This window comes from Notechis scutatus, chromosome 2 (assembly GCF_049901735.1).
Source record: "Notechis scutatus isolate UNSWTSFEM ecotype Mainland chromosome 2, rNotScu1.2, whole genome shotgun sequence".
Classification (NCBI taxonomy): domain Eukaryota; kingdom Metazoa; phylum Chordata; class Lepidosauria; order Squamata; family Elapidae; genus Notechis; species Notechis scutatus.
Genome location: NC_142010.1, coordinates 11,456,673 through 11,517,336, shown reverse-complemented (window position 1 = coordinate 11,517,336; position 60,664 = coordinate 11,456,673). Strand labels below are relative to the sequence as shown.

General features: G+C 44.2%; 2 protein-coding genes and 1 non-coding gene across 9 annotated transcripts in view; 2 read left to right on the top strand and 1 right to left on the bottom strand.

Annotated features, from left to right (window-relative positions):
* Positions 1-7,581: 7,581 nt before the first annotated feature.
* Positions 7,582-36,716, top strand: LOC113425111 (uncharacterized). 4 transcript variants are annotated; one of them, XM_087952991.1, is made up of 9 exons: positions 7,582-8,175; positions 11,467-11,667; positions 13,880-13,902; positions 17,263-17,375; positions 18,328-18,378; positions 21,055-21,143; positions 25,767-25,890; positions 31,158-31,274; positions 32,511-36,716. In XM_087952991.1, the coding sequence occupies exons 1-9, from the start codon at positions 8,137-8,139 to the stop codon at positions 33,836-33,838; spliced, it is 2,085 nt and encodes a 694-aa protein (XP_087809117.1). In that variant the 5' UTR covers positions 7,582-8,136; the 3' UTR covers positions 33,839-36,716. The 4 variants fall into 4 exon arrangements, with proteins under 4 accessions (XP_087809117.1, XP_087809118.1, XP_087809116.1 ...); XM_087952992.1 differs by having other exon boundaries at positions 17,260-17,375; positions 32,520-36,716; XM_087952990.1 differs by having other exon boundaries at positions 17,260-17,375.
* A 6,417-nt stretch (positions 36,717-43,133) lies between these two features.
* On the top strand, positions 43,134-43,206 carry TRNAV-CAC (transfer RNA valine (anticodon CAC)). Its single transcript has one exon. It is a non-coding gene; the product is annotated as a tRNA-Val (tRNA).
* A 9,981-nt stretch (positions 43,207-53,187) lies between these two features.
* LOC113425119 (uncharacterized) overlaps positions 53,188-60,664 on the bottom strand; it is an 8,849-nt gene continuing 1,372 nt past the window's right edge. For 2 of the 4 annotated variants that reach the window (XM_087953141.1, XM_087953140.1), the window contains exons 2-3: positions 58,254-59,112; positions 53,188-56,146 (exon numbers count right to left, since the gene is read on the bottom strand). In XM_087953141.1, the coding sequence (XP_087809267.1) occupies positions 54,669-56,146; positions 58,254-58,377 (1,602 nt within the window). In that variant the 5' untranslated portion in view covers positions 58,378-59,112 and the 3' untranslated portion in view covers positions 53,188-54,668. The remainder of the gene's footprint in view (positions 56,147-58,253; positions 59,113-60,664) is intronic. The other 2 variants (XM_087953142.1, XM_087953143.1) reach the window with 1 other exon arrangement.

Genomic DNA, 60,664 nt, shown 5'->3' with positions numbered 1-60,664 from the left:
CCATCTCTCTGGCAAATATTTTGTGCATTTGCTATTATAATTTAGCAGTTATGAAAAGAGGGAAAAAATTAGATGATTTCCATAAAGGGATCTTATTTTATTATAGCCCAGAATCTGTTGCAGAGTAATAACAATTTCTATGCTATAACAGCATTTCTAGAGTCCTTTATAGAAATCATTTAACCCTCATCAAAATAAGTTGACGCCATTAAATCAAAGGAGAAATGGACCATCAATCGGAGTGATAACTGAAATGTGAATTATTGGTAAGATTTATTTCCCAGCAGGGGAAAACCTTTGTCAGCTGCTCTAGTTCCTGATGCAATTCTTGCATCAAGATTGACAAGACTGATCTGGAGGCATCCAGTCAGAGCAACAACAGCAATCTCATGGGAACAGAAGGAAAAGGGAAGATTTGGTTGCCAAATATTTTCAGTGTTTATGAAGGAAGAACTAAAAAAACCCTCCTCTAATACCTTTATATGAACACGTTAAAATGTATTAAGTGTATTTATTTTGTTTATCATAAAAAATAAAACAAAAAAAAATACATCCATCACTAACAACGAAAAAGAAACAAATTGGAGTACAGAAAAAGAAAAATGTAATATCAAGTATCAAACAAATTTAAGATTAAATATATAGAATCCACCCTGGCTGGGTGCTGAAAAAAAGGGAGAAAAACAATAAAACCAGACAATTTTATAAGAGTCTAGAAGCCGTTTGTGGACTTTCTACGTGTTAAGTACAATAACAGATGGTTAACAGAGGGATTTGAAGATAAATAAAGTGTTTAGCCTAACTTATTGACTGTTCTTTTTTTTTAAAAAAAAGATTTGTATATATTATGATTAGATATTGGGTCGGTTTGAGTATTAGATAGAAACCCCCACACCTGGAATATTTGTTTAATATACATCCATCACTAACAATGAAGAAACAAATTGGTGTACCAAAAAAAAAAAGGAAAAATTGAGTATCAAGTATCAAACAAATTTAAGATTAAATATATAGAATCTATGCTGGCTGGATGCTGAAAAAAAGGGAGAAAAACAATAAAACTAGACAATTTTATAAGACTCTGGAAGCCATTTGTGGACTTTCTACGTGTTAAGTACAATAACAGATGGTTAGCAGAGAGATTTCAAGATAAATATAATGTTTAGCCTAACCTATTGACTGTTCTTTTATAAAAAAAACATTTGTACATATTATGATTGGGTCGATTTGAGTATTAGATAGAAACCCCCACACCTGGAATATTTGTTTAATATACATCCATCACTAACAATGAAGAAACAAATTGGTGTACAAAAAAAAAAGGAAAAATTGAGTATCAAGTATCAAACAAATTTAAGATTAAATATATAGAATCTATGCTGGCTGGATGCTGAAAAAAAGGGAGAAAAACAATAAAACTAGACAATTTTATAAGACTCTGGAAGCCATTTGTGGACTTTCTACGTGTTAAGTACAATAACAGATGGTTAGCAGAGAGATTTCAAGATAAATATAATGTTTAGCCTAACCTATTGACTGTTCTTTTATAAAAAAAACATTTGTACATATTATGATTGGGTCGATTTGAGTATTAGATAGAAACCCCCACACCTGGAATATTTGTTTGTTTAATATAGGTGGTGTTTTGTTTTGTTTTGTTTTTTTGTTAAATAGGAATGGGAAAGCTTATAATTATTTGTAGAGCCTCTACGTCAGGGGTGTCCAACCTTGGCAACTTTAAGACTTGTGGACTTCAACTCCCAGAATTCCTCAGCCAGCAAAGAATGCTTCCCCAAGCAAAAGTGATCAAAAATGCTTGTTCAAGTGGAACCCTGAACATATCATAGGACAGTGCAACAGTTGGGGAAGAGAGGAACTTGGGGACAATGTACTTGGGGGCAATAATATTAGCATATTATGGTATAATATGCTAATTGTTCCTGGGACAAATGTGCTGATTGATGCTAGATATCGGTAGTCCTCGACTTAGTTTATTTAGTGGCCGTTTGAAAGTTACAATAGCAGTGAAAAATGTGACATGATCATTTTTCACACTTGTGACCATTGCATTGCAGCATCCTCAGGGTCGCATGATCTAAATTCAGACGCTTGGCAACTGACTCATATTTACGACAGTTCCCATGTCTTGCAGTCATCTTCTGACACGCAAAGAACATGGATGGAAAGAAAGAAAGAAAGAAAGAAAGAAAAAGAAAGAAAGGAAAGAAAGAAAGAAAGAAAGAAAGAAAGAAAGAAAGAAAGAAAGAAAGAAAGAAAGAAAGAAAGAAAGAAAAAGAAAGAATTAATTCTTTATTGGCCAAGTGTGATTGGACAGACAAGGAATTTGTCTTAGTGCAAATGCTTTCAGTGTACATAAAATAAAAGATACATTCATCAAGAATCATAAGGTACAACACTTAATACTAGTCATAGGGTACACTAAGCAATCAAATCATATTAAGAAACAGTCAACATAAATCGTAAGGATACAAGCGACAAAGTTACAGTCATACAGTCACAAGTGGGAAGAGATAGGTAATAGGAAGGATGAGAATAATAATAGTAATACAGTATTACTAAGTAATTTGACAGTGTTTTGGGAATTAGTTGTTTAGTTGAATGATGGTGTTTGGGAAAAAACTATCCTTGTGTCTAGTTGTTCTGGTGTGCAATGCTCTATAGTGTCGTTTTGAGGGAAGGAGTTGAAACAGTTTATGTCCGGGATGTGAGGGGTCTGTAAATATTTTCACAGCCCTCTTTTTGACTCGTGGAGTATATAGGTCCTCAGTGGAAGGCAGGTGGGTAGTAATTGGAATTGGCAGGTTGGAAGCCGGATTCACTTAACTAACTCAACAATTGCAGTGACTCACTTTAACAGCTGTGGCAAGAAAGGCCGTAAAACGGGGCAAAACTAGCTTGGCAATAAGTAACAAATCTCACTTAGCAATAGAAGTGTTGGGCTTGATTGTGGTTGTATTTTGAAGACTACATGTATTGCTAAGTAATATTGGCTGAACTCAGGCAACATGGATAAGGTCATAGGATGCCCTAAAGGGGGTTGGTTTAAGGTGGGCTTATGGAGAATTAACTATAAAAGCTGTATTGTTAAAGGAATGGCTTTGGCACTAGGCCTATTGGGATTGATCCCTTAGGGTCCTTTTTCCGCACAGGGTAAACTCTTTGCAATCACTACCTTGGTGTGTGTTTCATTGGGCGTGGCATGCCAGGTGCGTATCCAGCTTTCTGGGGCAACATTTATAAAAGAAAAATCCAGGACCTCGTCTATTTGGTGATTTAAGGACATAAGAAGAATCCCTATTAAATCTGGATAAACTAATCCCGCTTTCTTTTTTTTCTGCAAGATCTAATCTGAATCGGTCACCAAAGGTTTATTCTTCCACGCTTTCAGGTTCATGCTGGAGCCCATCATTGGAGAATTTCTCTTCATATTCTGGAAAGACCGAAGTTCCCTCATGATGGGCTCCAGAACAATTCCAAAAGCTTGGAAGAATAAACTTTTGGTCTGGATAACCAACTCAGATTGGATCCTGCAAGATTATCCTGAGACGTGTATATATTTACTTTGTGTTTTTTTTTTGTTTTTTTTTCTAACAGTGGTTATTTGCCTTCTCTTGAACTTCTCAACTTCACCTCTGGCATTTTACGGCTCTTGATCTCCATAACTTGATCTCCTCTACAGGTATTTCATAGCACTGTGACTCTGAGGGGGAAAAGTGATCCAGTGGAGAAAAAAAAAATTGGGGTGGTGGGTGGTGGAGTAGCTTCATGAGATTCCTTGGGAAACTTCCAAATGTAAAATCCTAAACCCACTTTTTTAAGGGAGGCCAAATCGCCACTCGGTTGTCTGTGTTTTCCATTCTTCAAGCAAAATAGCTAGGGAATGTATTATTTAAGGCACCAGAGCAGGAGGAATGAGCTGCGGCCCCTATTTAAATCGATCAGTAGGTACTCAAAGGTGCTTTTTCAGGAGGCAACTGGACTTTCTTGTTTTTTTTTTTTCCTTTGAAGACATTTCACTTCTCATCCTTCTTCAGCTCTGACAGGATAGTGGGGAATGGAAGGATTTATATTCTCTCTACCAGTGGTGCCTAACCTTTCTGGGCTCCTGTGGCAAAAATTGTGTGCGAGCGCTTGCGTCCCAGCACCTAGAAGGCAAGGTGCACCCCCCATGCCCCCTGCACATGCGTGTGCAATCTCTCCCCCGCCACGCCCTTACCTGCACTGTACCTCCCAGCTGATTTTCAGCTCATTTGAGGCCTTTTTCGGCCTCCCAGAGGCTTGAGGAAAGCTTCTGCAGCCTTTGCAGGCCAAAAAAATGGGCCTGTTTGGTCACTTCCGGTATTTCCGGAAATACAGGAAGTGACAAAACGGGCCTATTTTTCAGCCTGCCAAGACTTTCCTCAAGCCTCTGGGAGCCGAAAAGGCTTCAAACAGAGCGAAAATCAGCTGGAAGGTGCGCGCATGCGCAGTGAGGTAAGTTTGCCTGCAGCTTGTGTTGCCAGCACAAATGGCTCTGCGTGCCACCTGTGGCACACGTGCCAATAGGTTTGCCATAACGGCTCTATACAGACGTTTAGCTATACAATTTGGGATGAATACCCTTTGAATGGTGTGGGAGTAGGAATGGATTTCCTGAGGAAAAATTGCAGACTACAGGAACCATTTGCACCACTCAGGTGACCCTGAAGACACAGATAAACCTCCAAGTGCTTCAAGGACCCTCTAAAAGGATGCAAATTACCAGCTGTCTGCAAGGAGTATAAACGGGTGGGCTGCTACTGGTTTGTCCCGGTTCAGGCAAACCGGTAGCTAATTTTATCCTTTTTAATTACTGGTTTGGCGAAACGGTAAATCTGACCCCTGGCTGGCCACGCCTACTCCATCCCGTTTCCCAGGAGTCTCCACGTGGCCCATTTTGGATGCCAGGTAAGTACAGGGCCTGCACGGAGGCTTGGGGAGGGCAAAAAACAGGCCTCCCAGAGGCTCCGGAAGACTGGAAACGGGCCTGTTTCCAGCCTCCAGAGGGCCTCGAGCCCGGGGAGGCCGTTTTCGCCCTCCTGGAGGCTTGAGGAAAGCCTCCGGAGCCCAGGGAGGGCGAAAAATGGGCCTCCTGGAAGTCCCGGAAGGGCAGAAATGCATCTGTTTCCAGCCTCCAGAGGGCCTCCGGAAGCCGGGGAGGCCATTTTCAGCCTCCCAGACATTTGAGGAAAGCCTTGGGAGCCCAGGGAGGATGAAGACATCCCCCCTAACATGGTGCAGGAGGTGATTAAGCCACACTCACCATGGCCATGCCCACCCAGGAACCGGGCAGAGAACCGGTTGCTAAAATTTTTGCAGCCCACCCCTGAGTATAAATCCTTCCATTCCCCGCTATCTAGTCAGAGCTGAAGAAGCTTCTTGGATGAGAAGCGAAACGCCTTCAAAAGAAAAAACAGGAAAGTCCAGTTGCCTCCTGAAAAAGCACCGGCCCACTGCTTGGCACCCACTGCTCCAAAGTACCTGAAGACAGGACAAAATCCAATGGATGGAAACGAATCAAGGAAAGAAGCAATGTAGAAATAAGGAGAAATGTCCTGAAGTTAGAATCGCTCAGTGCAACGACTTGCCTTCAGAACTCGTGGGCGCTTCATCAGTGGAAGCTTTTAAGAAGAGATTGGACAGCCATTTGTCTGGAATGATATAGGGTTTTCTGCCTGTGCAGGGGGTTGGACTAGAAGATCTCTAAGGTCCCTCCCAACTCTGTTATTCTGTTACAGGGACATGGCAAAACAAAAATAGTTTGCTGGAACACATATTAGCTGCCAGCAAAAAAACAAAACAAAACACAGTTTTCAAACCCAAGATGGCTTGTTGAGTTAGGGATATTATCCTCACCAACGAACAAAACCTGGACATTTTAATATGTTCTATACATACTGATTAAGGATTCTCCAGCTTCATATTTATTTTTTCAGAAGATTCAGGGTTTCCTTTTAAAATAGTTTTTTTAAGAAGATAATTAACAGATAATCAGAGTTGGAAGGGACCTTGGAGGTCATCTAGTCCAACCCCCCCAAGCAGGAGACCCTACACCATTTCTGACAAATGGCAGTCCAATCTCTTTTTGAAGGTCTCAAGTTATGACGTTCCCACAACTTCCAAGGGCAAAGCTGTTCCATTGGTTGATTGTTCTCAGAAAGTTTCTCCTTATTCCCAGGTTAAATCTCTCCTTGTTTAGTTTCCATCCATTATTCCTTGTCTGGCCTTCGGGTACTTTAGAAAATAGCTTGACCCCTTCCTCTCTGTGGCAGCCTCTCAGATATTGTAAGAATGGTCCTTCTCTTCCCTAGACTAGCCATGCCCAGTTCCTGTAACCGTTCTTCATATGTTTTAGCCTCCAGTCCCCTAATCATCCTGATTGCTCTTCTCTGCACTTTTTCTAGAGTCTCAACATCTTTTTTATAATGTGGTGACCAAAACTGGATGTAGTACTCTAGGTGTGGCTGCTTTCAAGCAGTTTATAAATATTGTCTCTGTTAGTTTGTCCAATTTATTTGTGACCTGCTGTATAATGTTCCCCATAATTGACAAATATTGTGCATTATACTTCTTTCAATACAAATATTGTCAATATACGTTTAACACGTTTTGCGTACCCTTTCTTTTTCACTTTTGAAGATAGTGATAAAATGTATTCTCCCAACGAAGAATATTTGCAAGTTAGACCGCTGTAGAAGAGAAATTTAAAATGAGAACAGACAACAAGGAATAAGTAACCAAGAGTAATGCTTTTAAAATTCCTGCATGTTCCAATTCTAGCTCCATCCCTTTTTGGAGAAGAATAAATTTTTGAATTATTCCACATTCAATCTGTACTGGGATAAAAATGGAGATTTAACAGGTGATCTGAAAATCATTAGCTGGGTGGTTTTCCCAAGATAGGTCTCACCAAAACCGACCTGGGGAGTTTTGAAAGACAGAGATTTGTATCAGCTCCGCCCCACCCTTTCCCCTCCCCCACTTTCTTCTCCTCCTTCCCCTCCCCTCAGAGGCCCCCTGAGTCGGGAGTTGCTACTACCCGGCGCGGCTCCAGTCCCGCGTTGCCTCGGGAAGGGAAAGGCAAAAAAGGGAAGAGCCGCGGCGGCGCTGCTTTGCAAAGAGGACTGGCGAAGGCGAAGCGGTTTTGCAAACGATTCCTGGACGCCCGGATGTCAATAAACGTTTTGTTTTTGTTTTTTTGCCCGGGAAGCCCATTCTCACGAGTTTAAAAGGCTCGTGTAATAATACGCCTTCTCTCTCCCCCCCACCCCCGCAACGGGGTGCGTTTCCACGACTCCTCGGACCGCTTCTCGCTCTTTCAAAAGTGTGAGGCGGGGAGTCAGTTGCAGGAAAAACCGAGCCAAGGAGCGGGGGACACAAGTCGCAACCGCAAGGCTAGTGGCGGGCGGAAGAAGACTATTATTCCTGTTATTCTCGCGCTGTGGGGATAGTGACTTGGGTGTTTGAGTGGGTGTTTTGTGGGTGTGTGTGTGGGCGCGCGCGTGCGCGCTGATGCCGGGCGAGAGCTGCCTTTGGGGTTACAGAGCCCGCCCGCCTCTCGCCGAACTACCCGCGCCGGACGCAAAAAAAAGTTCTCCGTGGGGAGGAAAGTGGACCCACGTCACGCCCCGGGTCTCTTCTCCCGCCCCCCCCAGCTGCCAGGTGGATCAGCCCGGAGGAGCCCTGCCGCCTTTAGCCCGCAGCTCGGAGGATCTCATGCAGGGGGGGGGGCGAGGAAGAGCCCGAAAGCACCAGCTGAGGCTTCCGTGCAGGGAGGGGTCGCTGGAGAAGACCTGGGGGGGAGAGAGGAAAGAGAGAAATGGGGGTGGTGGTGTTAGTTGAGGTCAGGGCGGGGAGCTGATCGGGTGCTTAGCGGGTGCTTAGGCAACCCCTGCACCCCTGGCTACTTTTCAGATTTTATTTTATTTTTTTCAGAGGGGAATATCATGCCTGAAGTTCCCGTAACCGTTCTTCGTATGTTTTAGTCTCCAGTCCCCCTAATCCAGTTGGAGTGTGCAAAATATCTTTTAACCTTTTGGCATTTCATCCTAGATACTCGAGTGTGCTGCAAGATAATGTGAAAAAAAGAGCGGAGAAATGAAACTCCCTTATCTATGGAAAAGTGAGGATTTGCTGGTAAGATCTATCGTAGCCGTGTGTGAGTTTCCATCTTTCCCTCTTTGAATTTTTTACAACCTTTTTTTTTTTTAAACAAGTTTTATTAATTTTAAAAACAAACACGAATACATATAACATAAGACATAACATAAAGAAAATAAAAAATCATCTTTTCTGAAGGTTGCTCAATCCCGGGTCAAAACTCTTTATACAGACACAACTTCAAATTCATATTCATTTTATATATCATTCATATCTTATTACCATCTTCACTTTTATATATAGTTTCTTTTCTCTCTTAAATTCTCTTAATTTTATTTTATTCATCTCATCTCAGTTCAAATCATAATATTTATTATTCTTTGTCTGTTTATTTCCAGCTATCCATTTGCTTTCTTCCTTAAAATAAAATAAAAAAAAACTTCTCCTGTCCACTAATTGGAGTATAACGCCTTTACCTCTTTCCTCTACATTTATAATATTTAATATAAAACACCTAACTTACATTGGGATCCTGCTTGGTACATTCAAAAATTATACAATATTACCACTACCAGAACTAATCTATTCATTAATATTCATATTCTTTTATAACATAAAAACTTAGCACATTGCTTTTCAATTAATTAACATACTTTTGTGGGAGGACCTACTTTCCAATTATTCTCCCCCCATCACATATTTTAAATCATTATTTCATTAAGGTAATCCTCCTTCTCCTCCTCTCCCCAACATTCTTTTATACCTTAACCATTTTATTCATTCAATTTAATATCATATCTTTTTAATAATAGTCATATTTTCCACAGTTATTCCCCCCCCACATCATATCTCCAATCTTTATTTCGTAAAATGTTCCCCTTAACACCAATTTCACTAAGTTATATTAAATATTTTACCACATTTTAAATTACACTTTATTTCCAACCTTCTAAAAGTTATTTCTAAGTACAAATATAAAAAACAATCTTGTGTACCTTTAGAATCCCTTCATCAATAAGATTACCACAATTTTTTACAACCTTCTTGTTTGCAAGGCTACCCTTCGAAGTGCCTCTCGGTCCAAAATTTGCTAGCGGGTGGATAAAAAGCAAGTTGGAGATCCTTGCAAGAGCTGAGTTCAAAAGATGGGCTCTGGAGGTGCCAGGAGAGCTGCATTGTCCGTAACTGCAAGCGGCTGGTCAAATCCGGGTGGTTTTTCCAAGATGCAGATAAAACATCAACATTGTGTGTTCTATCCAGTTTATGCCTCAGAACAGGCAATCGAATATTTAGGATGCAATAATGTTATAATTGAGTTGGTTTCCCTTAAATTGTACATCAAGCCTGCAGATTTGTTAGAAAGATGGGTCTTCATTTACAAAAATGTTTTTTGAATAATCACTGTAAGTCAGGGATTTACCCGGTATCAGTTGGCCTGATATATGAAGAGAAGGCCCTTGTCGGAGGGGGCTTCAGCATTTCAGAATCAAACCCAGAAAAGTTTTGGAACCTGTGAAGGTAGAAATCTAGCATCTGCCTACAACCATGTACAACAGGGGCACTCCAATTGATTCCGTGCCACCTTTGTTAGGACCAAAGGTGTATTATACACCTTTGTTTACATAGCTCTGTTGAGGTAATCTTTGGCTTATGACTGGTTGCTTAGCAACCATTTGAAATTACAGCAGAACCCGCCGCCTTCCCCAAAAAAAAAGTTACTTACAACCCAGTTCCAAAGTTCTTATAGCTCCACAGCCTGGTCACGTGACCAGAACAGAATAACAGAGTTAGAAGGATCTTGTAGGTCATCTAGTCCAACTCCCCGCCCAAGCAGGAGACCCTACACCATTTCTGGCAGATGGCCGTCCAGTCTCTTCTTGAAAGCTTCCAATGATGAAGCTCCCGCAACTTCTGAAGGCATCTTCTCTTACATCATCAGTTGATTGCTTTCACTGTCAGAAAATTCCTCCTTATTTCCAGGTTAAATCTCTCCTTGTTCAGTTTCCATCCATTATTCCTGGTCTGGCCTTCAGGTGCTTTGGAAAATAGGTTGACCCTTTTCTCAAATATTGGAAGACTGCTATCATGTTTTCCCCTGGTCCTTCTCTTCACTAGACTAGCAATATCCAGTTTCTGTAACCATCATAGGTTTTACTCTCCAGTCCTCTAATCATCCTGGTTGTTCTTCTCTGCATTCTTTCGAGAGTCTCAACATCTTTTTTATAGTGTAGTGACCAAAATTGGATGCAGTACTCTAGGTGTGGTCTTACTAAGGCTTTGTAGAATGGTATTAGTACCTCACTTGATCTTGATTGTATTCCTCTGTTAATGCAACTTAGAATTGCATTAGCTTTTTTGGCGGTGGCTGCACACTCTTGGCTCCTGTTGAATTGGTTGTCCACCGAATTGGTTGACCACATTTTGAATGCTCAGCATTTTGAAGCATCCCATGTTGACATGATCATGATTTGTGTTTTGACCCCCTTTAAATGAGCGCTCACCTTCGCTAAGTTGAGGCTCAGACCCTCAACTTATTTTATCTCCCTTCCTCGGCCTAGGAAGCCTGGCTAAGATTTTGAACCCGGACCAGCCTTTTTAGATGTTGGAGTAGGGCCGTGATGGCGAACCTGTGGCACGTTTGTCACAGGCGGCACGCAGAGTCATTTGTGTGGTCACGCAAACCCCAGCCAAACTTCACCTGCCCTGCGCATATGCACGTGACTCCCAACTGATTTTCGGCCTGTTTGAGGCTGTTTTCGTCCTCCCGGAGGCTTGAGGGAAGCCTCTGCAACCTCGGGAGGCTGAAAAACGGGCCTTCTGGAAATACCACAAGTGCTGAAATGGGCCCATTTTCGGCCTTCCGAGGCTGCAGAAGCTTCCCTCAAGCCTCCGGGAGGGCCAAAATGGCCTCCCCCAGACTCCAGAGGCTGAAAACAGGCACTTCCGGTATTTCGGGAAGGCCTGTTTTTCGGCCTTCCGAGGCTGCAGAAGCTTCCCTCAAGCCTCCGGGAGGGCCAAAATGGCCTCCCCCAGGCTCCACAGGCTGAAAACAGGCACTTCCGGTATTTCCGGAAGGCCCGTTTTTCGGTCTCCTGAGGCTGCAGAGGCTTCCCTCAAGCCTCCGGGAGGGCCAAAATGGCCTTACACGGGCCGAAAATCAGCTGGGAGGCATGCGCAGTGCAGGTAAGGGGGCAAGGTTGCACGGGGGTGGCAGGGCACCGTTGCATTGTGGGTGCCGGCACGTGCATGCTTTCGGCACGCCACCACAAAAAGGTTCTCCATCACTGGAATAGGGTAACACATTGTTCTGCCATTTTGCCCTTGCAGAGAAAAACGGAATCGGAGCGGGAGAATATTGTCTGGGAATGGAAAGAGCTACAAAGGTTTCTCCGAGATCAGGAAGAGCTCTTGTTAAGGCAGTTGGAAGAACTAGAGAAGGACATCATCACCAGGCGAGACGAGCACCTTTCCAGAAATGACCGTGGCAGAGCCAGCCGGGGGAAAGGAGAAAAGGAGCCTCTGTCAAAGGTGGTCAATTAAAACCCGCTTCCCAAAATGAAATGTGATTTTTTTTGTTTTTTTGGCCTTCTTGATTTTGACTTGGAAAGAGCAACCTGCTGCTTCTCAACGTATACGGGCAGTTGAGTTCAACATTTCTTTGGCTAAGCGAGACAGTTGTTGAGCTGAGTTTTGCTCCATTTTACGACCTTTCCTGCCACTGTTGTTAAACAAATCGCTGCAGTGGTGAAGTGAGTCACACAGCGGCTCAGGGAATCCGGCTTCGCCGTTGGCTTTGCTTGTCAGAGGGTCGCGAAAACGGATCGCACGACCGTGCGGGACCCTTCGACCGTCATAAATGTGAACCAGTTGCAAAGTGTCCAAAGTATGGTCATGTGACTACGATGCCGCAGCGGTCATAAGTGTGAAAAATGGTCATAAGTCCCTCTTTTCAGTGCTGTTGTAACTTCAAAACGGTCACTAAATGAAGGTGTTAACTCATAAAATATTTCTGTGGTCTTTTAGGGTTGCCAACAGAAAGGGAGGGGGAAGCAGTGGGCAGCTTGCATTCCATAAATGTTTTCAAGAATAGTTTCTAGGTGACAGAAGTTTTTGCCGCGCAAAATTCTAACTGGAGAGCATGATTGATGACTCTGGGCTATGGATGTGTCCCATTGGAGAATATGAATTATGATGTACCCAGGAAGTGGGGGAAAACCAGGTCAAGAGTGAGAGTGAATGATGTGTCTCAGAGTCGGCTACATTCAGGCAGCGCCGGCATGTTTACTCCTAATAAATCTTTATGTTTGAAAATCTGGCTAGAGACTCATGATTTAAATGTAGGTAACTACCGGAGCCCTGACAGAAGGGTTGTAAGTTAAGGACCTCTGGGCTGCTTATAAAAATGGCTCCTTCAAAATAATCCTTAAGAGACAGCATTTAGCCAACTATGTCTGACATCAGAGACCTAAAGTAGAGTCAAGCTGACAGGCAGTCCTCGACTTACAACAGTTCATTTAGTGGCCGTTCGAAGTTACAACAGCGCCGGAAAAAGTGACTTATGGCCATTTTTTCACACTTACGACCGTTGCAGCATCCCCATGGTCACGTGATCAAAATTCAAACGCTTGGCCATTGACTCATATTTATGACGGTTGCCCCTTCAGACCAGCAAAGTCAATGGGGAAGCCAAATTCACTTAACAACTATGTTACTCACTGTCAGGATTCCAACAATCTCTCTAATTAAATCATGATTCTCGAGCCAAACTTCAAAAGATTCATTAGAGGCAACATACTGGCACTGCCCTGTATGAAGCCAACTCTGGCATACGTAATTTACAGCCTGTGACCCTGTTTCCCCCCTCCCCCTGGGTGTTTCATAATTCATATTCTCCAATGGGACACATCCATAGCCAAGAGTCATCAATCATGCTCTCCAGTTAGAATTTTGCACGGCAGAAACTTCGGTCACTTAGAAACTATCTTTGAAAACATTTATGGAATGCAAGCTGCCCACGGCTTCCCCGTCCCTTTCTGTTGGCAACTCTAAAGAGACCACAGAAATATTTTATGAGTTAACACCTTCATTTAGTGACCGTTTTGTCTCATAAACCCAGATTCTCCAATTGAGGACGTTCACGGGCTGGGTGTCATCATTCACGTTCTCCAATGAAATATATTTGTGGGCAAAAACTCTGGTATTTTATTTAAAGTCTTTTAAAGATAAGAGTTGGAATGTACTTTCGCTTTCAAACTGCTCTTCCGATTTCCTTCCTCCCCTCCCCCCCTTCCCTATGGCAACTACTAAAACAGGCATAGGAATGTTTTATGAGTTGGCACTCACTTAACAACTGCAGTGATTCACTGAACAACTGTGGCAAGAGAGGTGGTAAGGCCCTATTGTGGTTGTAAGTCGAGGACTACCTGTATATGTCTACTAATCAAAATGAGTTGAGTAAAACATTGTCGGGAAAATATTTTGAAAATTATTGGATTTAATTCATTAATGATGTGAATAATTAATCACACTGCATCTGTGGCCACTTTAATTAAAACCATTTCTATGTTTGTATCAAGTGTTCACTTGCACTTAAAGAGGAAAATGATTAATGCTGTTTAGTAATTTTTTAATGGGGAAATGGTTACAGAAGAATAGAATCTGAATTATTCCCAGAAGTCTTATCATGCCTGATACATTTTTCTTTCTGTTTTCTTCCTTCCTTCCTTTCTTTTTGCTGCAGAATCTCAGAAGGGCAACCAAAGGGTATGTTTATGTAATTAGAATTTAGAACTAATTTTATTGTCACTTTAAATGTACATTAATGTTTATATAATTGTGTCGGTGGGTTGTATTCATTGAATTGAATTGAATAGAATAGAAATTGAATAGAATTAGAATAGAATAGAACAGAACAGAACAGAACAGAACAGAACAGAATACAATAGAATAGAATAGAATAGAATAGAATAGAATTCTTTATTGGCCAAGTGCGATTAAACACACAAATCATTTCTCTTGGTGCAAATGCTCTCAGTGTACATAAAAGAAAAGATACATTCATTATGAGTCAAGAATTAAGGTACAACACTTAATAATAGTCATAGGGTACAATAAGCAATCAAATCATACTAGGAAACAGTCAGTATAAATCGTAAGGATACAAGTGTCAAAGTTACAGTCATACAGTCACAAGTGGGAGGGGATGGGTGATGAGTGATGAGAAGATTAATAGTAATAGTAATGCAGACTTTGTAAATAGTTTGACAGTGTTGTGGGAATTATTTGTTTAGCAGAGTGACGGCATTCGGGGAAAAAACTGTTCTTGTGTCTACTTGTTCTCGTATGCAGTGCTCGATAGCATCGTTTTGAGGGAAGGAGTTGAAACAGTTTTATGTCCGGGATGTGAGAGGGCTGTGAATATTTTCACAGTCCTCTTTTTGACTCCTGCAGTGTACAGGTCCTCAATGGAAGGGAGGTTGGTAGTAATTGTTTTTTCTGCAGTCCTAATTATCCTCTGAAGTCTGTGTTTTTCCTGTTGGGCTGCAGAACCAAACCAGACAGTTACAGAGGTGCAGATGACAGACTCAATAATTCCTCTGTAGAACTGGATCAGCAGCTCCTTGGGCAGTTTGAGCTTTGTGAATTGGCACAGAAAGAACAATCTTTGTTGTGCTTTTTTGATGATGTTTTTGTTGTTAGGTGTCCATTTTAGGTCATGTGATATGGTAGAACCTAGAAATTTGAAGGTCTCTACTGTTGATACTGTGTTGTCTAGTATTGTAAGAGGTGGTAGTATGGGAGGGTTGACCTCGGAATGATTCCTTAACTCTTGTGCCCGTATAATTTGCATTGATTATATTCGTCTGTTTTTAATGGTATTCTTTTTTTTCATTGTATTGTTAGCAACCAGGATAGGCAAGCATGTAAATTTCATAAATCAATAAAAGGGAGGTAAGAAGGAAGTTTGACAGGCCGAAAAAAATGGTCAGTATCAAATTCTGTCCAGAGTCTTTGCTGTGAAAATGGGCAGCCATTTTTATCATATGAACAGACAAATTGGTGTCGCCTGAGGGAAGCAAAGAATAATATAATATAGCTCATCTTTATTGTATTTTTTTTTATTTGATTCCTAATAGAAAGCAGCCAAGAGTCTGAATTTTGATTATGTGAACATGGGGGATGCTGCAATGGTTATATAAGTGCAAAAAAACGGTCATAAGTCACTTTTTCCGGTGGCGTTGTAACTTCAAATGGCCACTAAACGAACAGTTGTAAATTGAGACCTGCCTGTATTCTTTTGGCAAAAAGCTTCTTTGTGCTTGCGTATGGAATGTTACTGTGTGATGAATCCACTACAGGTAGTCCTCGGCTGAGTTCATTTAGTGACCGTTCAAAGCTACAACAGCCCCGAAAAATGTGACTTACGATCATTTCCCACAGTTATGACCTTTGCAGCATCCACATGGTCACAGGATCGAAATTCAGATGCTAGGCAACTGATTCATATTTATGACCGTTGCTGTGTCCCAAGGTCATGGGTTCACCATCTACCACCTTCCAACAAGCGAGGTCAATGGGAAGCCAAATTTAATTTTATTGGGTTGCTAACTTATCGACTGCAGCGATTCATTTCACAGTTGTGGTAAGAAAGGTCGGAAAATGGAGCAAAACTCACTTAACCAATGTCTCACTTAATAACAGAAGTGTTGTGGCCCGCTAGAGGAGCTGGAAGTAGACTTGGACAGTGAGGAGGTTGGTGTCATGCCTTTGGTAGAATCGGACTCTGAGGGAGAGGAGGAGCAGCCGACAGGGAGTGGCGGTGTGGCTCCGGAGGTTGTGGAGGAGGCTGGGGAAGGGCAGAGGCTGGCTGGGCAGTCAGAGGAAGAACCAGGCCCATCCCCTCTTCATCCAAGGACACACAGGGAGGAAGGGAGAAGGAAACAACTTGGCTTACGAGAGAGGAAGCGGCCATGATCCCCCTCTGGTTGCAGCTGGGGAGAATAGTATATAAGACTGTTAAAACACAGGGTTGCCAGAAGCAAAGCGTGTGTTATTTGGGCTGAAGTTATCTTGGTTGGCATCCTTCCAACAGACTGTGCCTTGTTATCTCCTTGAAGTTGGTAATTACTTATCCTGGTCTGTTGTGGAAATTTCTTCATTGTAGTTTGTTTTGGTTTTTTATTTCACCTCTATCTGCTCATTAAGTTTGGACTGTATTGCTTGCTTTTGAAGAATATTTTTGAGTACATTTTATCTCCAACTGAGAATTATTGAACAGTGGGGCCAAGTTGGAGGCATTAAAGGACATTTATTTACATTTTGGATTTTGTTACGTTTGTGTTACACTCCGGGTCATCACAGTTGGGGAGGAACATGGGCCAGTCCTGGAGTCTGGGGAAGGCTCAGACGAGTACCCTGAGTCAGGGCAGAGATGGGGCCAGGGCCTTCCGACAGTTATCAGCTGCCTTTGGAGTTGGAGATCAGTGAGGCAGAAGAGCAGCTGGAGCCTGTTCCCAATGTGCTCATGTGCAGAGCTGCCAGGAGAAGGGAACAGTTAAAGAACAAAGGTCGACTCGGGAGTAAAGGCTCAGGTAGACGATGAATGGCCTCTCTCATAGGGAATAAAGAGGAACGAAAGGGGAGTGGTGTTTGCAGGAGACAATTAGTTTAATTTATTAGAGTGAAGATCTGTTCCCGACTTCTTGCCAAGTAATTGCTGCTACAGTGTGGTGTTTTGAAGATACCGTTCTGGCAACTCTCCAAGCCTGATCAAGGCCTGTAGTTGTGAAATCTCATGAAAGACTGTTTGCCGGGACTCTTCCTGCTGGAGAGGAATTCCCTGTATAACCTAAATAAAAGGGGTTTTATTGGGATGAGGAGGACGATCTTCATGATCTTGGGAAACCTAGGTCAGAACAAGACGTTTGGGGCTCGGTTGAGGTTGTAAGTTGAGTACCACCTGTATAGGAGGGCTGATTTCAGCTTATGACAAGAGAAAGTATCAAAATAGACAAGAAATGACAACTAGGAAATCGGTCCTAGATTGAAATCGGGTATAAAGACCGTTGTTTAAATCCGAAAAGGCTCTTATTTCCGCCCCCTTTTCCTCTTTTTAATCAGCAGGAAGAATGGGGTATTTTCTAAATGTCAGAGAGACTTCATGGAGGTGGAGTGCAGGTTCAACCGCTTTTTGAGAAAGAGGATTGAACTAAGAGAAGTTTTATGTACATTTAAAGGTGAGTTCAGACCGACAATGGAGATGTTGGTCTAGGACAGTGGTGGCTAACCTTTTGGGGCTCCAGTGCCAAAAATTGCGCGCGCAATTCCCCCCCCCCCGCTGCCCCCTCCCAGCTGACTTTCAGCCTGTTTGAGGCCTTTTTCGGCCTCCCAGAGGCTTGAGAAAAGACTATGCAGGCCGAAAAATAGGCCTGTTTTGTCATTTCCAGTATTTCTGGAAATACAGGAAGTGACAAAACTGGCCTATTTTTCGGCCTGCAAAGGTTTTCCTCAAGCCTCTGGGAGGCCGAGAAAGGCCTCAAACAGGCCAAAAATCAGCTGGGAGGCGCGCGCATGCGCAGTGAGGTAAGTTTGCCTGCCGTTCGCGTGCCAACACAAATGGCTCTGCGTGCCACCTGTGGGATGCATGTCATAGGTTCGCCATCACAGGTCTCGGAGCAAAAAGATCCTGGTTGGGTCCCTTCGCAGCCACAGAAACCCCGGGAGGAATTGGGGGCCAGCCCCTCCCTTTCAGTCCAAAATTCAGGGTTGGGGAGAGAGGAAGGGGGTTGGAGTAAGAGTGGGGAAATCCAGGTTTTGGTTCCCCCCTCAGCCATTGAAGCTGCAGACAGGATTAGGTCTACTTCCCTCATCTAAGCCTGTTCTGTCCCAGCTCTCCAAACACCGCAAACCCTCTGAGGAAAAAATCAAAAGATTCCTTTATTAGGAATGCTGGCAGCGCCGACAGAAAGTTTTTCTTGCAGGCTAACAAGTCCGTCCAGCCGAAAGATGAGTAGTTGTCTGCCCAGGGGTGGGCTTCAAAAATTTTAGCAACGGGTTCTCTGCCCGGTTGCTGCATGGACGGTCACTAAACGAACTGTTGTCAGTCAAGGATTACCTATAATCCCTGGTGGGCTTAAAATGGAGGGCCGTGGTTCTTATCTCTCTCCTCTTATCTCTCTCCCCTTTCAGAATTGCTGAAGCTGGAAATGGAGGAAGAGGCAGATGAATATGTTTTACCAGGTAAAACTACAGTATATTAAACTACTTTTTAAAAATATATTTTTTCTTTCTTGTCTTGGTTGTGCTGCTATAACTAAGTCAGAACATGAAAAGTGCCAGGTGAAGAGTTCCAGAAAAATCCCCACCCCCAAAAAATGTTCAAGGCTGGATATTTCAGAACCATCTCTTTCTTTTGGGGTAATCAAACCCTTCTAGAACCTGAAGTTACTTATGCTATTCCAGATACAGCTTGGCTTCAATGAAGCATTTATAGACCTTTCTTTATAAGAGCCGTGGTGGCGCAGTGGTTAGAATGCAGTACTTGCAGGCTACTTCTGCTGCCTGCCGGCTGCCTGCAGTTGGCAGTTCAAATCTCACCAGGCTCAAGTTGACTCAGGCTTCCATCCTCCCAAGGTGGGTAAAATGAGGACCCAGATTGTTGGGGGCAAGAGGCTGACTCTGTAAACCGCTTAGAGAGGGCTGTGAAGCACTGTAAAGCGGTATATAAGTCTAAGTGCTTATTGCTATGGCTATTTCTGTGTCAGGAATCGTCTCGAGAATCTGCTGAAATTTGAGGGCCCCCTCCTCAGAGAAAATCTATTTAAAAGGCACAAAGTAAAATACACAGATATTGTGTTTATTTATTTATTTTAGGAAATGTATATTGCCGCCTATTTGCACATGGCCACTCAAGGCGGCTTACAGGAATATTAAAACCTCATATATAAAAGAATAAAACTAATAAAAGAGAATAATATCATAATAAAATAATATAATAAAATAACACACACACACACACCCTCCCCCGGCGGCAACAGATCACATGAGCCACTTAATGGGCTTCACCCCTCTCTTCGTTCCCTAGGCCCGCTGGCAGAACCAGGTCTTCAGCACCTTCCGGAAGAGTGTTAGAGTGGAGGCCATTCCAATCTCTGAGGGGATGATGTACCAGAGAAAGGAAGCCACCACAGACAAGGCCCTTCTTCTGGGTCCCACCAAGTGTATCTCCCTCGGGGATGGGACCCGGAACATTCCCTGCCTATCATGCCACTGTCAGAGTCTGAATCCGAGGAGGAAGACGAAAAGCTGACATTGGCTGTAGAGGAAACTGGCTGGGCAGAGCAGGGGAGAGGGAGAACAAGGGAGAGGGAATTCAGAGGAAGACCCAGGCCCATCCCCTCTTCATCCTAGGGCACGCAGGGAGGAATGGAGAAGAGAGCAACGTGGGTTGCGTGGCTTACGGGGAAGGAAAGGGCCCTGATTCCCTTCATCTACCCCTCTCCCCTGCTCTGCCCAGCCGGACTTGGCCCTTCCCTAGTTTCCTCCACAACCAATGGAGCCACACCCCCACTCCCTGTCATCTGTTTGTCTTTCTCCTCGGATTCAGACTCCGACAGAGCCGTGACATTGCCTCCCCGCTCTGGTAGGTCGGGGAGATGTGACCGGCAAGAGGCAGTCCCTTAGATAACCCGGTCCCAAGCCACGAAGGTGACAACCAGCACTTTAAATTGTACCCGGAAACAAATCGGCAACCAAAGCAGCTCCCACAGGAGAGGTGATATACATGTGCACACTGAGGCCTGCACAAAACCATGTATTAAGTGTAATAATTCTAGACGACAGGGTATACATTGTGTTAGAAAGGAGACCAATTCTGCTCAAATCCAGTTACCAACGCATTTAAATATTGGAAGTATGTGTTTTAACGGATCTATGAATCCATTAATTCCCTAAGAAAACAATACCCTTTTTAAATGTGTAATAATCCTAGACAATGAGATTTATTGAAGTTAACTTTTGGGGCCATTAACCTCTTCGTTGCCTACATACCTTATCAAATGAAAGGGTACAGAGGCTAGTGAAAAATAAAAGTTGCGAAATTTTGTTTAGATCCTTTGTTTTTCAATCTTGGCAACTTCAAGACGGGTGGACTTCAACTCCCAGAATTCCCCAGCCAGCTGGCTGGGGAATTCTGGGAGTTGAAGTCCACCCATCTTAAAAAACGGCTAGGTTGAGAAATACTGGTTTAGGTGGAATGGTGAGGATGGTACTTTCATTCAGGGCTGGGCTACTGGGGGTTCGCGAGAGCCCCAGATGAGATTCTGTGCCGTTCAGAGAACCCCCAAATCCCACTCCTGGCTGTCCCTGCCCACCCCACCCCGTCCCTCCCAGGAGTCCCCACACGGCCTGTTTTGGATGCAGGTAAGTGAAAGGTGCGCACACAGGCTTGGGGAGGGTGAAAAACGGGCCTCCTGGAAGTTTGAGAAGGCCGGAAATGGGCCCGTTTCTGACTTCCGGAGCCCAGGGAGGCTGTTTTTTTCCCTCCCGGAGGTGCGAGCAAAACCTCCGGAGCCCGGGAAGGGCAAAAACGCCCCACTCCCAGTGATGCAGGAGGACGACTGCAACCGTGCAGAGAACCTGTTGCTAAAAATTTCGAAGCCCACCCCTGCGTTCATTTCCTGTTATATCATTCTTTTTCGCCTGGGCTGTTTCTTTTGTGATTGTTAATACTTTACCCCCCCCAGCCCCCCCCCCCCCAAAAAAAAACATTTGAGAGTTTCTGACTCTTTTTGGTGGGGTGGGGGTCTTTCCTATCCCTGCGTTGCAATGGGATGCTCCTGGACGGATGAGTTGCCGAGTGAAACTGACAGATAAATGGCCCGAATTTCTGAAGAATATTTTCTGCTTTTCCCTCAGGAGCCCAAAAAAAATCCACGGGATACTTCCGCTTTCTCCAATCCTGCAGAAGGACTGGAAGGGAGCTGGCTTTGACCCAGCAGACTCAGGTGAGGGACATTCCAGGTGAGGAAGGGGAGGATTGCGAAGAAGGAATATTGGGGTGGCTGGCAGATTTTCTAGAGGGGTGACTTTCTCAGGGTTGTGCAAAATCAAAATTGCAGGTGGTCTTTGACTCGCAACAATTCATTTAGGTCAACACTTCTTTACTCTCCTAACATCGGGTAGGAGATACAGAAGCACAGCCAGCCGAACGAATAGGCTGAAAAATAGCTTTTATATGTGGGCTGTCGGACTTCTGAATGCAATCTAACACCACAATTAGGTTTAATATGATAGACTTGCCAGGGCCAGTGCAACGTGCAACATGTTCATACCGGTGTAATATAATATAATGTTACATATTGTTCCGACCAAGGCTTATTGAGACACTAACAAACACGTTAGTCCCCAAACCCTTTTTTCTTTATTTCAACGGCTGTGAATTTTAGTCATTCACAGCCCGTAATGAGTCTCCAACAGTTTGTAAATAATCCCGTGGAAGCCTGCCAAAGTCCTCCAGGATAAGTCTGAGAAGCACGCACCTTTCTTTATCTTCCGTGAAATGCTGCCAACGGCTAAATTTCTAATTAGTTATACAAGGCCAACCAGAGCACCAATTCAACACAGAGCTTCAGGTTTCAAACCGACAAGTACGAACAAAGTTGCTTCCTGCAAAGGTTTCCGTCCCTTTGCTCCTCCTTTATCTCTTATAGGAGGGGCCAATCATATCCAAACTTAACTCCCGAGTCGCTCCTTTTGTCTTAAATTGTTTTTGCCTTCTGGCAGCTCTGCCCATGCGCACACTGGGAACAGGCTCCCCTTGTTCCTCTGCCTCGCTGCTGCCAGATTCTGGGGGCTCTGGAGTCAGCACATAACTCCCAGATGGCCCTGGCCCCATCTCTGTATCGGACGCAGGACCCTCGTCTGAGTCCTCCCCAGACTCCAGGACTGGTCCCTGTTCTTCCCCACTGTCCAACTCTGCTGCCATCTCCGCAGGCTGCTGGCGGACCACAACACATATAGGTGTATGGGAATGTGTGTTAGTTATTACTTATTTGGGTTTAGGGATTTCTATTTCTTTCATTTATTATTAAGATGTATTTTGTGTTTCGGGAGGGGCTGCACCAAGGGAGGCTCATTTCAATTTCATGGTACACATGTTGTGCGTTGACAATAAAGGTTTGATTCGATTCGATTTCGTGACCGCTCGAAGTTACAACGGCACTGAATGAAAAAAGTGACTTAACGCCCATAGGACCGTTGCAGCATCCCCAGGGTCACGTGCTCCGAATTTGGATGGAATGGAAAGGTGGTTTTGTTTTATGTTTTATGTTTGTATTTGTTAATGTTTGTTGATAAAATAAATTAAAAAAAAACCTTTAAAAAAAAGAATTTGGATGCTTGGCAGCTGACTCATACTTATGACGGTTGCAGTGTCCCAGGGCCACGTGATCAGCTTTTGCAACCTTCTCACAAGCAGAGTCAGTGGGGCAGCCAGGTTCACTTAACAACCGTGTGATTAACTTAACAACCTCAGCGATTCACTTAACAGCTGAGGCAAGAAAAGTCTGAAAATGTTTGGCTTAGCAACATAAATTTTGGGGTCAATTGTGGTTGTAACTCGAGGACTCCCTGTATTTGCCTGCCTGCCCTACCTACCTACCTACCTACCTATCCATCTTTCTTTCTAAATATCTATCTATCTATCTATCTATCTATCTATCTATCTATCTATCTATCTATCTCTTCTTTCTGTCTGTCTGTCTGTCTGTCTTTCTGTCTTTCTATCTATCTATCTTTCTATCTATCTTTCTATCTATCTATCTATCTATCTATCTATCTATCTATCTGTCTGTCTGTCTGTCTATCTATCTATCTATCTATCTATCTATCTATCTATCTATCTATCTATCTATCTATCTATCTATGTCTTTCTGTCTGTCTGTCTGTCTATCTATCTATCTATCTATCTATCTATCTATCTGTCTGTCTGTCTATCTATCTATCTATCTATCTATCTATCTATCTATCTATCTAACTTTCTTTCTTTCTGTCTGTCTGTCTATCTGTCTATCTGTCTATCTTTCTATCTTTCTATCTATCTATCTATCTATCTATCTATCTATCTATCTATCTATCTATCTATCTATCTATCTATCTATCTATCTGTCTGTCTGTCTGTCTATCTATCTATCTATCTATCTATCTATCTATCTATCTATCTATCTATCTATCTATCTCTATCTTTCTATCTTTCTTTCTGTGTCTGTCTGTCTGTCTATCTTTCTATCTTTCTATGTTTCTTTCTGTCTGTCTGTCTATCTATCTATCTATCTATCTATCTATCTATCTATCTATCTATCTATCTTTCTTTCTGTCTGTCTGTCTGTCTGTCTGTCTATCTTTCTATCTTTCTATGTTTCTGTCTGTCTATCTATCTATCTATCTATCTATCTATCTATCTATCTATCTATCTATCTATCTATCTGTCTGTCTGTCTGTCTGTCTGTCTGTCTGTCTATCTATCTATCTGTCTGTCTGTCTGTCTGTCTGTCTATCTATCTATCTATCTATCTATCTATCTATCTATCTATCTATCTATCTATCTATCTATCTGTCTGTCTGTCTGTCTGTCTGTCTGTCTATCTATCTATCTATCTATCTATCTATCTATCTATCTATCTATCTATCTATCTATCTATCTATCTAACTATCTATCTATCTATCTATCTATCTATCTATCTATCTATCTATCTATCTATCTTTCTTTCTATCTATCTTTCTATCTTTCTATCTTTTCTATCTATCTATATCTATCTATCTATCTATCTATCTTTCTTTCTTTCTATCTATCTTTCTATCTTTCTATCTTTTTCTATCTATCTATCTATCTATCTATCTATCTATCTATCTATCTATCTATCAACTGAAGCAAAAACAACAAAGTTAACTACAGGTGGGAGGCAGTTGGAAGGGCCTATTACACGTGCAAGGGCTAACTTGATTAATGATATATAAAGGCATAGATCTCTCTAATGGTAGTTTAATACTCTGCCAATGTCAGCAGAGGCTGACAAAACTTAGTAAGTATAATAAATATAATTTTAGTTCTGGAGATGGCAAGATGTCTGTTTCTTCTCTTATGAGTATACCTGGAACTCGTATTTTTGGAATGGTTTGTAAGATATAGATATGTATTTATAATCCCATCAAGTAATCCCAAGAAGCAGTTGTGGCAGTGAGTGTGTCAATTCTAAGTTTTAATACAATGCAATAGCCTTACAAACAAAAAGCTCTTTTGGAATTCTCCATAATTTTTAAAATGGAGGAAGGGTCCCGAGAGGAAAAAAAAAAAAGTTGTAAGAAACCCTGTTCTAGAAGAATTAACCCCTATGGAAAAAGATTCTCCCTCCCCAAGAAGAATCAATAATACGACACTGATATTGGAGTCCGGATAATAACGGTCGATAGCTTAGCAGTGTTTTGTGACGGAAAAGAATGCTGTATTTTAAAAGAAATAACAATTGTTTTATAGTTACCAGTTGTGAAAAGAAAAACAAGGGATCTTGCAGATGCTTGAGTCTTGAGTTTTGGAAGATCCCAATACAGGTACTCCTCAGCTTATGACCACAATTGAGCCCAAAATGTCTGTTGCTAAACAAGACCGTTGTTAAGTGAGTTTTGTTCCATTTTACCTTTCTTCCCATAGTTTTTAAGGGAATCACTGCGGTGGTTGAGTTAATTTACTTTATTGTCATTGCACCTGGTACAACGAAATTAAATGCCATCTTCAGTGTACGGTATACATAAAAAAATAAAACAAAAACACACATCCTTCACATTCTGTGCAATTGAATTGAAAACCCCTGATATTGCATTCATATTGCACTATGCAGTAGAATTCAATAGAGTTACTGCTCTGGGATAGAAGCTGTTTTTCAGCCTATTTGTCCTTGTTTTTATTCTCCTGTACCGTCTGCCAGATGGTAATAGTTTTAAAAAAAAAGGGTTCTCAGGATGAGATGGATCTTTGAGAATGTTTTCAGCTTTCTTAAGGCAGCGGGAGCTATAAAGCTCTTCCAAAGAGGGGAGAGGGCAACCCATGATCCTCTGGGCAATGACGTTAACCCTCTGGAGTGCTGTCCTATCTGCCACTGGGCAATTGGCAAACCATGGTGCAGCAGTAAGAAGGTCTATGATGCAGCAGTTCCCAGCATTTTTCATTCAGTTGTTGTTTTCTGAGGAGTCTCAGGTAGTTTAACCTCTGCTGGGCCCTTTTGACCAGGGCTGCAATGTGAGCGCCCCAGGTCAGGTCCTCTTTTAGGGTAACACCCAGAAACTTCAAACTGACCACTTGCTCCACTCGGTCTCCATTGATAAGCAAGGGATGGATGTCTGATCTCTTCCTTCTAAAGCCCACTATAAGCTCCTTGGATTTATTGTCACACGATTCTTAAGCGAATCCCTGGATTTTGCTTGTCAGAAGGTCAAAAAGGGGATCCCCTTGCTTGTGTCTAATTGACCACCTCTCCCAATCCATTACATAGAGCAGGTGCTCCTTTTGTTTTGAATGGCTCGTATTTTGCCTGGTTTCTTCCCTGTTGAATAAGCGTCTGCTTGTTTCCTTCTAGCCCGTTTCTTTCGAGGAGGTCGCTGTGTGCTTCTCCCAGGGAGAATGGTCTCTCTTGGGCCCCAGTCAGAGAGTCTTGTACAAGGAAGTGATGCAGGAGAATTATGAAAATGTGACGTCTCTCGGTAAGAATCTCTAGGTTTTGTTTTTCTTCTACTAGAACAGGGGTCCCCAAACTTGGCAACTTTTAAGACTTTTGTGGACTTCAACTCCCAGAATTCTGGGAGTTGACGTCCACAAGTCTTAAAGTTGCCAAGTTTGGAGACCTCTACTCAAATCTTCAAGATACGTTGGGTTGCCACTCTTTTCACAGCCATCCGATGATCGGCTGGGGATGATGGAATGTCCTGGAAGTTGCTTGGCTGAATCGTAGAATCTTCTTCATAGGGTTGGAAGACACTTTGAAGGCCTTCCAGTCCAACCCTTTAACCAACCCTTTAGCTTGTCTCGTCCTTGGGCGCTGTGGAGAATTAACCCCAGCCTTCTTCCCTTAAACCCGCCCAATGTTTTCAGCCATTCTTCATCAGATTTACAGGGAGTCCTTGCAATGCTTTTTTGACCCCTTTCTGAATTAGCTAAGTATTGTCCTGTTCGGCAAGCAGACCTCCTAAATGTACTCTTAAAATTCAGGCGTTTGGGCAGGGGTGGGCTGCTGAGGGCTCGCAGGGGCTCAGGAGATCCCCTAGCGAAGACTCAAAAAGCCCCCAATAACCTTAGAAAGACAAGCAGCAAGGGAAAGCTCTTAATGGGCTTAATTGAACTTCTGGGCGTTCAGCCAAGAGCATTTCACACCTTGTAAAAGTGTTGCAAGCTAGATAAACAAATCCACTCAGCGCTTGGGCCATTGAGAAAACCAGATAACATAGCCGGTAGCCTCTGAGGGGATTAATTCTCAAATAATAAGAATCACATAACTCACCAGAAACTCCACTTAAAGACTCCAAGATCCCTCTCACAGTCATTGCTATTAAGCCTGGTTTCACCCAGTCTTTTATTTAAGTATTAAATGCACAAAATAATAAACAACTTTTTGGTATATATCTTTTTTTTTTTTGGTAGTTAGGGCAAAGGAGTGACGTCCAGTTGGCCACACCCACCCAGTTACATGACCACCCAGCCAGTCATTAGGGCAGAGAGCCCCTTGCTAAAAAAAATTGAAGCCCACCCCTGAATTTGCGGTAGTGAAGAATCCCTGTTTCTGTCCAGAACTAATTGACTTAGATTGTTCCCCTGTAGGAGAAGGAATAGCAGAATCTGGGGGCGGAATCAAAAGAGGAATCAGCCTAGAATCACTTACGTTGCCACAAATGCTCTAAGTCCAACCCCTCTTGAATTCTGTTGACCCTTATCTAAGTGCCAAAATAGTGCTGTTACTTGACTAGATTCCTGTGCATAGACATGAGCAATAAACTAACTTAATTGGAATTTAGCATGTGGCCCTGGTATCCAGACAGGTCTCAAAGATAACTATTTTATCCATACAATAAAATCTTTTTTTTTGTAAATTTTATTGAGTTTTCACAAAGAAAAAAAAATACAAATGAAACATCTTTTTTGAAAGTAGCGTAATCCCGGGTTACATTTCTTCGTACAGACACAAATTCGACTTTATGCTCATTTTTATATTCTATTCCATCTCTTATTACTATTTTACATTTTCAGCATAGCTTCTCCCCTCTTTTAATTTTCTCAATTTTATTTTAATTATCTCATCTCAATTCAAATCATTATATTTATATTTTTTTGTCTGTCCTGTTTCAATTATCTATTATCTTTTCTCATTAAACAAAATTTCTCCTGTAGTTGGAGTATGACGCCTTTATATCTTTTAAGTTTATCCATTTAACTCTTATTTAGGCTTCAATATATACCCTAAAGTTATAACATTCAATGTAATACATAACTTCCATTCGGATTCTGCTTGGTACATTCTTAAAATACACACTATATTCTTAAAAAAAGAAAAAAATATAAATGTATGTAATTAAAACAACACATTCCATTCCAATTCAATTCTATCATTAATATTAATATTCATTAAAAAACTTCTTTACCATTACTTTTCAATTAAATATCATACTTCTATGGGAACAATTGTAAGCTTTCCATCATTAATTCCCCCCCCCCCTTCACTTATATTTTATAAAACATTAACTAATTAAGATGTTCCCGTTCCTTCTTAATTCAATTTACCCATTTATTTTATTTCACTTATTTTATTAACAAACATTTCACTTAATTACACTATTTTATCCCTCATTTTAATCATACATTGTTTCAAATTTTCTAAAGTTATTTCTATTACTAATATAACAATACAATCTTATGTACCTTTACAGAATCCCTTTTTCAGTTAAATTTTCACCCATTATCTCTAAATAGGTCCTGTTTCTCTATATCTTGTTCCGGTCCTTGGTAACTTCTTTTCCTCTTCCCCTTCCTTCTCTCTCCCCTTTTACCCCCTTGTCTCTCTACCTCTATTTCTCTCTTCTGTATTCCCCTTTTCTGTTGCTTTCCAGTATTATACTTATTTTTCGAATTATTTTTCTTTTCTTTGGTTGTTTTTTTAAGTCTTAAATTCTCCATTCTCTTTTCCCCCTTTCCTTTTTCTTCCCCACATAAAATTACTTATTCATTAAAGATGGCTTCTTCTTTGTCCCAGTCTTCTTGTTTTACAGACGTTTCTTGTTGTTTCTCATAGTTCCAAATCTCTAATTTCTAAGAATTGAAAAACGAAGCCAAAAGAACTTCCCTTCTTGTGCATCTTCTTTGTACTTTTTAAGCTCCATTTTCAATTCATCTAAAAGTGATGCCATTGTATAAATTTTTAAACAACCACCCAATTAATTTTAGTCATTCAAATGTAACAACCAAGAATCGAACGATCACCAAATAATCCAAATACACGCAGGCTGTTTCTTTTTGCTCTTTTTTTCACTTTCTCTTCCTGGGGTTACTGTTTAGTTACAAAGTTTCAGTCAAAATGTATCTTTTAGAAGTCTTATTGAAGTTTTACTGTAGATCCTTTTTAATTCCGGGCAGTCTCCTCCCTCTTCCAAATCCTGCCCTTATTCTTTTTCTCTCCCTTCCTGCTTATGAAAAAAAAAAAATTAGTGTCCAGAAGTCTTTATTATCCCTTTGACATTTTGTTTTATTTTCAGCTTAATTGCCTGTTGATGTCAAAGCAGATTTTTCCGGTTTCTTATTTAAGTCTCTTAGTTGTCAGTATAGGGAAGGGAAGAGAAAAAAAATCAAACCTTTCCCTTTTCACTTTCCTTCGCTGCTTCCGACTCTTCTTTGGGAGCAATGTTATTTTTTTGTAAGTTTAAATTCCAGGGTACCTTAGTTGTTGCTTTTACAATTTAACCCGGTCAGCCAAAACTTTCACTTCTTATCTTCCTCCTGCACATTCTTTTCCGGTTGAGTTCTTCTTCGTGGTGGCCATTTCTGACCACCGCTGTAACCGCCTTTGGGAAAGGGAGTAATGGCCAGCTGAGGAGGAGAGATGCGGCTCTCCTCAACCCTGCTGGCAGTCTCCCCCTTCTTCACCACCTCTACGGGGTGGCTTAGCCCCGAAACCAGCCGGCTCGGGGCGCTCCAGCGGCGAGCCCAGACCGAAACCGCGCACAATCGCGGATTTCTGTCTGTCACCGAAGAGGCTTCAAACCGGAAGCCCATACAATAAAATCTTGATATGGAGATGTATTATAAAACATATTATTAAAAAGGTCCTTGTTCACAAATCATTTTCCTGACCAAAAAAATAGTAAAGAAGCAACATTCTGAATCCTATTTCTTCTACCCTGCTGTGCAACTTCTATGCCATCAGAAAGCTAATCAGATAACAGATCATCAAAGTTGGAAGGGACCTTGTAGGTCATCTAGTCCAACCCCCTGCCCAAGCAGGAGATCCTACACCATTTCTGACAGATGGGAGTCCAATCTCTTCTTGAAAGTCTCAAGCGATGGTGCTCCCACAACTTCTGAAGGGCAACTTCTGTTCCATTGGTTGATTGTTCTCACTGTCAGAAAGTTTCTCCTTATATCCAGGTTAAATCTCTCCTTGTTCAGTTTCCATCCATTATTCCTTGTATGGTCTTTGGGTGCTTTGGAATATAGCTTGACCCTTTCCTCTGTATAGCAAATATTGGAAGACTGCTATCATGTCTCCCCCTGGTCCTTCTCTTACTAGACTAGCCAAGCCCAGTTCCTGTAACCATTCTTCATATGTGAACAGTTGCCTCAGTTAAGACTGTCACCACTTAAACCTCTAAGTAGAAATGATGCACGGCTCCATTTGCCGAGAAAGGCCATAGTTTTATTAGAAGTCAAGTGTATTGAAGTAATCCATAGCCATAACTAAGAATCGCGCACCAAGATCCCTAAATTCAACTTTTCCCTCCCATTACTGTCTCTCATGCTGATCTCCCCCTGACCAATCAGGTTCAAGCAAGGTGTTTTAGGGATGGTCATTCAAGCTGTCATGCCCCTGTTGGAATCTGATTCCGAGGGGGAGATTGAGCAGCTGACAGGAAATGGGGGTGTGGCTCCAGTGGCTGTGGAGGAAACTGGAGAAGGACACAGTCCAGCTGGGCATTCAGAGGAAGGCTCAGGGCCACCCCTTCTTCATCTTAGGGCATGCAGGGATGAACAGAGAAGGGAGCAATGTGAGTTACGGGGGAGAAAATGGTCCTGATTACCTTCATTAGCTGCAGCTGGGAAAACAGGATAAAGAGAGTGATTGCGCACAGAACCTTGCTGGAAGCAAAGCGTGCATTATCTTTGTCAAGCCGTATCTGGGTTCTGGCATCCTCCCAACGGTGTGTGTTTCATTATCTTTTGAAGTCTGCAATTCCTTACCCTGCCCTGTCTCGTTAATTGCTGCAGCGTGGTTTGTGTTGGTTTTTATTTATAAATTATATGTACTTTGGGTTCAGACTGAATTTATTCCCCTTTAAAAACTGTTCTTGGGAGAGTTTTTTCTCCAGCCGATGATAACTAGACATTGGGGGCCAAGTTGGAGGTGTACCTACTTTTGTGACTTAGTTGCTTTTGTGCCACGCCACGCGGCATCACACAAGTGTAGGTTGGCATGCAGCTGCCTTCTTTTCCTAGCCGGGTGACCTTGAAGCAGCATCTCGGGGAGATACAGCCGTTACTTTCATTTCCCCCCAAGCATTTCCCCTCCCATCCACCCTCCCCAGAGTTCATGGCAGACTGTTACTGCATGGTGGCATACGGGGGCAACTGACAGAGACATTTAATACTGTTTTTTATTCTACACTCACGTTGCTGTCCCATTGCTGTTGTTCATTTTGTGCTGAGACATACAGAAGGATGGTTCAGTGACGTAACCTAGATTTTATTTTCTTGGATTTTATTTTTGTACTAGTTCTCTCGCTCACCGGTTTGGGTCCAAATTCGTGGATGGAGGAAGAAGATGAGGCCGTTTTGGGTCTGCACTCTCAACTTTCTGAGAAAGGGGACAATCAAGATGTCCGCATGGCAGGTGGGAAAAATGAAGTAGGGGTCATGTTAGCAACATCTATGGCAAGGGTGTCAAACTCAAGGCCCGGGGGGGCGGATACGGCCCACAGGTTGCTTCGATCTGGCCCGCAGGGTCACCCCCGAAACCGCAAAGGAGTGGCCTGCTAGGCCTCCTCCAGCAAAGACGGAGCTCGGGAGGGGCCGTGTGTGGTCCTCCCGAGCTCCATTTTCACTTGCGGAGGGTTGCAGAAAGCTGTCAGAGCCGAAAACGGAGCTTGGAAGCCCATTTTCACTGGCGGAGTGTTCAGGCCACTACAGGCATCCGCCGACAAGAGTGACATCATGCTGACCGTGCCTACCCCAACCCCCGCGGTCAAGCACAATCCTGATGGAGCCCTCAATGAAATCAAATTCGATTTCATGACGCCCCTGGCCTAGGATAAACTCTGTCAACTCATAAAAACATATTTTATGGTCGTTTTAGAGTTTCCAAAGAAAGGGAGTGGGGGAAAGGGGTTTGAAAGAGCAGTACGGCAGCTGGGAATCGAAAGTCCATTCCATGCATAGTTTTTCAGAGATTGTAACTAGGTGACTGAAGTTTCTGCCTTGCGCAAAAATCTAACTGGAGAACATGATTGATGACTCTGGGCTATGGATGTGTCCGATTGGAGAATATGAATTATGATACACCCAGCGGGTTGGGGGAAAACCAGGGTCAAGGGTGACAATGGATTACGTGTCTCAGAGTCAGCTACACCCAGGCAGTGCTGGACATGTTAACTCCCAATAAATTCTGATTACTTTGGGAAGTTTGGCTCGAGACTCACGATTTAATTGGGGTAACTGCCGGAATCCTGACACTGTCCCTTTGATCTGTTCAAAGGCTGTGTCTGCGAGTGTTTGAATGTGAAATGGTGAGGATCAGCTATGGAACTCAACAGCTAACAAAGCATGTTTTCCAGAGTCTCTACATCTTTTTTATCAATGATGACCAAAATTGGATGCAGTATTCTAAGTGTGGTCTTACCTAGGCATTGCCAAAGTCCAGTTGCCATGGCTCAACTTCCAGACTGATTTAAAGTGATTTGAATTTAAAAGACTTTGCATAACCTTAAGAAATAGCTGGATAAGCGATAAGCTCTGATAGCATGATGTGAATGAGCTAATCGCTTTCAGCTCCTATATGAGATTTGGGTGTCAATTGATTGCTGGAGCAGTCACTTACTCACTGAGTTGTTTTTCCATTGTTTTATGGTAGCATCCCAAGAGCAAGAAAAAAGCAAGGAGAAGGAGAAGATGGAGAAAAAGAAGACTGAAAAAGAGAAGGAGAAGATGGAGAAAAAGAAGACTGAGAAAGAGAAGGAGAAGATGGAGAAAGAAAAGGAGAAGATGGAAAAATCAGAGAAGGAGAAAGAGATGGAGAAGAAGGGGATGGAGAAGAAGTCAGAGAAGGAGAAAAAGAAGGAACAGAAGGAGAAAATGGAGAAGGAGAAAGAGAAACAAAAGGAGAAGAGGCAGACAGAGGAGGAGAAGATGGAGAAAGAGAAAGAGAAAATGGAGAAGGAGAAAGAGAAGGAAAACAATCCCCATCCAGCAAATGTTGAAATTATAAAAAGTGCCGTGAGAAAAGACACAGGGCTTTGCCCAGAGGAGCCCACAACTTGTCCTCGACGCAAATCTAAAAGACAGAGCGAAGCTGGACAAAAGACCAGAGAAGAGAAATCAATTCTTTTTCCAGTGGACCGTCAAAATATCAGCAAAGGAAGGAAACCAAAATCGTGTCCCAAATGCGGGAAGGAATTCAATCAGAGTCTCCTCCTCCTGAAACATAAGCAGATGCACCAAAGGACCACGCCCTACCAGTGTTCAGACTGCGGGAAGGTCTTCAGCCAGCACGCCCATCTTATCAAACACAAGAAAGCGCACAAAAAGGAGAAACGGTTCAGCTGCCCCGATTGCGGGAAGACGTTCCATCGGAGCTCCCATTTCTATTCCCACCAACGGACCCACCGAGGGATCAAACCTTTCAAGTGTTCGGATTGCGGGAAAAGTTACACCCGGATGCCCGACCTTCGGAGGCACCAGAAATCCCACACAGGAGAGAAATCGCATCAGTGTTTCGACTGCGGGAAGAGCTTTGGCTTGTATTCCTCTCTCATCAAGCATGAAAGAACCCACACGGGGGACAAGCCGTACAAGTGCTCCCACTGCCCGAAGAGTTTCTGCCAGAGGACCCACCTCACTGTGCACAAGAGAACCCACACGAAGGACAGGCCCTTCAAATGCTTGCTTTGTGCCGCCAGCTTCGTCCAAAAGGTGCACCTGATTTCACACCAGAGGTCCCACACTGGAGAAAAACCCTTCCGCTGCCACAGCTGCGGCAAAAGCTTCAAACGCAACTCCACCTGCGTGAAACACGAGAAAAGACATGAAGAGAAAAGCGCAGAGCCTCCGCTTCCTCTCAACGTTTCCCCGTCCACGCTTCCCCTCAGCGCTTCGCTTCCCCTCAGCGCTTCCCCCACTCAAAGACCCAGCTGGAGGTCCAGATTGAGAACCATGGGAAGACTTGAAAAAGCGGCGGCTTAAACCCCATCTTAGCAAAAAGAAGAAGGAAAGAAGAGCAGTGGGTCTGACCTGGGAATATCTTGCGACGGGATTTCCCAGTTAATATTGGGAAACTTAAGAGGAACGGTGGAAGACTTCAAGCAGCGTTTGGAAAAGCCATGGTAGAGGAAGGGAAGGGTTAACCCTTCTTCTCTCCTGGGTCATTTCCTGGATCCAAATCAGTGGTGATATGCTAGCGGTTCAGCCCGGTTCACCTGAACCGGTAGTAAAAGTCACTACCAGTTCAGCCTAACTGGTAATTTAAAAAAGGCCTCCAATCATCTGAGACCTAGAGCGGTAGCAACTAAGGTAGGATCCCACTACTGATCCAAATGGTGCTTCTTCCCTGCCAAACTACACAGAGATGCTTGCTGGGAAAAGTCCAGGAACACGTGTCCTCCTGCCATTCCTCTCCCCCCCCCCCCGCAAATCTACTGGCTTTGTAGGATTTAAATCAGAGAAATGAGTTTGCGGGAATGGGTTAGATGTCTCTTCCAATCTTTTTTTTTTTTAAACAAATTTTATTGATTTTCAAAGACAATACACAAACAAACAAAACATAAAAACATAAAACATCTTTTCTGAAAGCAGCTTGATCCCGGGTTACATCTCTTCGTACAGACACAAATTCAAATTCATACTCATTTTATATACCATTCCATATCTTATTGCCATTTTACATTTTCTATGTAGCTTCTCCCCTCTTTTAACTTTCTTAGTTTTATCTCAGTTCAAATCATTATACTTATTATTCTTTGTCCTGTTTCCAGCTATCTATTATCTTTTCTCTTTAAACAAAATTTCTCCTGTACACTAATTGGAGTATGACGCCTTGATCTCTTTCCCCTAAATTATAACAGTATAATACATAACTTCCATTTGGATTCTGCTTAGTACATTCTAGAGTTACACACTATATTTTTAAAAAAGAAAAAATTATAAATATGTAATATAATTAAAACAACAATCCATACCAATTCAAACCTATCATAATTTTCTAACATTATTTCTAATACAAATATAACAATACAATCTTATGTACCTTTGCAGAATCCCTTTTTTAATTAAGTTTTTACCCATTATCTCTAAATAAATCGTGATTCTTTACATCTTGCTCCACACCATTGAAACTTCTCATCCCTTCCTTCCTCCCTTGCTTCTTCTCCCTGTCCTTTTCACCCCCTTGTCTCTCCACCTCCATTTCTCTCTTCTGTATTCCCCCTTTCTGTTGTTTTCTAACATTATATCCACTTTTCACCTTATTTTTCCCTTTTTGGTTGTTTTTTTAGATCTTAAAGTCTCCATTTTCTTTTCCTCCTTTCCCCTTTCTTCCCCAAATAAAGTTACTTGTTCATCAAAGATGGCTTCTTCTTTATCCCAATCATCTTGTTGCACAGTCAGTTTCTCATAGGTACAAATCGCCATTTCTAAGAATTGAAAAAGAGATCCAAAAGAGCCTTTCCCTTCTTGTTCCTCTTCTTTGTATTTTTTAAATTCAATTTTCAGTTCATCCACAAGTGAAGCCATTGTAGAAAGAAAAGTTTTTTTTTCCAAACAACCACCCAAGTGTTTTTAGTCCTTCAAATATAATTTCCAAAAGTCCCCAAGTCACCAAACAGTCCAAATAAGCTGTTTCTTTTAAGACTTTCTTCTTTCTTCACTTTCTTTTCCTGGGGTTACTGTTTAGTTACAAAATTCCAGTTAAAATGTATCTTTTAGAAGTCTTGTTGGTATTTAATAATTCTTTCAAATTCTAGGCAGTCTCCTCCTTCCTTCCAATTCCTGCTTGAATTATTTTCCTCTCCCTTCCCACTTACAGCAAAAAAAAATGTTTTTAAATGTTCAGAAATCCTTATTATCCCCTTGGCATTTAGTTATCCAGTTTAGTTACCTATTGATGCCAAAGCGGGTTTTTCCGATTTCTCATTCGTTTCTGTTCGCTGTCAACGTTAGGAAGGAGAGTGGGGGGGAAAAAAGCTTTCCCTTTCAACTCATTCGCCGCTTATTCCAGATCTTCTTTGGGAGCAATGTATCTTTGATTAAATTTAAATTCCAGGTTATTTTACCTTGTTATCCCGGTCAGCCAACACTTTCACTTTCTCAGCTTCCTCCTGCACATTCTTATCCGGATGAGAGCTTCTTTGTGGCGGCCATTACTGACTGCCGCTCGACCGCTTTCGGAAAAGGGAGTTAAGCCATCTGAGGAGGGGGGGGGTTGCGATCCCCCATGACCCCTGCCGGATCTCCCCTATCTTCAGTTACCTCTACGGGGTAACTATAGCCCCAAATCCTGCTGGATCGGAGCACTCCAGCGGTGAGCGCAGTAGAAACCGCGCACGATCATGGATTCCTGCCGCCGCTGAAGCCCTGCAAACCGGACGTCCCTTCCAATCTGTTTTGAAGGATCTCGGGTTGATTTGTACACACAAATTATCTCTGAATGATTGATCCATTGGGTGATTGACTAGGATCAGGGATGGAGGGAGGGAGGGAAGGAAGAAATAATAACCGAGAGCCTGCATATTAGGTCTAAAGTTGGCTGGCACGAAGCAAAACTAAGGGATTTACTGCTCAGGGTTGGAGATTTTATTAAAATGTTGTTTATAAATCTAGCTTTCAATGGGTACAGCTGTTCTTGGATGCGGCTATTCCCTGTGGGGAATCAGAATATACTGTAGCTTGAATTAGTTATGGTACCCTCTACTTATTTTGTTATAGGTGTTGTGTGCAGTAATGTTTTTAATTGTACTGTATTTCTCTAGGAGAATCTTGTCTGTATGGGATCCTTGTTTAGGAGGCCAGTTAGTTGTCTGTTGGTAAATAAATGAGTTTACGCCTTGATCCAAGGCAGTAGATTCAAGGGTGTGTACTGCTCTTATTTCCTTGCGTTTCCTTTCTCAGCTAAATACAGCATCATATTAGAATAACAATTAGACCCCTTAGGCACCTCTCATACGCAGGGTGGTGGGATTCAATTTTTTTTTACTACTGGTTCTGTGGGTATGGCTGGTGGGTGTAGCATAGCTTGGTGGGTGTGGCAGGGGAAGGATACTGTCAGCACTCCAGAAAACCTCCACTCCAACAAATAACTCTGAGACAGACATCCTCTCAAAAGTTCTTTTTTATTTGGGTAGTAAACTGGCACATCTGGGAAGTTCTGAACCTGAAAGTTCGGGGTTTCCTTGCAATAAGTAAAAAGTTAAAAACTCACCCCCTGCACCTATCATTGCATCACAAGCCCCAATCACCATCCGTCCCAACTTGAGACGTCCTCTCACCCAGGTGCAGAAATCACATGACCTTGACTTAGAAAAAAGAATGCTATTATGTCTAACCACACACACACACTCTCAAGAAATTCCCCCCTCCCATTTTCCCAGGCTCAAGAATGTGGCAACGTGGAAGCGTCTGATGCTAATATGGCTTCCAAAGCTGACTGATAACTGCAAAATCCCCGTTCCCTCCCCACCCCACTAACCTGCTTTCCAGCTCTGTTCTCCTGTGCAGGAACAACCAAAGAAGACCCAGCCGATCAGCTGGGACTCGGGAGGCAGAGAATAGATGGGGGCCGGGGCAAGTCAGAGGTGGTATTTGCCAGTTCTCCGAACTACTCAAAATTTCCGCTACCGGTTCCCCATAACTGGTCAGAACCTGCTGAATACCCATCTCTGCTCATATGTCAAAGGTGCTTTGTCGAGCTCCAAAAAATGCCTTTTGTGCAAGGGTGGGATTCTACCGGTTCGGCCCGGTTCAGGCGAACTGGTAGTTACCGCGACTATTTGGCCCCATCCACCCGTCCTTGTCCTATTCTGTCCTTTATTTCCGGGGTTTTCAGCTGAAAAACTGTTTTTGAAACGTGAGCATGGACTCTCGCCGAACTGGTTGTAATTTGAATTTGAATACTTTTATTGTCATTGTACGTTTATACACAACGAAATTCAAATAACACCCAGAGACCAGACTCAACATGCAGACACACATGACAATCCCCAAACACCTCCCCACCCGCCAAAATTCCCCGCCCCCTAAAAACACACAGGCATCCACACAACAGACACAGTAATACTGTTTAGGAGCTCACTGATGGTGGTCCTTAAGTGCATTGTTTTAAGTGCAATTATAGCTCCGGGCTAAAAAACTGTTCAGAAAACAGTGTGGTCCAAGTTTTAATTGTTCTGGATCTTCTGCCAGAAGGCCGCAGTTCATAAAGTGTAAGTACCGGACTTTTCCCCTTCAACCGAAAAGAATGAACTTCCGAAAGCTAGGTACTTCAAAAGGAAGTTGGACCTTCTCCCGTTGTTGGGTGTTTATTGGGTTTATTTGTTAAGAGTTTTACTCCACTGCAATTTAGAAGCGTCTCTGCAGCTCGCAAAGACAACAGAAGTACAGTAGAAAATAAAAATAGAAAGATACAAAGAAAAACTAAAAACGTGAAGCGTTCAGTATCACTATACCAGCTCTCCACCAATTGAGCCAGTGATGGCAAAGGGCTAATTCCAAACCCTCTAATTGGCTAATTCCAAACCCTCTTAAAAACTGGTGTTTTATCTAGAATAGAATAAAAACTTCATTGTCACGTTAAATGTACACTAATAAGCATACATTAAAGGGCCTGGAAACTAAAACACACGAAGAACAGTTTCAGGAATTGGGTATGTCTAGTCTAGAGAAAAGGATGTCTAGTCTAGAGAAAAGGACTAGGGGATATGATAGCAGTATTCCAATATTTGAGGGGCTGCCACAAAGAAGAGGGGGGTGTCAATTTACCAAAGCGAAGTAGGCAACTCAAGAAACAATGGATGGAAACTAATCGAGAGAAGCAACCTGGAATAGAAAGCTTCCTAACAATGAGAACAGTTAACCAGTGCAACAGCTTGCCTTCAGACGTTGTGGGTACTTCATCACTGGAGGTTTTGAAGAAGAGGCTGGACAGTCCCTTGCCTGATATAGTATACGCCAGGGCCTCCTGCTTGAGCAAGGGATTGGACTAGAACAGTGGTCGCCAACCGGCGGGCAAGAAAATTTTGGTGGTCCGCAGAGAAATGTCACCCCCAAAGCAATTAATCCAGGCTGCGTGGGAACACAAGGCTGCGCCGCCCACATAGCCTGCAGGAACACAAGGCTTGCGTCCCTTGCATTGCAAACAACACGAGGTAGTGAGGAGGGGGGGAAAGGGCGGAGGGGGGGAACTTGACCCACTCGCCTCATGTGCCTCGCCTGGCCACCGGCTGCTGCTTTCTGCTTTTGCTTTTGGCTGCACGCAAGGAAAGCAGCAAAAGTCTTTCTTTCTCTCCCCCAAAGTCCGCCAGAAATGAGTGGGACCCTGCGAGGCATCCTGCTCCAAGGGGCTGTGCTGGCGTGACAATCTCACAAAGACTCATTTCTGGCGGAGTTTGGGGGAGAGAGAAAGAAAGACTTCTGCTGCTTCTGCTGTTTTCCTTGCATGAAGCCAAAAGTCTCTCTTTCTCTCTCCCCCTGAGAACGGAGCTGGAGACGGTATCCTGCGATCCCAAATAAAGAATGATCGATGGGTAGGAAAATGGGGTGGGGGATTATCTTGCAGAGTTTTTGGAGGATTTTCCCAGAGTCTCTGGTCTGCAGGATTTAAAATGATGAGTTTGGTGGTCCCTGAGGTCCGAAAGGTTGGCGACCGCTAGACTAGAAGTCCTCCAAGGTCCTTTCCACCACATTTCTGATTGTTTGGTTGGAGAAATGAACTGAAAACCATAGACTCCTAGGGTTGGAAGGTATCTCGGAGGTCTTCTAGACTAACCTCTTGTCCAGGTCAGGAATCCTCCACTATTTCAGAGAAATGGCTGCCCAACCTTTACTTGAAAATCTCCAGGGATGGAGATCCCATAAATTCAGGAGACAGATTGGTCCACTGTTTCACAGTCGGGAAATTCCTCCTTATTTTGAGTTTGGATATCCTCCTGCAAAGCTTCCACCTGTTGGTTCTTGTTCTATTCTGGGTCATTCCCAAAAATAAACCCATCCTTTTTTTCCCTTGGGACAGCGCTTCAAATAGGGGGAGTCAGCCTATTCTTCAAAGCCCCAGAAGGCAAGCCAAAAAGTGGGTGGGAACTAATCAAGGAGAGAAGCAACCTGAAATTCAGGAGAAACTTCCTAACGGTGGGAACAATTAACCAGTGGAGCAACTTTCCTCCAGTCCAGAACTTGTGGGTGCTGCAACACGAGGCATTTATTCTGAATGACAGAAGATCTCATGTTTTGGAAAGGGGTTGGACTAGAAGACCCCCAAGGTTCCTCCCAATTCTGTTCTGTTAAGGGAAAGAACCATTCCGATTGAGCATGTCTAGTTTAATGAAAAGGACTAGAAATGACATGATGGCGGTGTTCCAATATCTGAGGGGCTGCCACAAAGGAGAGAGTCAAGCTATTCTCCAAAGCAGGGGTCCCCAACTACCGGGCCTCGGACCAGTATCGGTCCGTGGATCATTTTGTACCGGGCCGCCTATTTTGCTTGGGCGCCGCCATCTTGTTTTGACGAGGCTTGAGAAAGTGCTTCCGGGTAAGCTTGTCATCGGTTGGAAAGTGGCGTTTGGGTGCTGAAGGAATCCTCGCGCCTTAGTGTCAAGGGGGGGTTCGGACGAAGAGCCGTCCCGATGGCGGTGGAGTCTCGCGTTACTCAGGAGGAGATTAAGAAAGAGCCCGAAAAGCCCATCGACCGCGAGAAGGTACAAAGGAGGAGTTGAAGGTGGCGGGGAGAAGCGGGGGACGGCTGGCTGGCCGGTCGCTCGGCTCGCCTTGCCTTGGTCGTGCGTGCTGATGCCGGTACCGGTCTGTGGATCATTTGTACTGGGCTGCGGTACAAAAAAGGTTGGGGACCACTGCTCCAAAGCACCTGCAAGCATGACAAGAAGCAATGGATGGAAACTAATCAAGGAGAGATCCAAGCTAAAAATTAGGATAAGTTTCCTAACGGTGGGAACAATTAACCAGCGGAGTAGCTTGCCTTCAGAAGTGGTGGTCACTTCATCACTGGAGGCTTTTAAGAAGAGACTGGACGGACATTTATTCTGAATGGTATAGAATCTCCTGTTTGGGAAGGGGGTTTGACTAGAACAGTGGTCACCAACCAGTGGGCCGGGGACCATTGGTGGTCCATGAGAAAACGTTGGTGGTCCGTAGAGAAATGTCACCCCCAAAGCACCCCCCAAAGCAATTAATCCAGGCTGCGTGGGAACACAAGGCTTGCGTCGCTTGCATTGCAAACAACACAAGATAGTGAGGGGAGGGAGGAAAGGGCAGAGGGGGGAACTTGCCCCACTCACCCCACGCGCCTGGCCTGGCCACTGGCTGCTTCTTTCCGCTTCTTTCTTCTTCTGCTTTTGGCTGCAGGCAAGGAAAGCAGCAAAAGTCTTTCTTTCTCTCCCCCAAACTCCGCCAGAAATGAATCTTTGGGACCCTGCAAGGCCTCCTGCTCCAAGGGGCTGTGCCGGCACGACAAGTCTCACAAAGACTCCTTTCTGGCAGAGTTTGGGGGAGAGAAAGAAAGACTTTTGCTGCTTCTGCTGCTTTCCTTGCATGAAGCCAAAAGTCTCTCTCTCCCCCTCCCCCTGAGAACGGAGCTGGAGATGGTATCCTGCCATCCCAAATAAAGAAAGATCAATGGGTAGGAAAACGGGGTGGGGAATTTTCCTGCAGACTTTTTTTTTGGATTTTCACAGTGTCTGGTCCGCGGGATTTAAAATGATGAGTTTGGTGGTCCCTGAGGTCCAAAAGGCTGGCAACCCCTAGACTAGATGACCTTTAAGGTCCCTTCCGTCTGTTAGAAAGCATACCATTCTGTCTCCCTTTTGCCTTCTCTAGTGACAGAATTAAATGTAAGAGATCCAGGGCAGAATGCTTTACTTAGAGCAGTGGCCCCCAACCTTTTTTGTACCACGGACCGGTACCGGCATCACAAAATGATCCACGGACCGGTACCGGCATCAGCACGCACGACCAAGGCAAGGCAAGCCGAGCGACCGGCCAGCCAGCCGTCCCCCGCTTCTCCCCGCCACCTTCAACTCCTCCTTTGTACCTTCTCGCGGTCGATGGGCTTTTCGGGCTCTTCTCCTCCTGAGTAACGCGAGACTCCACCGCCATTGGGACGGCTCTTCGTTTGAAGCCGCCCCCCCCCCTTCGACGAAACTAAGGCGCGAGGATTCCTTCAGCACCCAAACGCCGGTTTCCATGACCAACAAGCTCACCTGGAAGCACTTTCTCAAGCACCGTCAAAACAAGATGGCGGCGCCCAAGCAAAGTAGGCGGCCCGGTACAAAATGATCCACGGACCGGTACTGGTTCGGGGCCCGGTGGTTGGGGACCACTGACTTAAGAGGACACAAAATGTGGTGTGGAAAGGGGAACCCAACTTTTCCTACCCATCCTTTATATATGAGCATAACCTTTCATAAAATATGAATTTCATTTATAAAAAATGCAAATAGCTTGCATAAATAAATAATAAAACATAGAAATGCAATAAACGTATCGCATCTACATCAGTATAAATTATCTAAAATGTAAACGAAATGTATTGGTATAAATCAATGAAAATATGTAAATAATATTTACAGATAATCAAGAGTTGGAAGGGACCTTGTAGGTCATCTAGTCCAACCCACTCCCACCTAAGCAGGAGACCCTACACCATTTCTGACAAACATCAGTCCAATCTCTTCTTGAAAGTCTCAAGTGACAAACATAAATCAGTATGAATTGTATGAATATAAATACATTTTATTTTATTTTTATAAATACGTCAGCTTAATGCATGTTGAATAAATACGTCCATGCAACCCATCCTTTTCTTGGATGGTCCTGGCGCGGCATTCCCAGGTCTAGAAGCCGCTCCCCCTCGTTAGAACCACAGGGCAGGAAGGGACCTTTGGAGGTCGTCTAGTCCAACCCCCGGGTGTCCAAGGCAAGGAAGCCTCGTTCCATCTTGCACAACCGGTGGTCCAAACGTCTCGCGACCTCCCTGCAACCCCCCACCCCCGCCCGCCCAGCAAACCTGCATCCTTTGCATCTTCTTGCAACTTATTTTTAAGGTGGGAGGGGGGTCCCCTGCGCACGGCAACCCAACCCAGCACTTCCTCCCCGGAGGATTGTTCCAAAAGGCAGCCGGAGATTTTCCGTTTCAGCGGAGGAACCCGAGTCCCAAAGTCTCCGGGCAATTTCCCAGGCTGATCTCGGCTGCCGTGGCGACTGTATCAGCGCGCAGCCGCAGGAATGGGAAGCCCGAAAGGAAGGCAGCAGTCGCGCCGGCGTTTCTGTAGTGTAGTGGTTATCACGTTCGCCTCACACGCGAAAGGTCCCCGGTTCGAAACCGGGCAGAAACAGTCCTTGAATTTTTTTTCTTAATTTTTTTTCCTTTCCTTTTCCTTTCTCTTTTCTCTTCTTTTTCCTTCTTTCCTTTCCTTTCCTTCTCTCTTTTTCCTTTCCTTTTTCCTTTTTTTCCCTTTGCTTTCAGTTTTTTCTTTCCTTTCCTCTTTTCCCTTCTCTCCCTTTTCCCCTTCTTTCCTTTCCCTTCCCTTTTCTCCTCCCTTCTTTTTCCTTTCCTTTTCTCTTTTCTCCTTTTTCTTCTTTCCTTTCCCTTTCATTTTTTCTCTTTTCTTTTTCCTTCCCTTTTTCCCCTTTTTTCCTTTCCCCTTTCTTTTCTTTTCCCTTTCTTCCTTTCCTTTCCTTTCCTTGCCTTTTTCTCTTCTTTTCCTTTCCTTTTATTTCCTTTTCTCTTCTTTCCTTTCCCCTTCCTTTTTTGCCTTTTTTCTCTTTTCCTTTTTTCTTTCCTTTTCTCTTTTCCTTTTTCCTCCTTTTCCTTTCCTTTCCTTTTTCCTTTCCTTTCTTTCTCTCTTCCCTTTCCCTTTCCTTGTCTCTTCTTTTCCTTCCTTTTTTCTTTTCTCTTCTCTTCTTTTCTTTTTCCTTTCCTTTTCTCTTTTTCCTTTTTTTTCTTTCCTTTCCCTTTCCTCTTTTTTCTTTTCTTTGCCCTCCACCGTCTCAGTCAATCCCACTGCTGCTTCCCCTGATGAGAAAACAAGAGGCAGAAAACAGACAGCCAAAGACCCAAGCAGAAGAATCCGGTGCTTTCTGGGTGCCTTCCTTTTTATCTACCACTTTCTGAGCCCCAAGGAATTCGAGACACGCACCACTGGCTTCCCCTTCTCTCCATTTGGGTCTGGAAAAACAAACATCTGGCATTTACTGTTGTCTTCTCTGAGGGTGGAAAGAACGAAACAAATAAATAAATGTTTGGATTCTATCAGCTGTGCTTCAAATCCATGTCTAACGATAGAAACAGATTTTTAAGGTTGAAAAAAATAGAAATATTTCACAAGAAGAGTTCTCCACTCCTCTATTCGTTGTAGAATACCTTATGCCACCAGACTTGAAAGTCTAGACCTGGAAAACCTTGAATTACGCCGTCTTCGGTCTGATTTAAGTACGGTATATAAAATCATACATTGCAATGACTTACCTGTCAATGAATACTTCAGCTTCAACCATAACAATACAAGAGCATACAATAAATACAAACTCAAGGTAAACTGCACCAAACTTGATTGCAGGAAATAGGACTCCAGCAACAGAATGGTCAATGTCTGGAATACTCTACCTGAATCTGTGGTTTCTTCCGCAAACCCCAAAAACTTTAACCTTAGACTGTCCACGATCAGCAATAGAGTGGTCAATGTCTGGAATACTCTACCCGACTCTGTAGTTTCTTCCCCAAACCCCAAAAACTTTAACCTTAGACTGTCTACTATTGACCTCACCCCTTTCCTAAGAGGTCTGTAGGGGGCGTGCATAAGCGCACTAACGTGCCTACCGTCCCTGTCCTATTGTTTCTCTTATTCTTCTTTTATTTTTCTTATATGTACCCATTTCATGTATTCACAACTATGTATACACTTATACTTATTATCTTGTAAACAATTGGCAAATCAAATAAATAAATAAATAAAATAAATAAATAGATTGACCTCACCCCTTTCCTAAGAGGCCTGTAGGGGGGCGTGCATAAGCGCACCAACGTGCCTACCGTCCCTGTCCTATTGTTTCTTTTTTATTTTTCTTATATGTACCCATTTCATGTATTCATAACTATGTATATACTTATACCTATTATCTTGTAAGCGATTGACAAATAAAAATAAATAAAAATAAATCTCCAGAAGTTCTAAGGCTGGAGGAGACTGTTCAACCTGATTTGATTTGACCAGTTTATAAAATCTGTTTTGTTCCAGTGCATGGGCCTTACCAGTGGTGGGATTCATATTTTTTTTTTTTACTACCGGTTCTGTGCGCATGGCTTGGTGGACGTGGCAGGGGAAGGATACTGTAAAATCTCCAGTCAGAGGTGGCATTTGCTGGTTCTCCGAACTAAAAATTTCCACTACCGGTTCTCCAGAACTGGTCAGAACCTGCTGAATACCCATCTCTGGTCCTTATCTATTCAAACCCAAAACTCTGGGGGGTCCTGATTGGGCAAAAAGTGGAGGAAGTGGTAGACCAGGGGCCTGCAATCTTAAACACTCAAAGAGCCATTTGGACTCGTTTCCCATCAAAATGAAAACACCAGGAGCCTCAGAACCTGGGTGGGCGTGGCCAACTCAATGTCACTCCCATCCAGTCACATGACTCACCCACGCCAATCCAGCTTTCGTGGTTCCCGGTGTTTTCTGTGAGAAATGGGTCTCTCTCTCTCTCTCTCTCTCATTCTCTCTTCCTTCCTCCCTCTCATTTCTGTTTTTGTGTGTTTTACCTCCTCAGGCCTGGTGAAAAGTGACTGGGAGGGGGAGGGGCTTGGCCAGCCAGTGGTGGGATCACCCAACAGGGAGCCACAGCAGAGGGCCCAAAGAGCTGCATGTGGCTCCAGAGCTGCGGATTGCTGACACCTGTGGTAGACCAAGCTCAAAAGTCACAGAAAGTAGATCACCTGGATAGTTTGCCTCCAACCTTCAGGGTACCTGAATGACTTGTAAGCAAGCAATTCTGATTAGACGAATGGAATAGAATAACAAGAGTTGGAAGGGACCTTGGAGGTCTTCTAGTCCAACCCCCTGCCTAGGCAGGAAACCCTACACCACTTCAGACAAATGGTTACCCAACATCTTCTTAAAAACTTCCAGCGTCGGAGCATTTCCAACTCCTGGAGGCAAGCTGTTCCACTGATTAATTGTTCTAAGCATCAGGAAATTTCTCCTTAGTTCTACGTTGCTTCCCTCCTTGATTAGTTTCCATCCGTTGCTTCTTGTCTTATTTAGCAGCCATCTAAAACCGGCGTTTCTTACCCTTGATCATTTTCAAATGTGGGGACTTCAACTCCCAGAATGCTTGCAGCCAACAACTTCAGGAGGAGGGGCTGGTGTCCACACAAGTAAAAGCAGACTGGCTGAGGAAGTCTGGGAGTTGAAGTCCCCCACACATGTCAAAGTTGCCAAAAACATTGATTTAAAGGGAGAAAAACCCTCCATTGGTTGGGTTCGTCTCGGCCTGCTCTGAGATTCTGAGGAACAAAAGCACAGGAATCTCTATTTCAACAAGTTTAGGCAATCCAGTGTCTTGCTAATGTTCGCAGGCTCCTTCATTCCAATCCTGTGATCACAGTGTGTGTATGTGGGGGTGTGGTATGGGGCAATGAAAATTGTTGTCCAGTGTCTCTGGAAGACAACAAACTCATCATTCCATTCTTCCAGATCAGTGGTTGCCAACCAGTGGGCCGGGGACCACTGGTGGTCCGCGAGAAAATTTTGGTGGAGAAATGTCATCCACAAAACAATTAATCCAGGCTGCGCGGGAACACAAGGCTGTGCTGCCCACATGGCCCGCGGGAACACAAGGCTTGCGTTGCTTGCATTGTGAACAACACGAGGTAGTGAGGGGAGGGGGAAAGGGTGGAGGGGGAACTTGCCCCACTCACCCCATGCTCCTGGTCTGGCCACGGGCTGCTTTTTCCGCTTCTTTCTTCTTCTGCTGTTGGCTGCATGCAAGGAAAGCAGCAAAGTCTTTCTTTCTCTCCCCAAACTCCGCCAGAAATGAGTCTTTGGGACCCTGCAAGGCATCCTGCTCCAAGAGGCTGCGCCGGCGCAACAAGTCTCACAAAGACTCATTTCTGATGGAGTTTGGAGGAGAGAAAGACTTCTGATGCTTCTGCTGCTTTCCTTGCATGAAGCCAAAAGTCTCTCTCTCCCCCTGAGAACAGAACTGGAGACGGTATCCTGCGATCCCAAATAAAGAATGATCGATCGGCAGGAAAACGGGGTGGGGGATTTTCCTGCAGACGTTTTGGGGGATTTTCCCAGGGTCTCTGGTCCACGGGATTTAAAAGTATGAGTTTGGTGGTCCCTGAGGTCCAAAAGGTTGGCGACCCCTGATCCAGATTATCCCTTTTTAATGTCCTCCACAATTAACGGAAAATCAACTTTTGCTGTGTTAACTTCAGAGATTAGGAGGAGGTCTTGGCTCTTGGCAACACAAAACTACCAGAGCAAGCTCACAATTTTCTGTCTGCCCCTAACACCACACCTTTCCCATGGTACAAAAACGCCAAGATAACCCACAAGACCAGGAACGCCAACAAAAAAAAGCAGGGTGAGAAAACGCAGGGAAGACCCAGGAAAATTCTGAGGAAAGAGAACGACTGCAGAAAGTGAAACATTTATTTATTTAAAGTTCACACAGCCACTCACTTTGTGTACTATAGGTCAGGGGTCCCCAACCGCCGGTCTGCGGACCGGTACGGGCGCGGAACAAGCCTTACCGGGCCGCTGGTTGCTGGGCGCCGCCATCTTTTTGGTAAAAAAGCAATTTTTCGTCAAAAAGATGGCGGCGCCAGCGTTGGTGAGCTTTTCCGGGTAGAAAGCCATTTCTACCCGAAAAAGCTCACCAGAAGCTGGCGCCGCCTTTTTGACGAAAAATCACTTCGATGACGTCACCGGAAGTGATTTTTCGTCAAAAAAAGATGGCGGCGCCCAGCTGACGCCGGAACCGGGCCGCGGCGTCGAAAAGGTTGGGGATCCCTGCTATAGGTGACTTGCAGAAAGAAAACCAATTAAAAATCTACTCACAAAAGTTCTGGTGCCTCAAAATAGGCACTTCTCTTGGCACCAACATTTAAATTTATGGGCCATCTGCCTCACAGCCCAATCCAACGTTTGGGATATTAGAAAATCAGAGCATCAGAATCGAGCTGGAAGGGACCTTGGAGGGCTTCTAGTCTACCCTCTTCTCAAGCAGGGGACCCTATACGAGTGATGGCGAACCTTTTTGTTGTGGTGTGCTGAAAGTGCGTGCGATAGTGCATGCGCGTGTGCCGGCACCCACAATACAATGCACCCCGCCCCCTGCACATGCGCACACAACACCCCCACCTGGTCTCCTTACCTGCACTGCGCATGTGTGCGCCTCCCAGCTGATTTTTGGCCCGTCTTGAGGCCATTTTGGCTCTCCTGGACGCTTGAAGGCCTCTGCAGCCTCGGGAGGCCGAAAAATGGGCCTTCCGGAAATACCGGAAGTGCCTGTTTTCAGCCTCTGGAGGGCCTCTGGAGCCTGGGGGAGGCTGTTTTCGCCCCCCTGGAGGCTCGAGGGAAGCCTCTGCAGCCTCAGGAGGCTGAAAACGGGCCCGTTTCAGCACTTCCGGAAGGCCCATATTTCGGCCTCCTGAGGCTGCAGAGTCTTCCCTCAAGCCTCCAGGAGGACAAAAACCGCCTCAAACAGACCGAAAATCAGATGGGAGGTGCGCGTATGCGCAGTGCAGGTTAAGTTTGGCTGGGGCTTGCATGCCCGCCCAAATGGCTCTTGTGTGCCAACCTGTGGCACGTGTACCATAGGTTTGCCATCACAGCCCTATACCATTTCAGACAGATCTTTTCTTAAAAACACCCTGTGATGAAGCACCCACAACTTGTAGAGGCAAGCAGTTCCACTGGTTAATTGTCCTCCCAGTTACAAAGTTTCTCAATTCCAGGTTGCTTCTCTCCTTGATTAGTTTCCATCCGTTGCTTTTTGCCTTGCCTTCTGGTGCTTTGGAAAAATAAGTGGCAACCTTATTTTCTTCTTTGTGGCCACTTCTCAAATACTGGAATATTGCTACCATGTCCCCCCTAGTCCTTCTTATCTCTAGACTAGCCATAACCCCTTCCTGCAACTGTTCTTCATGTTTTTGTCTTCGGGCCTTTGATCATCTTAGTTGCTCTTCTTTGCACTTTTCCCCCCGCCCCCAAAGTCTCAACTTCTGTTCTGTAATGTGGTGTATTCTAGGTGTGGTCTTACCATAAGGATTTATAAAGTAGTATTACCGTGTTTCTCATATAATAAGGCCGGGTCTTATATTTTTTTTTGAACCCCGAAAAAATGGCTAGGCCGTCTTTTCGGGGGGTGACTTAAATCCCCCCCCCCCTTGCATCTTCAGGCGGGCGGGCGACGACGGCTTGGATGTTGACCTCGGCGTTGATGGGGCACTTCGTATCGGGGTCAATGCAGGCAGCACGATATCCGGGTGTGCAACAAAAGTACTTCCTAACGGCAAGCCCTCCCACCATTCCCCGCCATTTCGCATGTTTTAATATAGGCCTTAATTTGGGGGGAGGAGCTTAATTTCATTTCATGCCTATAAAACATGCTGGGACTTCCTATTGGGGGAGGCCGTATTGTTGGAGAAACAGGGTAGTACTTTGTATGATTTTGATTCTATGCTTTTATATAAACCAAAGATTATACTGGATTTTTTTTGGCTGCTGCCGCCCACCGTTAGCTCAAGCGATCACCCACTAGAACTCCAAGGTCCCTCCCTTTGGGGTATTTACAAAGTTTGGGGCATGCGGGAGAGAAGTTGGAACTGAATGCATGACCTAATATTTTTTACAGAAGTACCTCCCACTGGTTTAACAAGGACCTTTGTGCAAAACGGAGATACAATAAGATAAAGAGAGTTCCACGTAGCTGGTTTTGGATCGGCGCTGATCCCAGAAATCTTCCCATTACTTTGCATAGTGGAATTGCCACACGGTACTGTACTTCTTTCCAGCCCATCCAAATGAGTCCATGTGTCAACTCATAAAATATTTCTCTGTAGAGTTGCCAACAGAAAGGGTTAGGGTTAGACTAGTTAGGTTTTCAAAGATAGTAACTAGGTGACTGAAGTTTCTGCCGTGCAAAATTCTAACTGGAGAGCATGATTGATGACTCTTGGCTAGGGATGTGTCCCATTGGAGAATATGAATTATGATACACCCAGGGGGTGGGGGGAAAACCAGGGTCAAGGGTGACAATGAATTATATATCTCAAGAGTTGGCTCCACTCAGGTAGTGCTGGCATGTTAAGTTCCAATAAATCCTTTTGAGGTTTTGGAAGTTTGGCTCGACGCTTATGATTTAAATGGGGGTTAACAGCCAGAATCCTGACACTATGCACTGTAGTGAGCTTAGACAGGAAATTCAGAGATAAAATAGCACCAACAGTCCTCAGTATATTTGTATGCAGGTAGTCCTCGACTTACAACAGCTCATTTAGTGACCATTCAAAGTTACAACGGCACTGAAAAAAGCGACCGATGACCATTTTTCACACTTCCAACCTTTGTAGCATCCCCATGATCACGTGATGTCTGGCAAATTCAGACATTTGGCACAACTGGTTCATATTTATGACGGTCGCAGTGTCCTGGGGTCATGGGATCCCCTTTTACGACCTTCTGGCAAGCAAAGTCAATGAGGGAAGAGTCAGATTCGCTTAAGAGCGGGGTTCCTAACTTGTCAACTGCAGTGATTCACTTAACGACAGTGGCAAGAAAGGTCATAAAACGGGGCAAAACTTACTTAACAAACATCTCACTATAAATTTGGGGCCCAATTGTGGTCGTAAGTCAAGGATTACCTGTCTTCTTATAGACAAAGTACAAGTTTGGTTTGGCTATCGATTTTTGACCGCCTTCTGGATTACCCAGAGGCTTAGATCCATAATTTAACACAATTTTTACTTCAGTTTAATATGCGTTTTAATATGCGCTCTGGAAAATGCTAAAATACACACATCATACAACTATGCACGTGCAAAGGAGCATATGGACGCACCCCCCACACACGTTAAGAAGCATGCCCAAAAGATGATCATACACAGTGTGATGACCCGGGGCGTGGCACAAAGGCAACAGTCACATAAGTAAGAAAGTCCCTTTGATACCTCCAATTTTGCCCTCAATGTCCAGTTACCTTCGGCTGGAGAAAAACTCTCCCAAGAACAGCCTTTAAGTGGAGGAAATTCAGTCTGAAAACAAGGTACATACAAACTGCAACTAAAAATCCAAACAAACCACACTGCAGTAACTAACTTGACAGGGTAGGAGAAGGAATTGCAGACTTGAAAGCCCGGCAAAACTCACACAGTTGGGAAGACGCCAGGAACCCAGATAAGCCTCAACGATACCAGATAAATTCACAATTTGCTCCCAACAACTTGCTGTGTGCACCTTCCTCTTTTATACACTGCGTTCCCAGCTGCAGCTAATTAAGGGAATCAGGGCCTTTTCCTCCCCCGTAAGCCACACAACTCACGTTGCTCCCTTCTCCGTTCCTCCCTGTGGATGAAGAGGGGGTGGGCCTGGGTCTTCCTCTGAATTCCCTCTCCCTTGCTCTACCTCTTCCCTGCCCTTCCCCAGTTTCTTCCACAGCCAACGGAGTCACACTCCCACTCCCTGTCAGCTGCTCGGCCTCCCCCTCCAAATCAGATTCCGACAGGGTCATGACACAATCTTTATTTTAGTTTAATATGCAGTTTAATTTGCACTCTGGAAAATGCTAACACACACACACAACTATGCACGTGCAGAGAAGCATACGCACGCACGCCGAACACACGTTAAGAAGCATGCACAAAAGATGACACCCCCCCCACAGAAGCATGTAGATAATAGACCGACAAAAGCTTAGGCACACTACACAAATAGGCCAACCGAGAAAAAAGCGGCACCAAAATAATTAAGACATTGTCCAGTCTGTTGAAAATCTGCCCTAAGTCAGAATGCACCGCACTGAAGGTAATCCTCGACTTACAACCAAGGGTGGGTTGCTGGGGGGGGGTTTCGCAGGGATTCGGGAGAGCCCCTAGCTGAGATTCTGTGCAGTTTGGAGACCCCCCCCAAATCCCAATCCTGGCTGGCTCCGCCCACCCCACCCCTCCCCTTCCATGAGTCCCCACGTGGCCCGTTTTGGATGCAGGTAACTTTAGGGCGTGCGTGGAGGCTCAGGGAGGGTGAAAAATGGGCCTCCCGGAAGTTCGGGAAGGCCAGAAATGGGCCCGTTTCTGGCTTCCAGAGAGCCTCCGGAGTCTGGGGGAGGCTGTTTTCGCCCTCCTGGAGGCTCAAGGAAAGCCTCCGGAGCCCGGGGAGGGCAAAAACACCACCCTCCCCACCATAGTGCAGGAGGCCAACTAGGCCACGCCCACCACGGCCACGCGCCCACCCAGCAACCGGGCAGAGAACCCATTGCTAAAAATTTTTGAAGCCCACCCTTGCTTATAACCGTTCGTTTAATGACCGTTAGAAGTTACAATGGCACTGAAAAGAAGTGACTTACGACCGCTTTCCACACATACAACCTTTTGCCGCATCCCCAGTCAGGTCATCGAAATTCGGATGCTTGGCACCTGATTTATGGCGGGGGTCACGTGATCAACTTTTGTGACCTTCTCACCGGCAACGTCAACGGGGAAGCCAGATTCTGTGCGACTAACGTAATGACTGCAGTGATTCACTCAACAACTGTGGCCAGAAAGGTTGTAAAATGGGGCAAAACTCATGGAGCAACTCTCTTGCTTAGCGACCAAAATGTTGGGCTCAACTGTGGTATCCCCTAGAACGGGGGGGTCTCCAACCTTGGTAACTATAAGACTTGTGGACTTCAACTCCCGGAATCCCAAAGTTGGCTGAGGAATTCTAGGAGTTGAAGTCCACAAGTCTTACAAGTTGTCAAGGTTGGAAACCGCTCCCCTAGGAACACTTCAGTCATTGCCACTTCTTCTCTTTTAAAGGGCTGTTTTGTTCTGATCGTCCTACTGGACCTTCTGAATGAACTGCAAATCAGTCATCCCCAATCTTGGCACCTTCTAAAGGTGAGCATTTTCTGGGCCCATCATGCTCAGCCATCAGGAGGGTTAGGGTTAGGGTTGAAACCATCATCCACCGTCAAGTACAGAGTTAGAACCGTGGTTTGTGGTTTCCTTCCTAGGTTTTCTGAACGGAGCTCAGAAACACGGAATATGTAAGTATATCGGTGAAGAGAAATTCAAGAAACAAGATCGGAAATAAAAACCAAACTGTGGGACCTGAAACAGTTATGCTGATCAGTGTTTTTCCTTCATTTTATTGTCTCTCTGTGCTCGGTTCTCTAGTCTACACCCTCCCGCTAGCATCTTCAATAATCACCAAATATGCTTAGTTCCCATTCAGCTATTTCGGGAGGGTGAGGATTGTCCAATTATCTCCTCTACTTCTTCAGTTATCTTCTCCCAAGATTAACCTCCTCCTCCTCCTTCCACCTAGGTGGTGCTACCTTTATCTACATCTTCAGATACTCCGAGCTTGAATGTCTATGGATTGATCATCCAAGTCACGGGGGTTTCAAAAGTACAACCTTCCGAGTGCTAGCGACCAGATGACTGCAAAGAATAGAAGTCCTTCCGTTCTCCGCCATTCAGTCAGAACTGAAAAAGGTTCTTGGATGCGAAGCAAAATGTTTTCAAGGGGGAACAATCCCAAGAAAGTCTAGTTGTCTTTTGAAAAGCACCTCTTGGAGGTGTCTGAGCATAAATGCTGGACATAGGAGGCCTTTAAGTTCTCCAAAGCTTAATAATCAACCACTGTGATGAAGAATATTATGAAGGGTCCTCTTGGACCTGACAAAATATCTATCTAGTTCAGTTCTCTGGTCAGTGCAGAAAATTTGTTTTCTGCATTCCGAGAGCCATGGTGGCACAGTGGTTGGAATGCAGTACTGCAGGCTACTTCCGCTGACTGCCAGCTGCCAGCAACTCGGCAGTTCGATCCCCAAATTTTTTCAATGTCCTTCATGTCAACTCCTACGCCTGTTTTAGAGCTGCCATAAACATAGGAAGTGGGGTGGAAAGGAAATCTGAAGGAGCAGGGTGCAGTTTAAAACCAGAAGTACATTCCACCATTATCTTAAAAAGATTGTAAATAAGCTACCGAATCTTCTGCCTGCAAATTTCTTAATTGGAGAATGTAATTGATGACACCCAGCCCATGAACATACTTCATTGGAGAATCTGATTTATGATACACCCAAGGGGGAGGGGGGAAACAGGGTCACAGGTGACTGTAAATTACATATGCCAGAGTTGGCTTCATTTAGGTTAATGCCAGCATGTTGCTCCTAATAAATCTTTTGAGTTTTTTTTGAAGCTTGGCTCGAGGCTCATGATTTCATAAGGGCTATCGCCGGAACCCTAACACTTCAATTCATGAACAAATTTTGTGCATTCCATTTGATGAGCCCTAGTTTCACAGTGGTTAGAATTGCAGTATTGCAGGGTAATTCTGCCGAGGGTCAGGAGTTCGATTCTGACCGGCTCAAGGTTGACTCAGCCTTCCATCCTTCTGAGGTCGGTAAAACGAGGACCCAGATTGTTGACAGCAATAGGCCGACTCTGTAAACCGCTTAGAGAGGGCTGTAAAGTATTGTGCAGCAGTATATATGTCTAAGTGCCACTGCTCTCCTGGATCTCTTTATGGCTGTATTCTGACTTCTGCATGAGTTTTCACACATGCGCCAGATGCAGCCTAAAACGTATCTATTTTTTCCCTTCTTTATGGATGCCCTGATGCCTAATAAGGGTGGATTTGTGGCTAAACCCCTTTCCACACTGGCAGCATATGTAAGGTTTCTCTTCCGTGTGATTCCTCTGGTGTCTAACAAGATGGTGACTGTAAACAAAGCCTTTCCCACATTCTGAGCACGTAAAGGGTTTCTCTCCGGTGTGGATTCTCTCGTGGGTCTTCAGCTGCGACGGCCTGTTGAAGCTTTTCCCACACTCTGAACATTTGTACGGTTCCTCGCCCTTGTGGGTCCTCTCGTGATTATGAAGGCTTGACGTCTGGTTGAAGCTCTTCTCACACTCCGAACATTTGTATGGTTTCTCTCTGGTGTGGATTCTCACGTGGACCACCAGGTTTGATTTGAGGCAGAAGCTTTTCCCGCAATCGGAGCATTGAAACGGTTTCTCTCCAGTGTGGATTCTTTCATGTCTCCCAAGGCTTGCTTTCTCACCGAAACCTTTCCCGCAGTCCGAGCATTTATAGGGTTTCTCCTCCATTGGCATCTTCCCTTCTGGAAGGTGAGTCTGGTGATGCTTCATAAAGTACGACATTTGCCGGAAGCGTTTGCCACAGTCTGGACATTTATACGGCTTCTCTCCGGTGTGAGTCCTCTCGTGTTCCTTCAGATTTCCGGCCTGGCTGAACCCTTTCCCACAGTCACAACATCTGTACGGTTTCTCCCCCGTGTGTGTCCTTTGATGGGCAATAAGGTTAGAGCTGGTGCTGAAGGATTTCTCACAGCCTGAACATTTATACGGCTTCTCGCCCGTGTGAAACCTGTAATGGATGGCCAGCTCAGAGTTCTTTCGGAAACTCCGCCCGCAATCCAAGCAAGTGTACGGTCTCTCGCCCGTGTGGGTTTTCTCGTGTTCTTTCAGGGACCCGGAACGGCTGAATCTTTTCCCACAATCCGGGCATTTGTATGGTTTCTCTCCCGTGTGAGTTCTGACGTGCAAAACTAGGCTTCCTTTGTGGCTGAAGTTTTTCCCGCAATCGGGGCACGCGAATGGTTTTTCCCCTGTGTGGATTCTCGCGTGGGCAATCAGGTTGCCCTTTTGGTCAAAGCTCTTGCCGCAATCCAAACACTTGTACGGTTTCTCCCCCGTGTGGATCCGGTGGTGTCTAATCAATTTAAAGTGGGCGTTGAAGGACTTCTTACAGTACAAGCACTGGTACACGGCCTGCTCGTCTTGAACTGCGCCGCAGAGCGGACTCTTGTCCTGTTTGCGTTTGCGGAGTCCCTCCTGGCTGGGGATTTCATTTCCCCAGGAGGAAATGCAGTTCGCTGCAATCTTTCTTTCCAAAGAGTTCCCCCCATGTCTCCACAGTTCTTGGGCACCTTTCCCGGGTTCTCCGCGCACAACATTCTCTTCGGCTGCTCCTTTGTGCGCTTCCTCTTCCTCAGATTTCCACTGACGGTCTTCATTTTTTACCTCAGACACATAACTTTTGCCTGAAAGAATAAGCAGAGATTTAAAAAACAATTTTTTTAAAAAAAAAATACAGGTGGTCCTCAACTTACAATAGCAATTGGGACTGGAATGACTTATTATCTTTTTTTCACTCTTACGACCACTGCAGCATCCCCATGGTCACGTGATCGAAACTCAGGCCCTTGGCACCTGGCAGGTATTTATGACTGTTCTCCTGTCCTGGGACTGTGTGATCGCCACTTGTTACCTTCCCAGCTGGCTTCCGACAAGCAAAGTCAATGGTTAACGACGGTGTGATTCACTTAACAATGATGCCTTGCTTAGCAATTGTGGTTTTATGTCGAGGTCTACCTGCACCCCATACCTACGTTGACATAAGATGTCTTCGCATTACGAAGAACCACACAATGGATGTGGTTGCTCAGCCAGCTGCAAAGGCCTCTGGCAATTAGATTCACTATCCCAAATGGTTCCATTTTGTCAAGGAAACGGTTATGGTCAACTTCATCAAATGCGTTACGGATATCTCAGTATACCCTATCTGCAATATTCCTTCCTTCCTTCCTTCCTTCCATCCATCCTTCCTTCCTTCCTTCCATCCTTCCTTCCTTCCATCCATCCTTCCTTCCTTCCTTCCATCCATCCTTCCTTCCTTCCTTCCATCCTTCCATCCTTCCTTCCTTCCTTCCATCCATCCTTCCTTCCATCCATCCTTCCTTCCTTCCATCCATCCTTCCTTCCTTCCTTCCATCCATCCATCCTTCCTTCCTTCCTTCCTTCCTTCCTTCCATCCATCCTTCCTTTCTTCCTTCCATCCTTCCTTCCATCCTTGCTTCCTTCCATCCTTCCTTCCTTCCTTCCTTCCTTCCTTCCTTCCTTCCTTCCTTTCCTTCCTTCCTTCCTTCTTCCTTCCTTCCTTCCTTCCTTCCTTCCTTCCTTCCTCCTCCTTCCTTCCTTCCTTCCTTCCTTCCTTCCTTCCTTCCTTCTTTCCTTCCTTCCTTCCTTCCTTCCTTCCTTCCTAATACAGCTGGAAGGAACCTTGAAGGTCTTCTAAATCCAACTCCCTGTTCAACCAGGAGACCCTATACCACTGCGGGCTAACCTTTTTGGGCTCCTGTGCCAAAAATTGTGCGCACGCTTGAACGCCAGCACCCAGAAGGCAATGCGTGTGCAATTCCCACCCACCCCGCCGCCCCTTACCTGCAGTGTGCCTCACAGCTGATTTTCAGCCGGTTTGGAGGCCTTTTCGGCCTCCCAGAGGCTTTCAGAAGGCTTCTGCAGCCATTTCATCACTTCCGGTATTTCTGGAAAAACAGGAAGTGATGAAATGGGCCTAGTTTTCAGTGTGAAAAGCCTGCAGAAGTCTTCCTAAAGCCTCTGGGAGGACAAAAAAGGCCTCAAACCAGCCAATATCAGCTGTGAGGCATGTGCATGCGCAGTGAGGTAAGTTTGCCTGCAGCTTGCATGCCGGCACAAATGACTCTGCGTGCTACCCGTGGCACGTATGCCATAGGTTCACCATCATGGCCCTATACCATTTCAGACATGTGGCTGTCCAGTGTCTTCTTAAAACTCTCCAGTGAGGAAGCACCGAGATTCCCAGAATTTCTGGAGGCATGCTGTTCGACTGGTTCCTTGTCCTCACTGTCAGGAAATTCTTCCTTAGTTCTAAGTTGCTTCTCTCCTTGATTAGTTTCCATCCATTGTTTTTTGTCCTGCCCTCTGGTGCTTGGGAGAATAGCTTGACTCCCTCTTCTGTGGAGCAGCCCCTGAGATATTGGAAGACCGCTATCATGTCTCCCCTGGTCCTTCTCTTCCCTAGACTGGCCATGCCCAGTTCCTGCAACTGTTGTTCATATGTTTTAGTTTCCAGGCCTTTAATCATCCTAGTTCCACTTCTCTGCATTTCCGTGGTCTATTCGTCTAATCACTTTGCTGCACGATGATGTCGCGGTTGTTATTTTTATTACTATTCAACGAAACCTTTCTAAAAATACAAGGCCACCCAGAGTCATGCATTTGAAATGGATGGCCGTATAAATTAAACGAATAAACAGAAAGACAGAAAATGTAAAAACCGCTGCTTGCTTCTCTAAACTTTAAGATCCACTATGGAATTTTTCTCACCTTCATTATCTTGTGTCTGGTCAAAAGGGATGGCTTCCTCTTCCTTTTTAATGCCACCTGGGTCAAAAAAAAGGGTGCTGGCCTGCAACTTCTGCAGATCTTCCTTTTGACTCATCCTGGACATCGGGACATCTTCATGAGAAATTCTTTGGGAAGAGGTCACCAGTTTTTTATCCAGCCTGTTCTCATCTTCTTTGGGAAGACTGTATTCCACACATGGCTTCCTAATCAACGAGAGGCAAAAATTTCTAATCAACGAGAGGCAAAAGGAGAGAAGTATCGCCCCAAACTTTGCCCCCAACTTTGCTCCTCCTCAAAAAGAAGGTTGCCAAAAGCAGGAATAACGGTACTGTTGGAATAATGGGAATTATAATCACAACAAATGGCAAGAAGGGTGGTTAGCTGAAATTGGTGGAGGCACAGCCTTATTTCATCCACCGTATTGTCTGGGAATTCTGGGAGTTGGGGTTCTTTCTCCAAATACCTGAAGAAAGCAGGTTAAGAGAAGCTACATAAGACTCTTTCAACTGGGTCCCCATTCTCTCTCTCTCTCTCTTGGGTTCAATGTTTCTGAAATGAGCAATCGTGGCTTAAATATCGAGCAATGTCAACATCCTGTCTTTCATTTTGTTTTTCACATTTTTTGAACCGCCCATCTCCCTCGAAACTCTTCTCTTCCAGGTTATTGAATTTTTGAAGACAAGGGCCTAGGTTCACGCTCCAAGAGACAGGATAGTTTAATGGAGATATAGGACCGGTTTGGCGCAGCGGTTGAGGCCAGAAAACCAGGAGACCGTGAATTCTAGTTCCCACCTCAGGCACGCCAGTCGTTCTTTCTCAGCTTAATCCACCTCGCAGGCTGTGGTGTGAAAACAAGGAAGCAGAAGGATCAGGTATGTTTGCCATTGAAAACATACACATAAAACAAATTATTTTAAAAGGGAGGGATAAATATGACAATGAACGGAATGAATCAGTAATGATTGGATTCACAATATGTCAAGACATGGACTGTAATGAAATAACAGATAACAGATAATCAGAGTCGGAAGGGACCTTGTAGGTCATCTAGTCCAACCCCCTGCCCAAGCAGGAGACCCTACACCATTTCTCACAAATGGCAGTCCAATCTCTTCTTGAAAGTCTCAAGTGATGGCGCTCCCACAACTTCCGAGGGCAACTTCTGTTCCATGGGTTGATTGTTCTCACTGTCAGAAAGTTTCTCCTTATTTCCAGGTTTAATCTCTCCTTGTTCAGTTTCCATCCATTGTTTCGGGTGCTTTAGAAAATAGCTTGACCCCTTCCTTTCTGTGGCAGCCCCTCAAATATTGGAAGACTGCTATCCTGTCTCCCCTGGTCCTTCTCTTCACTAGACTAGCCAGGCCCAGGTCCTGTAACTGTTCATTGTATGTTTTAGCCTCCGTTCCCCTAATCATCCTGGTTTCTCTTCTCTGTACTTTTTCTAGAGTCTCAACATCTTTTTTATAGTTTTATTTATTATGATATGTGGGAATGGCCCTGGGAGAACAGGAGAAATACCCACTGCCCTGGCAATGTTCTCCAAAAAGGCAGCTCAGGCTCCAGATGAGGGAACACAGGGTAATGACTTGTTTTACGGAGAGTAAAAACTGAGGAGAGAAATACTTTCAGTCTTGCAAGAATCTGTTAATTTAGCTTCACAATACAGGTAGTCCTCAACTTACAATCACAACGGAGTCCAACATTTCTGAGACATTTGTTAAATGAGTTTTGCCCCATTTAACGACCTTTTCTTGCCATAGTTGTTAAGTGAATCATGGCACTTGTGAAGTTAGCAACACAGTTGTTTAGTGAATCTGACTTTGCTTGTCAGAAGGTCGCTATGATACTGCAACCGTCATAAATATGAATTAGTTGCCAAGCATCTGAATTTTGATCACATGACTATGGGGATGCCGCACTGTCATGGGTGCAAAATGGTCATAATCACTTTTTTCACTGCCATGGTAAATTTGGTCACAAAACGAACGGTCGTAAGTCGAGGACTACCTGTAAAGTAATATTAGGTCATCTGGGTGTGCTTCTTATCTGGACTACCTCACAAGGCTGATGTAGACTCAACCACAAACACAGAGTAAGTTACAGCAAAACATATCAAGGATATTAACGGTGAGCTATGAAAAATTGATGGAATTGGGTATGTCTAGTTTAATGAAAAGAAGGACTAGGGAGTGACATGACATCAGTGATCCAGTATCTCAGGGGCTGCCACAAAGAAGAGGGAGTCAAGCTATTCTCCAAAGCACCTGAAGGCAGGACAAGAAGCCATGGGTGAAAACTAATCAAGGAGAGAAGCAACCTAGAACTAAGGAGAAATTTCCTGACTGTTAGAAGAATTAATCAGTGGGACAACGTGCCTCCAGAAGTTGTGA

What these genes read in the sequence shown, in the direction of transcription:
- LOC113425111 (XM_087952990.1), top strand. Translation starts at nt 8,137, where the DNA reads ATGAAACTCCCTTATCTATGGAAAAGTGAGGATTTGCTG. An exon ending in GGAAAAGTGAGGATTTGCTG is followed by an intron (nt 8,176 to 11,466) that starts GTAAGATCTATC and finishes TTGCCCTTGCAG; the next exon opens with AGAAAAACGGAATCGGAGCG. An exon ending in TGAAAATGTGACGTCTCTCG is followed by an intron (nt 25,891 to 31,157) that starts GTAAGAATCTCT and finishes TTTTTGTACTAG; the next exon opens with TTCTCTCGCTCACCGGTTTG.